This window comes from Channa argus, unplaced genomic scaffold (assembly GCF_033026475.1).
Source record: "Channa argus isolate prfri unplaced genomic scaffold, Channa argus male v1.0 Contig013, whole genome shotgun sequence".
Classification (NCBI taxonomy): Eukaryota; Metazoa; Chordata; class Actinopteri; order Anabantiformes; family Channidae; genus Channa; species Channa argus.
In genome coordinates, this window is record NW_027125232.1 from 1 (window position 1) to 67,547 (window position 67,547).

Here is a 67,547-nt window from a genome sequence, read left to right on the forward strand (position 1 = left end):
ATTGTGTTACCCAAAGCCAACATGGCATGGCTCACATTATGCTCTGTATAGGAAGCAACTGTTTGGTGGAAGAACTGATGAGTAAAGGTGTTTGAGATGCCCCAGTGGCCTATTGGATAAGGCACTGGCCTCCTAAGCCAGGGATTGTGGGTTCAAGTCCTATCTGGGGTGGTTGACAGCAGAGTGGTACAGCGGAAGCGTGCTGGACCCATAACCCAGAGGTCGATGGTTCGAAACCATCCTCTGCTAACTGTGTTTTGTAAGCTGACTTAGGGCCTTTGCAACCTTTTAGTAAACTGAACCAGATACAGAAAGTAAATATTCACCTCCTGTACAATTCCAGATGCATATCAGCTTGGGAATGCAATTTTTGTATATTTCAAATTCCTTTCTCTGCTCTTTTAAATGGTTTCCTCCATCTTACTATACTAACTGCTTTTATTGTCATTATTGTGTTACCCAAAGGGTTCGAGTCCAATCTGGGGTACAATGCCAGTTTCATATCAGCATTGGAAACTAGTTTCTATGTGTTTCACATCTTTTTCTTTGCACTTTTAAAAATTTCCCTTCTACTCACTATATCTACTGCATTTGGGGCCATTATTGTGTTACCCAAAGGGTTCGAGTCCAATCTGGTGTACAATGCCAGTTTCATCTCAGCATGGCAATCTAGTTTCTACGTATTTCACATCTTTTCCCTTCTACTCACTATATCTACTGCATTTGGGGCCATTACTGTGTTACCCAAAGCCAACATGGCATGTCTCACATTATGCTCTGTATAGGAAGCAACTGTTAGTTGGAAGAACTGAGGAGTAAAGGTGTTTGTGATGCCCCAGTGGCCTAATGGATAATGCACTGGCTTGTGGGTTCGAGTCCCATCTGGGGTGGTTGACAGCAGAGTGGCGCAGCAAAAGCGTGCTGGGCCCATAACCCAGAGGTCAATAGATTGAAACCATCCTTTGCTAACTGTGTTTTGTAAGCTGACTTAGGGCCTTTACAACCTTTAAGTAAAGTGATCCAGATACAGAAAGTACATATTCACCTACTGTAATATTCCAGATGCATATCAGCTTGGGAATGCAATTTTTGTATATTTCACATTCTTTTCTCTGCTCTTTCAAATGCTTTCCTCCATCTTACTATACTAACTGCTTTTATTGTCATTATTGTGTTACCCAAAGGGTTCGAGTCCAATCTGGCGTGGTTGAAAGCAGAGTGGCGCAGCGGAAGCGTGCTGGGCCCATAACCCAGAGGTCAATAGATTGAAACCATCCTTTGCTAACTGTGTTTTGTAAGCTGACTTAGGGCCTTTACAACCTTTAAGTAAAGTGATCCAGATACAGAAAGTACATATTCACCTACTGTAATATTCCAGATGCATATCAGCTTGGGAATGCAATTTTTGTATATTTCACAGTCTTTTCTCTGCTCTTTCAAACGCTTTCCTCCATCTTACTATACTAACTGCTTTTATTGTCATTATTGTGTTACCCAAAGGGTTCGAGTCCAATCTGGGGTACAATGCCAGTTTCATATCAGCATGGCAATCTAGTTTCTACGTGTTTCACATCTTTTTCTTTGCACTTTTAAAAATATCCCTTCCACTGTTATGCTGATGATACCCAGCTATATTTATATATGGAACCAGATGAAAATAATCAGTTAATAAAGCTTCAAGCATGCCTACAAGACATAAAGGCCTGGATGTCCCACAATTTTTTACTTTTAAACTCAGACAAAACTGAATTCATAGTATTTGGGCCCAAAAATCTCAGAGATATGATGTCCAACCATATTGTTACACTAGATGGCATAAGCCTGGCCTCCAGTACTACTGCAAGGAACCTTGGAGTTATGTTTGATCAGGATCTGTCCTTTAACTCACATATAAAACAAATCTCTAGAACAGCCTTCTTCCACCTACGGAACATTGCCAAAATTAGGAGCATCCTGTCTCAAAGTGATGCCGAAAAACTGGTCCATGCATTTGTTACCTCTAGGTTTGACTACTGTAATTCCCTACTTTCAGGATGCCCCAGTAACTCCCTAAAGAGCCTGCAATTAATCCAAAATGCTGCAGCAAGAGTGCTGACTGGAACTAGCAAGAGAGATCATATTTCACCTTCACTAGCTTCTCTCCATTGGCTTCCAATTAAATGTAGAATAGAATTTGAAACCCTGCTTCTTACATATAAAGCTCTGAATGGTCAGGCTCCATCATATTTAGAAGACCTCATAGCACCATATCATCCCAGTAGACCACTTTGCTCTCAGAATGCAGGCCTACTTGTGGTTCCCAGAATTTCCAAAAGTAGAATGGGAGGTAGAGCCTTTAGCTATCAAGCTCCTCTCTTGTGAAACCAGCTCCCAGTTCAGATTCGGGAAGCAGACAGCCTCTCTACTTTTAAGTCTAGACTTAAAACCTTCCTTTTTAATAAAGCATATAGTTATTTATAGTTATGCTGCCATAGGCTTAGACTGCTGGGGGACCCACCCCCCAATGCACTGAGCTCCTTTCCTCCTCTTGACCATCTCTCCTCTCCTCTCATCCCGCAATTGTCACCACTGTATGTCATTAACTCTGTGTGTTCTCTCCCGTAGTTGTCTTTGTCATCCTCTGTCCCCTTCTCTCTGTCCCTTTCTGCAGGTGTCCCCCGGCTTTGAAGCTGTGTGTCTTCCAGCGTGAAGCTACTGGTCCTACCAATCTGCCCAATGTTTTGTTGTTGCTTTTTGTTGCTCTGTTCTTTTCCCTCTCCCCTTTCCACTCACCCCAACCGGTCGAGGCTGATGGCCGTCCACCCTGAGCCTGGTTCTGCTGGAGGTTTCTTCCGTTAAAGGGAGTTTTTCCTCTCCACTGTTGCCTATGGCTTGCTCCAGGGGGAATTGTTGGGTTCTCTTTATATATCTTTATAATCTTGACTTTATTCTGTAAAGTGCCCTGAGATGACTTTGTTGTGAATTGGCACTATATAAATAAAGTTGAATTGAATTGAACTCACTATATCTACTGCATATGGGGCCATTATTGTGTTACCCAAAGCCAACATGGCATGTCTCACATTATGCTCTGTATAGGAAGCAACTGTTTGGTGGAAGAACTGATGAGTAAAGGTGATTGAGATGCCCCAGTGGCCTAATGGATAAGGCACTGGCCTCCTAAGCCAGGGATTGTGGGTTCAAGTCCCATCTGGGGTGGTTGACAGCAGAGTGGCGCAGCGGAAGCGTGCTGGGCCCATAACCCAGAGGTCGATGGATCGAAGCCATCCTCTGCTAACTGTGTTTTGTAAGCTGACTTAGGGCCTTTACAACCTCTTAGTAAAGTGAACCAGATACAGAAAGTACATATTCACCTACTATACAATTCCAGATGCATATCAGCTTGGGAATGCAATTATTGTATATTTCACATTCTTTTCTCTGCTCTTTCAAATGCTTTCCTCCATCTTACTATACTAACTGCTTTTATTGTCATTATTGTGCTACCCAAAGGGTTCGAGTCCAATCTGGGGTACAATGCCAGTTTCATATCAGCATGGCAATCTAGTTTCTACGTGTTTCACATCTTTTTCTTTGCACTTTTAAAAATTTCCCTTCTACTCACTATATCTACTGCATTTGGGGCCATTATTGTGTTACCCAAAGCCAACATGGCATGTCTCACATTATGCTCTGTCTAGGAAGCAACTGTTTGGTGGAAGAACTGATGAGTAAAGGTGTTTGAGAGGCCCCAGTGGCCTAATGGATAAGGCACTGGCCTCCTAAGCCAGGGATTGTGGGTTCAAGTCCCATCTGGGGTGGTTGACAGCAGAGTGGCGCAGCGGAAGCGTGCTGGGCCCATAACCCAGAGGTCGATGGATCGAAACCATCCTCTGCTAACTGTGTTTTGTAAGCTGACTTAGGGCCTTTGCAACTTTTTAGTAAAGTGAACCAGATACAGAATGTACATATTCACCTACTGTACAATTCCAGATGCATATCAGCTTGGGAATGCAATTTTTGTATATTTCACATTCTTTTCTCTGCTCTTTCAAATGCTTTCCTCAATCTTACTATACTAACTGCTTTTATTGTCATTATTGTGTTACCCAAAGGGTTCGAGTCCAATCTGGTTTGGTTGAAAGCAGAGTGGCGCAGCAGAAGTGTGCTGGGCCCATAACCCAGAGGTCGATGGATCGAATCCATCCTCTGCTAACTGTGTTTTGTAAGCTGACTTAGGGCCTTTACAACCTCTTAGTAAAGTGAACCAGATACAGAAAGTACATATTCACCTACTGTACAATTCCAGATGCATATCCGCTTGGGAATGCAATTATTGTATATTTCACATTCTTTTCTCTGCTCTTTCAAATGCTTTCCTCCATCTTACTATACTAACTGCTTTTATTGTCATTATTGTGCTTCCCAAAGGGTTCGAGTCCAATCTGGGGTACAATGCCAGTTTCATATCAGCATGGCAATCTAGTTTCTACGTGTTTCACATCTTTTTCTTTGCACTTTTAAAAATTTCCCTTCTACTCACTATATCTACTGCATTTGGGGCCATTATTGTGTTACCCAAAGCCAACATGGCATGTCTCACATTATGCTCTGTCTAGGAAGCAACTTTTTGGTGGAAGAACTGATGAGTAAAGGTGTTTGAGATGCCCCAGTGGCCTAATGGATAAGGCACTGGCGTTGAGTGAGGATTTTTAACTATAAGCTTCATCAAAAAGGAAAGTTTTAAGCCTAGTCTTAAAAGTAGAGAGGGTGTCTGCTCCCCGAATTTGGATTGGAAGCTGGTTCCACAGGAGAGGAGCTTGATAGCTAAAGGCTCTGCCTCCCATTCTACTTTTGCAAACTCTGGGAACCACAAGTAGGCCAGTATTTTGGGATCGAAGTGGTCTAATTGGGCGATACAGGACTATGAGATCTATTAAATATGATGGAGCTTGACCATTAAGAGCTTTGTATGTAAGGAGGAGGGTTTTGAACTCTATTCTAGATTTTATGGGAAGCCAATGAAGAGAAGCTAGTGAAGGTGAAATATGATCTCTCTTTCCTAATCCAGTCAGCACTCTTGCTGCAGCATTTTGGATTAATTGAAGGCTTTTTAGAGAGTTATTAGGACACCCCAGAAGTAGGGAATTACAGTAGTCCAACCTAGAAGTAACAAATGCATGGACAAGTTTTTCGGCATCACTTTGAGACAGGATGCTTCTAATTTTAGCAATGTTCCGTAGGTGGAAGAAGTCTGTTCTAGACATTTGTCTTTTATGTGACGTAAACGCCAAATCTTGGTCAAAGATAACTCCTAGGTTCCTCACCGTAGTACTAGAGGCCAAAGTTATGTCATCTAGAGTAACTATATTGTTAGACAGCATATTTCTCATGTTTTTAGGCCCAAAGAGGATGATTTCAGTTTTGTCTGAATTTAGAAGTAGGAAATTGTAGGACATCCAGTTCTTTATGTCTTTTAGACATGCTTCAAATTTGACTAATTGGTTAGTATCTTCTGGTTTCACAGATAAATAGAGCTGGGTATCATCTGCATATCAGTGGAAGTTTATGGAATGTTTCCTAATGATTTTGCCTAAAGGTGACATGTAGAGATTAAAAAGTATTGGTCCTAACACAGAGCCCTGTGGAACTCCATAGCTGACTTTGGTGCATAAAGAAGAGTCATCATTAACATGAACAAGTTGGAATCTGTCTGACAGATAAGATTTAAACCAATGTAATGTGGTTCCTTTAATCCCAAATCCATGTTCTAGTCTCTGTAATAAAATGTTGTGGTCAATGGTGTCAAATGCGGCACTAAGGTCTAGTAAGACGAGTACAGACACAAGTCCATTATCTGAAGCCAGGAGAAGATCATTGGAGACTTTTACCAGTGCTGTTTCTGTACTGTGATGAGCTCTAAATCCTGACTGAAAGTCTTCATACAAATTATTCCTGTAAAGGTGATCACATAATTGTTTTGCAACTACTTTTTCAAGGATTTTAGAAATAAACGGGAGATTTGATATTGGTCTATAGTTGGCTAAATCCCCTGGATCAAGACAAGGTTTTTTAAGTAATGGTTTGATTACAGCAACTTTATAGGCCTTTGGTACATAGCCAGTTTCTAAAGATAGGTTAATCAAATCTAATATGAAAGTGTCTATTAAAGGTAGAACATCTTTAAGCAATTTGGTTGGAACAGGGTCTAAAAGACATGTTGTTAGTTTTGAGGAGGCGGTAGTTGAACTTAGCTCAGTGAGATCTATGGGTGAAAAGCAGTCTAAGATGGATTGGGGCCTTATTGAGGATTCTATAGCTGTTGTACATGAAGATCTAGCCGTAATATTTGTAGGGAGGATCTGGTGAATCTTTTCCCTAATGGCTACAATTTTACTAGTAAAGAAAGTCATAAAGTCATTGCTGCTCAAAGTTAAGGGAATACTAGGCTCAACAGAACTATGGCTCTTAGTCAGCCTGGCTACAGTGCTGAACAGAAACCGGGGGTTGTTCTTGTTTTCCTCTATTAATGCGGAATAATATGCTGTTCTGGCATCACGGAGAGCTTTTTTGTATGTTTTTAAACTGTTTTTCCAGGCTAACCGGGATTCTTCTAAATTAGTGGAACGCCACTTCCTCTCTAGCTTTCGTGTTGCCTGCTTTAAGCTGTGCATTTGTGAATTGTACCATGGAGGTCGGCTCCTCTGATTCACTGCCTTCTATTTCAAAGGGGCAACTGTATCTAGTATCCTACGCAGTGAGGCGGCAGAATCGTCAACTAAATAATCAATTTGCACAGGAGTAAGATGGCTACTCACCATAGTATTGACACATGGTGGTGAAAAAGATGAAGAAATAATTTCTTTAAATGTATTCACAGCATTTTCAGATAAACATCTGCTGTAGTGGAATTTTTTCCTAACTGCTGTATAGTCCGTTATTGTAAATTCAAATGTTATTAGAAAATGGTCAGACAGAAGAGAATTATGAGGAAATACTATTAAATTATCAGTTTCAATGCCATATGTAAGGACAAGGTCTAACGTGTGACTAAAACAATGAGTGGGTTTATTTACATTTTGGGAAAAACCAATTGAATCTAATAATGAATTAAACGCAGTGCTCAGACAGTTACTGTCAGCATCTACATGAATGTTAAAGTCACCCACTATAATGACTTTATCTGTACTAAGCACTAAATCAGATAGAAAATCAGAAAATTCAATCAAAAACTCTGAATAAGGGACTGGAGGACGGTACACGATAACAAATAATAGTGGTTTTTGAGTTTTCCAGTTTGGGTGTGAAAGGCTAAGAGTAAGACTCTCAAATGAGGTATAACTATGTTTAGGTCTAGGAATTATTGATAAGCTAGAGTGAAATATTGCTGCTACTCCTCCACCTCGGCCTGTGCATCTAGGAACATGATAATTAATATGACTTTGGGGGGTTGACTCATTTAAACTGACATATTCTTCCTGCTGCAACCACGTTTCAGTGAGACAAAATAAACCAATTTGATGATCATTTATCAAGTCATTTACTAACAAAGATTTAGAAGAGAGAGATCTGATGTTTAATAATCCACATTTAAAAGTTTTGGGTTTTGGTTCAGTATGAGCAGTTGTATTACCCAAAGGGTTCGAGTCCAATCTGGTGTGGTTCAAAGCAGAGTGGCGCAGCGGAAGCGTGCTGGGCCCATAACCCAGAGGTCGATGGATCGAAACCATCCTCTGCTAACTGTGTTTTGTAAGCTGACTTAGGGCCTTTACAACCTTTTAGTAAAGTGAACCAGATACAGAAAGTACATATTCACCTACTGTACAATTCCAGATGCATATGAGCTTGGGAATGCAATTTTTGTATATTTCACATTCTTTTCTCTGCTCTTTCAAATGCTTTCCTCCATCTTACTATACTAACTGCTTTTATTGTCATTATTGTGTTACCCAAAGGGTTCGAGTCCCATCTGGGGTGGTTGACAGCAGAGTGGCTCAGCGGAAGCGTGCTGGGCCCATAACCCAAAGGTCGATGGTTCGAAACTATCCTCTGCTAACTGTGTTTTGTAAGCTGACTTAGGGCCTTTACAACCTTTTAGTAAAGTGAACCAGATACAGAAAGTACATATTCACCTACTGTAATATTCCAGATGCATATCAGCTTGGGAATGCAATTTTTGTATATTTCACATTCTTTTCTCTGCTCTTTCAAATGCTTTCCTCCATCTTACTATACTAACTGCTTTTATTGTCATTATTGTGTTACCCAAAGGGTTCGAGTCCAATCTGGGGTACAATGCCAGTTTCATATCAGCATGGCATTCTAGTTTCTACGTGTTTCACATCTTTTTCTTTGCACTTTTAAAAATTTCCCTTCTACTCACTATATCTACTGCATTTGGGGCCATTATTGTGTTACCCAAAGCCAACATGGCATGGCTCACATTATGCTCTGTATAGGAAGCAACTGTTTGGTGGAAGAACTGATGAGTAAAGGTGTTTGAGATGCCCCAGTGGCCTATTGGATAAGGCACTGGCCTCCTAAGCCAGGGATTGTGGGTTCAAGTCCTATCTGGGGTGGTTGACAGCAGAGTGGTACAGCGGAAGCGTGCTGGACCCATAACCCAGAGGTCGATGGATCGAAACCATCCTCTGCTAACTGTGTTTTGTAAGCTGACTTAGGGCCTTTACAACCTTTTAGTAAACTGAACCAGATACAGAAAGTAAATATTCACCTCCTGTACAATTCCAGATGCATATAAGCTTGGGAATGCAATTTTTGTATATTTCAAATTCCTTTCTCTGCTCTTTTAAATGGTTCCCTCCATCTTACTATACTAACTGCTTTTATTGTCATTATTGTGTTACCCAAAGGGTTCGAGTCCAATCTGGGGTACAATGCCAGTTTCATATCAGCATTGGAAACTAGTTTCTATGTGTTTCACATCTTTTTCTTTGCACTTTTAAAAATTTCCCTTCTACTCACTATATCTACTGCATTTGGGGCCATTATTGTGTTACCCAAAGGGTTCGAGTCCAATCTGGTGTACAATGCCAGTTTCATCTCAGCATGGCAATCTAGTTTCTACGTATTTCAAATGCTTTCCTCCATCTTACTATACTAACTGCTTTTATTGTCATTATTGTGTTACCCAAAGGGTTCGAGTCCAATCTGGGGTACAATGCCAGTTTCATATCAGCATGGCAATCTAGTTTCTACGTGTTTCACATCTTTTTCTTTGCACTTTTAAAAATATCCCTTCCACTGTTATGCTGATGATACCCAGCTATATTTATATATGGAACCAGATGAAAATAATCAGTTAATAAAGCTTCAAGCATGCCTACAAGACATAAAGGCCTGGATGTCCCACAATTTTTTGCCCCATGTGAAATATGCCCCAGTGGCCTAATGGATAATGCACTGGCCTCCTAAGCCAGGGATTGTGGGTTCGAGTCCCATCTGGGGTGGTTGACAGCAGAGTGGCGCAGCAAAAGCGTGCTGGGCCCATAACCCAGAGGTCAATAGATTGAAACCATCCTTTGCTAACTGTGTTTTGTAAGCTGACTTAGGGCCTTTACAACCTTTAAGTAAAGTGATCCAGATACAGAAAGTACATATTCACCTACTGTAATATTCCAGATGCATATCAGCTTGGGAATGCAATTTTTGTATATTTCACATTCTTTTCTCTGCTCTTTCAAATGCTTTCCTCCATCTTACTATACTAACTGCTTTTATTGTCATTATTGTGTTACCCAAAGGGTTCGAGTCCAATCTGGCGTGGTTGAAAGCAGAGTGGCGCAGCGGAAGCGTGCTGGGCCCATAACCCAGAGGTCAATAGATTGAAACCATCCTTTGCTAACTGTGTTTTGTAAGCTGACTTAGGGCCTTTACAACCTTTAAGTAAAGTGATCCAGATACAGAAAGTACATATTCACCTACTGTAATATTCCAGATGCATATCAGCTTGGGAATGCAATTTTTGTAAATTTCACATTCTTTTCTCTGCTCTTTCAAATGCTTTCCTCCATCTTACTATACTAACTGCTTTTATTGTCATTATTTTGTTACCCAAAGGGTTCGAGTCCAATCTGGGGTACAATGCCAGTTTCATATCAGCATGGCAATCTAGTTTCTACGTGTTTCACATCTTTTTCTTTGCACTTTTAAAAATATCCCTTCCACTGTTATGCTGATGATACCCAGCTATATTTATATATGGAACCAGATGAAAATAATCAGTTAATAAAGCTTCAAGCATGCCTACAAGACATAAAGGCCTGGATGTCCCACAATTTTTTACTTTTAAACTCAGACAAAACTGAATTCATAGTATTTGGGCCCAAAAATCTCAGAGATATGATGTCCAACCATATTGTTACACTAGATGGCATAAGCCTGGCCTCCAGTACTACTGCAAGGAACCTTGGAGTTATGTTTGATCAGGATCTGTCCTTTAACTCACATATAAAACAAATCTCTAGAACAGCCTTCTTCCACCTACGGAACATTGCCAAAATTAGGAGCATCCTGTCTCAAAGTGATGCCGAAAAACTGGTCCATGCATTTGTTACCTCTAGGTTTGACTACTGTAATTCCCTACTTTCAGGATGCCCCAGTAACTCCCTAAAGAGCCTGCAATTAATCCAAAATGCTGCAGCAAGAGTGCTGACTGGAACTAGCAAGAGAGATCATATTTCACCTTCACTAGCTTCTCTCCATTGGCTTCCAATTAAATGTAGAATAGAATTTGAAACCCTGCTTCTTACATATAAAGCTCTGAATGGTCAGGCTCCATCATATTTAGAAGACCTCATAGCACCATATCATCCCAGTAGACCACTTTGCTCTCAGAATGCAGGCCTACTTGTGGTTCCCAGAATTTCCAAAAGTAGAATGGGAGGTAGAGCCTTTAGCTATCAAGCTCCTCTCTTGTGAAACCAGCTCCCAGTTCAGATTCGGGAAGCAGACAGCCTCTCTACTTTTAAGTCTAGGCTTAAAACCTTCCTTTTTAATAAAGCATATAGTTATTTATAGTTATGCTGCCATAGGCTTAGACTGCTGGGGGACCCACCCCCCAATGCACTGAGCTCCTTTCCTCCTCTTGACCATCTCTCCTCTCCTCTCATCCCGCAATTGTCACCACTGCATGTCATTAACTCTGTGTGTTCTCTCCCGTAGTTGTCTTTGTCATCCTCTGTCCCCTTCTCTCTGTCCCTTTCTGCAGGTGTCCCCCGGCTTTGAAGCTGTGTGTCTTCCAGCGTGAAGCTACTGGTCCTACCAATCTGCCCAATGTTTTGTTGTTGCTTTTTGTTGCTCTGTTCTTTTCCCTCTCCCCTTTCCACTCACCCCAACCGGTCGAGGCAAATGGCCGTCCACCCTGAGCCTGGTTCTGCTGGAGGTTTCTTCCGTTAAAGGGAGTTTTTCCTCTCCACTGTTGCCTATGGCTTGCTCCAGGGGGAATTGTTGGGTTCTCTTTATATATCTTTATAATCTTTACTTTATTCTGTAAAGTGCCCTGAGATGACTTTGTTGTGAATTGGCACTATATAAATAAAGTTGAATTGAATTGAACTCACTATATCTACTGCATATGGGGCCATTATTGTGTTACCCAAAGCCAACATGGCATGTCTCACATTATGCTCTGTATAGGAAGCAACTGTTTGGTGGAAGAACTGATGAGTAAAGGTGATTGAGATGCCCCAGTGGCCTAATGGATAAGGCACTGGCCTCCTAAGCCAGGGATTGTGGGTTCAAGTCCCATCTGGGGTGGTTGACAGCAGAGTGGCGCAGCGGAAGCGTGCTGGGCCCATAACCCAGAGGTCGATGGATCGGAACCATCCTCTGCTAACTGTGTTTTGTAAGCTGACTTAGGGCCTTTACAACCTCTTAGTAAAGTGAACCAGATACAGAAAGTACATATTCACCTACTATACAATTCCAGATGCATATCAGCTTGGGAATGCAATTATTGTATATTTCACATTCTTTTCTCTGCTCTTTCAAATGCTTTCCTCCATCTTACTATACTAACTGCTTTTATTGTCATTATTGTGCTACCCAAAGGGTTCGAGTCCAATCTGGGGTACAATGCCAGTTTCATATCAGCATGGCAATCTAGTTTCTACGTGTTTCACATCTTTTTCTTTGCACTTTTAAAAATTTCCCTTCTACTCACTATATCTACTGCATTTGGGGCCATTATTGTGTTACCCAAAGCCAACATGGCATGTCTCACATTATGCTCTGTCTAGGAAGCAACTGTTTGGTGGAAGAACTGATGAGTAAAGGTGTTTGAGAGGCCCCAGTGGCCTAACGGATAAGGCACTGGCCTCCTAAGCCAGGGATTGTCGGTTCAAGTCCCATCTGGGGTGGTTGACAGCAGAGTGGCGCAGCGGAAGCGTGCTGGGCCCATAACCCAGAGGTCGATGGATCGAAACCATCCTCTGCTAACTGTGTTTTGTAAGCTGACTTAGGGCCTTTACAACCTCTTAGTAAAGTGAACCAGATACAGAAAGTACATATTCACCTACTATACAATTCCAGATGCATATCAGCTTGGGAATGCAATTATTGTATATTTCACATTCTTTTCTCTGCTCTTTCAAATGCTTTCCTCCATCTTACTATACTAACTGCTTTTATTGTCATTATTGTGTTACCCAAAGGGTTCGAGTCCAATCTGGGGTACAATGCCAGTTTCATATCAGCATGGCAATCTAGTTTCTACGTGTTTCACATCTTTTTCTTTGCACTTTTAAAAATTTCCCTTCTACTCACTATATCTACTGCATTTGGGGCCATTATTGTGTTACCCAAAGCCAACATGGCATGTCTCACATTATGCTCTGTCTAGGAAGCAACTGTTTGGTGGAAGAACTGATGAGTAAAGGTGTTTGAGAGGCGCCAGTGGCCTAATGGATAAGGCACTGGCCTCCTAAGCCAGGGATTGTGGGTTCAAGTCCCATCTGGGGTGGTTGACAGCAGAGTGGCGCAGCGGAAGCGTGCTGGGCCCATAACCCAGAGGTCGATGGATCGAAACCATCCTCTGCTAACTGTGCTTTGTAAGCTGACTTAGGGCCTTTGCAACTTTTTAGTAAAGTGAACCAGATACAGAATGTACATATTCACCTACTGTACAATTCCAGATGCATATCAGCTTGGGAATGCAATTTTTGTATATTTCACATTCTTTTCTCTGCTCTTTCAAATGCTTTCCTCAATCTTACTATACTAACTGCTTTTATTGTCATTATTGTGTTACCCAAAGGGTTCGAGTCCAATCTGGTTTGGTTGAAAGCAGATTGGCGCAGCAGAAGTGTGCTGGGCCCATAACCCAGAGGTCGATGGATTGAATCCATCCTCTGCTAACTGTGTTTTGTAAAGTGATTTAGAGCCTTTACAATGTCTTAGTAAAATGAACCAGATAAGGACAGTACATATTCATCTACTGTACAATTCCAGATGCATATCAGCTTGGGAATGCAATTTTTGTATATTTCACATTCTTTTCTCTGCTCTTTCAAATGCTTTCCTCCATCTTACTATACTAACTGCTTTTATTGTCATTATTGTGTTACCCAAAGGGTTCGAGTCCAATCTGGCGTGGTTGAAAGCAGAGTGGCGCAGCGGAAGCGTGCTGGGCCCATAACCCAGAGGTCGATGGATCGAAACCATCCTCTGCTAACTGTGTTTTGTAAGCTGACTTAGGGCCTTTACAACCTTTTAGTAAAGTGAACCAGATACAGAAAATACATATTCGCCTACTGTACAATTCCAGATGCATATCAGCTTGGGAATGCAATTTTTGTATATTTCACATTCTTTTCTCTGCTCTTTCAAATGCTTTCCTCCATCTTACTATACTAACTGCTTTTATTGTCATTATTGTGTTACCCAAAGGGTTCGACTCCAATCTGGTGTGGTTGAAAGCAGAGTGGCGCAGCGGAAGCGTGCTGGGCCCAAAACCCAGAGGTCGATGGATCGAAACCATCCTCTGCTAACTGTGTTTTGTAAGCTGACTTAGGGCCTTTACAACCTCTTAGTAAAGTGAACCAGATACAGAAAGTACATATTCACCTACTGTACAATTCCAGATGCATATCCGCTTGGGAATGCAATTATTGTATATTTCACATTCTTTTCTCTGCTCTTTCAAATGCTTTCCTCCATCTTACTATACTAACTGCTTTTATTGTCATTATTGTGCTACCCAAAGGGTTCGAGTCCAATCTGGGGTACAATGCCAGTTTCATATCAGCATGGCAATCTAGTTTCTACGTGTTTCACATCTTTTTCTTTGCACTTTTAAAAATTTCCCTTCTACTCACTATATCTACTGCATTTGGGGCCATTATTGTGTTACCCAAAGCCAACATGGCATGTCTCACATTATGCTCTGTCTAGGAAGCAACTGTTTGGTGGAAGAACTGATGAGTAAAGGTGTTTGAGATGCCCCAGTGGCCTAATGGATAAGGCACTGGCGTTGAGTGAGGATTTTTAACTATAAGCTTTATCAAAAAGGAAAGTTTTAAGCCTAGTCTTAAAAGTAGAGAGGGTGTCTGCTCCCCGAATTTGGATTGGAAGCTGGTTCCACAGGAGAGGAGCTTGATAGCTAAAGGCTCTGCCTCCCATTCTACTTTTGCAAACTCTGGGAACCACAAGTAGGCCAGTATTTTGGGATCGAAGTGGTCTAATTGGGCGATACAGGACTATGAGATCTTTTAAATATGATGGAGCTTGACCATTAAGAGCTTTGTATGTAAGGAGGAGGGTTTTGAACTCTATTCTAGATTTTATGGGAAGCCAATGAAGAGAAGCTAGTGAAGGTGAAATATGATCTCTCTTTCCTAATCCAGTCAGCACTCTTGCTGCAGCATTTTGGATTAATTGAAGGCTTTTTAGAGAGTTATTAGGACACCCCAGAAGTAGGGAATTACAGTAGTCCAACCTAGAAGTAACAAATGCATGGACCAGTTTTTCGGCATCACTTTGAGACAGGATGCTTCTAATTTTAGCAATGTTCCGTAGGTGGAAGAAGGCTGTTCTAGACATTTGTCTTTTATGTGACGTAAACGCCAAATCTTGGTCAAAGATAACTCCAAGGTTCCTCACCGTAGTACTAGAGGCCAAAGTTATGTCATCTAGAGTAACTATATTGTTAGACAGCATATTTCTCATGTTTTTAGGCCCAAAGAGGATGATTTCAGTTTTGTCTGAATTTAGAAGTAGGAAATTGTAGGACATCCAGTTCTTTATGTCTTTTAGACATGCTTCAAATTTGACTAATTGGTTAGTATCTTCTGGTTTCACAGATAAATAGAGCTGGGTATCATCTGCATATCAGTGGAAGTTTATGGAATGTTTCCTAATGATTTTGCCTAAAGGTGACATGTAGAGATTAAAAAGTATTGGTCCTAACACAGAGCCCTGTGGAACTCCATAGCTGACTTTGGTGCATAAAGAAGAGTCATCATTAACATGAACAAGTTGGAATCTGTCTGACAGATAAGATTTAAACCAATGTAATGTGGTTCCTTTAATCCCAAATCCATGTTCTAGTCTCTGTAATAAAATGTTGTGGTCAATGGTGTCAAATGCGGCACTAAGGTCTAGTAAGACGAGTACAGACACAAGTCCATTATCTGAAGCCAGGAGAAGATCATTGGAGACTTTTACCAGTGCTGTTTCTGTACTGTGATGAGCTCTAAATCCTGACTGAAAGTCTTCATACAAATTATTCCTGTAAAGGTGATCACATAATTGTTTTGCAACTACTTTTTCAAGGATTTTAGAAATAAACGGGAGATTTGATATTGGTCTATAGTTGGCTAAATCCCCTGGATCAAGACAAGGTTTTTTAAGTAATGGTTTGATTACAGCAACTTTATAGGCCTTTGGTACATAGCCAGTTTCTAAAGATAGGTTAATCAAATCTAATATGAAAGTGTCTATTAAAGGTAGAACATCTTTAAGCAATTTGGTTGGAACAGGGTCTAAAAGACATGTTGTTAGTTTTGAGGAGGCGGTAGTTGAACTTAGCTCAGTGAGATCTATGGGTGAAAAGCAGTCTAAGATGGATTGGGGCCTTATTGAGGATTCTATAGCTGTTGTACATGAAGATCTAGCCGTAATATTTGTAGGGAGGATCTGGTGAATCTTTTCCCTAATGGCTACAATTTTACTAGTAAAGAAAGTCATAAAGTCATTGCTGCTCAAAGTTAAGGGAATACTAGGCTCAACAGAACTATGGCTCTTAGTCAGCCTGGCTACAGTGCTGAACAGAAACCGGGGGTTGTTCTTGTTTTCCTCTATTAATGCGGAATAATATGCTGTTCTGGCATCACGGAGAGCTTTTTTGTATGTTTTTAAACTGTTTTTCCAGGCTAACCGGGATTCTTCTAAATTAGTGGAACGCCACTTCCTCTCTAACTTTCGTGTTGCCTGCTTTAAGCTGTGCATTTGTGAATTGTACCATGGAGGTCGGCTCCTCTGATTCACTGCCTTCTATTTCAAAGGGGCAACTGTATCTAGTATCCTACGCAGTGAGGCGGCAGAATCGTCAACTAAATAATCAATTTGCACAGGAGTAAGATGGCTACTCACCATAGTATTGACACATGGTGGTGAAAAAGATGAAGAAATAATTTCTTTAAATGTATTCACAGCATTTTCAGATAAACATCTGCTGTAGTGGAATTTTTTCCTAACTGCTGTATAGTCCGTTATTGTAAATTCAAATGTTATTAGAAAATGGTCAGACAGAAGAGAATTATGAGGAAATACTATTAAATTATCAGTTTCAATGCCATATGTAAGGACAAGGTCTAACGTGTGACTAAAACAATGAGTGGGTTTATTTACATTTTGGGAAAAACCAATTGAATCTAATAATGAATTAAACGCAGTGCTCAGACAGTTACTGTCAGCATCTACATGAATGTTAAAGTCACCCACTATAATGACTTTATCTGTACTAAGCACTAAATCAGATAGAAAATCAGAAAATTCAATCAAAAACTCTGAATAAGGGACTGGAGGACGGTACACGATAACAAATAATAGTGGTTTTTGAGTTTTCCAGTTTGGGTGTGAAAGGCTAAGAGTAAGACTCTCAAATGAGGTATAACTATGTTTAGGTCTAGGAATTATTGATAAGCTAGAGTGAAATATTGCTGCTACTCCTCCACCTCGGCCTGTGCATCTAGGAACATGATAATTAATATGACTTTGGGGGGTTGACTCATTTAAACTGACATATTCTTCCTGCTGCAACCACGTTTCAGTGAGACAAAATGAACCAATTTGATGATCATTTATCAAGTCATTTACTAACAAAGATTTAGAAGAGAGAGATCTGATGTTTAATAATCCACATTTAAAAGTTTTGGGTTTTGGTTCAGTATGAGCAGTTGTATTACCCAAAGGGTTCGAGTCCAATCTGGTGTGGTTCAAAGCAGAGTGGCGCAGCGGAAGCGTGCTGGGCCCATAACCCAGAAGTCGATGGATCGAAACCATCCTCTGCTAACTGTGTTTTGTAAGCTGACTTAGGGCCTTTACAACCTTTTAGTAAAGTGAACCAGATACAGAAAGTACATATTCACCTACTGTACAATTCCAGATGCATATGAGCTTGGGAATGCAATTTTTGTATATTTCACATTCTTTTCTCTGCTCTTTCAAATGCTTTCCTCCATCTTACTATACTAACTGCTTTTATTGTCATTATTGTGTTACCCAAAGGGTTCGAGTCCCATCTGGGGTGGTTGACAGCAGAGTGGCTCAGCGGAAGCGTGCTGGGCCCATAACCCAAAGGTCGATGGTTCGAAACTATCCTCTGCTAACTGTGTTTTGTAAGCTGACTTAGGCCCTTTACAACCTTTTAGTAAAGTGAACCAGATACAGAAAGTACATATTCACCTACTGTACAATTCCAGATGCATATCAGCTTGGGAATGCAATTTTTGTATATTTCAAATTCCTTTCTCTGCTCTTTTAAATGGTTTCCTCCATCTTACTATACTAACTGCTTTTATTGTCATTATTGTGTTACCCAAAGGGTTCGAGTCCAATCTGGGGTACAATGCCAGTTTTATATCAGCATTGGAAACTAGTTTCTATGTGTTTCACATCTTTTTCTTTGCACTTTTAAAAATTTCCCTTCTACTCACTATATCTACTGCATTTGGGGCCATTATTGTGTTACCCAAAGCCAACATGGCATGTCTCACATTATGCTCTGTATAGGAAGCAACTGTTTGGTGGAAGAACTGATGAGTAAAGGTGTTTGAGATGCCCCAGTGGCCTATTGGATAAGGCACTGGCCTCCTAAGCCAGGGATTGTGGGTTCAAGTCCTATCTGGGGTGGTTGACAGCAGAGTGGTACAGCGGAAGCGTGCTGGACCCATAACCCAGAGGTCGATGGTTCGAAACCATCCTCTGCTAACTGTGTTTTGTAAGCTGACTTAGGGCCTTTGCAACCTTTTAGTAAACTGAACCAGATACAGAAAGTAAATATTCACCTCCTGTACAATTCCAGATGCATATCAGCTTGGGAATGCAATTTTTGTATATTTCAAATTCCTTTCTCTGCTCTTTTAAATGGTTTCCTCCATCTTACTATACTAACTGCTTTTATTGTCATTATTGTGTTACCCAAAGGGTTCGAGTCCAATCTGGGGTACAATGCCAGTTTCATATCAGCATTGGAAACTAGTTTCTATGTGTTTCACATCTTTTTCTTTGCACTTTTAAAAATTTCCCTTCTACTCACTATATCTACTGCATTTGGGGCCATTATTGTGTTACCCAAAGGGTTCGAGTCCAATCTGGTGTACAATGCCAGTTTCATCTCAGCATGGCAATCTAGTTTCTACGTATTTCACATCTTTTCCCTTCTACTCACTATATCTACTGCATTTGGGGCCATTACTGTGTTACCCAAAGCCAACATGGCATGTCTCACATTATGCTCTGTATAGGAAGCAACTGTTAGTTGGAAGAACTGAGGAGTAAAGGTGTTTGTGATGCCCCAGTGGCCTAATGGATAATGCACTGGCCTCCTAAGCCAGGGATTGTGGGTTCGAGTCCCATCTGGGGTGGTTGACAGCAGAGTGGCGCAGCAAAAGCGTGCTGGGCCCATAACCCAGAGGTCAATAGATTGAAACCATCCTTTGCTAACTGTGTTTTGTAAGCTGACTTAGGGCCTTTACAACCTTTAAGTAAAGTGATCCAGATACAGAAAGTACATATTCACCTACTGTAATATTCCAGATGCATATCAGCTTGGGAATGCAATTTTTGTATATTTCACATTCTTTTCTCTGCTCTTTCAAATGCTTTCCTCCATCTTACTATACTAACTGCTTTTATTGTCATTATTGTGTTACCCAAAGGGTTCGAGTCCAATCTGGCGTGGTTGAAAGCAGAGTGGCGCAGCGGAAGCGTGCTGGGCCCATAACCCAGAGGTCAATAGATTGAAACCATCCTTTGCTAACTGTGTTTTGTAAGCTGACTTAGGGCCTTTACAACCTTTAAGTAAAGTGATCCAGATACAGAAAGTACATATTCACCTACTGTAATATTCCAGATGCATATCAGCTTGGGAATGCAATTTTTGTATATTTCACAGTCTTTTCTCTGCTCTTTCAAACGCTTTCCTCCATCTTACTATACTAACTGCTTTTATTGTCATTATTGTGTTACCCAAAGGGTTCGAGTCCAATCTGGGGTACAATGCCAGTTTCATATCAGCATGGCAATCTAGTTTCTACGTGTTTCACATCTTTTTCTTTGCACTTTTAAAAATATCCCTTCCACTGTTATGCTGATGATACCCAGCTATATTTATATATGGAACCAGATGAAAATAATCAGTTAATAAAGCTTCAAGCATGCCTACAAGACATAAAGGCCTGGATGTCCCACAATTTTTTACTTTTAAACTCAGACAAAACTGAATTCATAGTATTTGGGCCCACAAATCTCAGAGATATGATGTCCAACCATATTGTTACACTAGATGGCATAAGCCTGGCCTCCAGTACTACTGCAAGGAACCTTGGAGTTATGTTTGATCAGGATCTGTCCTTTAACTCACATATAAAACAAATCTCTAGAACAGCCTTCTTCCACCTACGGAACATTGCCAAAATTAGGAGCATCCTGTCTCAAAGTGATGCCGAAAAACTGGTCCATGCATTTGTTACCTCTAGGTTTGACTACTGTAATTCCCTACTTTCAGGATGCCCCAGTAACTCCCTAAAGAGCCTGCAATTAATCCAAAATGCTGCAGCAAGAGTGCTGACTGGAACTAGCAAGAGAGATCATATTTCACCTTCACTAGCTTCTCTCCATTGGCTTCCAATTAAATGTAGAATAGAATTTGAAACCCTGCTTCTTACATATAAAGCTCTGAATGGTCAGGCTCCATCATATTTAGAAGACCTCATAGCACCATATCATCCCAGTAGACCACTTTGCTCTCAGAATGCAGGCCTACTTGTGGTTCCCAGAATTTCCAAAAGTAGAATGGGAGGTAGAGCCTTTAGCTATCAAGCTCCTCTCTTGTGAAACCAGCTCCCAGTTCAGATTCGGGAAGCAGACAGCCTCTCTACTTTTAAGTCTAGACTTAAAACCTTCCTTTTTAATAAAGCATATAGTTATTTATAGTTATGCTGCCATAGGCTTAGACTGCTGGGGGACCCACCCCCCAATGCACTGAGCTCCTTTCCTCCTCTTGACCATCTCTCCTCTCCTCTCATCCCGCAATTGTCACCACTGTATGTCATTAACTCTGTGTGTTCTCTCCCGTAGTTGTCTTTGTCATCCTCTGTCCCCTTCTCTCTGTCCCTTTCTGCAGGTGTCCCCCGGCTTTGAAGCTGTGTGTCTTCCAGCGTGAAGCTACTGGTCCTACCAATCTGCCCAATGTTTTGTTGTTGCTTTTTGTTGCTCTGTTCTTTTCCCTCTCCCCTTTCCACTCACCCCAACCGGTCGAGGCTGATGGCCGTCCACCCTGAGCCTGGTTCTGCTGGAGGTTTCTTCCGTTAAAGGGAGTTTTTCCTCTCCACTGTTGCCTATGGCTTGCTCCAGGGGGAATTGTTGGGTTCTCTTTATATATCTTTATAATCTTGACTTTATTCTGTAAAGTGCCCTGAGATGACTTTGTTGTGAATTGGCACTATATAAATAAAGTTGAATTGAATTGAACTCACTATATCTACTGCATATGGGGCCATTATTGTGTTACCCAAAGCCAACATGGCATGTCTCACATTATGCTCTGTATAGGAAGCAACTGTTTGGTGGAAGAACTGATGAGTAAAGGTGATTGAGATGCCCCAGTGGCCTAATGGATAAGGCACTGGCCTCCTAAGCCAGGGATTGTGGGTTCAAGTCCCATCTGGGGTGGTTGACAGCAGAGTGGCGCAGCGGAAGCGTGCTGGGCCCATAACCCAGAGGTCGATGGATCGAAGCCATCCTCTGCTAACTGTGTTTTGTAAGCTGACTTAGGGCCTTTACAACCTCTTAGTAAAGTGAACCAGATACAGAAAGTACATATTCACCTACTATACAATTCCAGATGCATATCAGCTTGGGAATGCAATTATTGTATATTTCACATTCTTTTCTCTGCTCTTTCAAATGCTTTCCTCCATCTTACTATACTAACTGCTTTTATTGTCATTATTGTGCTACCCAAAGGGTTCGAGTCCAATCTGGGGTACAATGCCAGTTTCATATCAGCATGGCAATCTAGTTTCTACGTGTTTCACATCTTTTTCTTTGCACTTTTAAAAATTTCCCTTCTACTCACTATATCTACTGCATTTGGGGCCATTATTGTGTTACCCAAAGCCAACATGGCATGTCTCACATTATGCTCTGTCTAGGAAGCAACTGTTTGGTGGAAGAACTGATGAGTAAAGGTGTTTGAGAGGCCCCAGTGGCCTAATGGATAAGGCACTGGCCTCCTAAGCCAGGGATTGTGGGTTCAAGTCCCATCTGGGGTGGTTGACAGCAGAGTGGCGCAGCGGAAGCGTGCTGGGCCCATAACCCAGAGGTCGATGGATCGAAACCATCCTCTGCTAACTGTGTTTTGTAAGCTGACTTAGGGCCTTTGCAACTTTTTAGTAAAGTGAACCAGATACAGAATGTACATATTCACCTACTGTACAATTCCAGATGCATATCAGCTTGGGAATGCAATTTTTGTATATTTCACATTCTTTTCTCTGCTCTTTCAAATGCTTTCCTCAATCTTACTATACTAACTGCTTTTATTGTCATTATTGTGTTACCCAAAGGGTTCGAGTCCAATCTGGTTTGGTTGAAAGCAGAGTGGCGCAGCAGAAGTGTGCTGGGCCCATAACCCAGAGGTCGATGGATCGAATCCATCCTCTGCTAACTGTGTTTTGTAAGCTGACTTAGGGCCTTTACAACCTCTTAGTAAAGTGAACCAGATACAGAAAGTACATATTCACCTACTGTACAATTCCAGATGCATATCCGCTTGGGAATGCAATTATTGTATATTTCACATTCTTTTCTCTGCTCTTTCAAATGCTTTCCTCCATCTTACTATACTAACTGCTTTTATTGTCATTATTGTGCTTCCCAAAGGGTTCGAGTCCAATCTGGGGTACAATGCCAGTTTCATATCAGCATGGCAATCTAGTTTCTACGTGTTTCACATCTTTTTCTTTGCACTTTTAAAAATTTCCCTTCTACTCACTATATCTACTGCATTTGGGGCCATTATTGTGTTACCCAAAGCCAACATGGCATGTCTCACATTATGCTCTGTCTAGGAAGCAACTTTTTGGTGGAAGAACTGATGAGTAAAGGTGTTTGAGATGCCCCAGTGGCCTAATGGATAAGGCACTGGCGTTGAGTGAGGATTTTTAACTATAAGCTTCATCAAAAAGGAAAGTTTTAAGCCTAGTCTTAAAAGTAGAGAGGGTGTCTGCTCCCCGAATTTGGATTGGAAGCTGGTTCCACAGGAGAGGAGCTTGATAGCTAAAGGCTCTGCCTCCCATTCTACTTTTGCAAACTCTGGGAACCACAAGTAGGCCAGTATTTTGGGATCGAAGTGGTCTAATTGGGCGATACAGGACTATGAGATCTATTAAATATGATGGAGCTTGACCATTAAGAGCTTTGTATGTAAGGAGGAGGGTTTTGAACTCTATTCTAGATTTTATGGGAAGCCAATGAAGAGAAGCTAGTGAAGGTGAAATATGATCTCTCTTTCCTAATCCAGTCAGCACTCTTGCTGCAGCATTTTGGATTAATTGAAGGCTTTTTAGAGAGTTATTAGGACACCCCAGAAGTAGGGAATTACAGTAGTCCAACCTAGAAGTAACAAATGCATGGACAAGTTTTTCGGCATCACTTTGAGACAGGATGCTTCTAATTTTAGCAATGTTCCGTAGGTGGAAGAAGTCTGTTCTAGACATTTGTCTTTTATGTGACGTAAACGCCAAATCTTGGTCAAAGATAACTCCTAGGTTCCTCACCGTAGTACTAGAGGCCAAAGTTATGTCATCTAGAGTAACTATATTGTTAGACAGCATATTTCTCATGTTTTTAGGCCCAAAGAGGATGATTTCAGTTTTGTCTGAATTTAGAAGTAGGAAATTGTAGGACATCCAGTTCTTTATGTCTTTTAGACATGCTTCAAATTTGACTAATTGGTTAGTATCTTCTGGTTTCACAGATAAATAGAGCTGGGTATCATCTGCATATCAGTGGAAGTTTATGGAATGTTTCCTAATGATTTTGCCTAAAGGTGACATGTAGAGATTAAAAAGTATTGGTCCTAACACAGAGCCCTGTGGAACTCCATAGCTGACTTTGGTGCATAAAGAAGAGTCATCATTAACATGAACAAGTTGGAATCTGTCTGACAGATAAGATTTAAACCAATGTAATGTGGTTCCTTTAATCCCAAATCCATGTTCTAGTCTCTGTAATAAAATGTTGTGGTCAATGGTGTCAAATGCGGCACTAAGGTCTAGTAAGACGAGTACAGACACAAGTCCATTATCTGAAGCCAGGAGAAGATCATTGGAGACTTTTACCAGTGCTGTTTCTGTACTGTGATGAGCTCTAAATCCTGACTGAAAGTCTTCATACAAATTATTCCTGTAAAGGTGATCACATAATTGTTTTGCAACTACTTTTTCAAGGATTTTAGAAATAAACGGGAGATTTGATATTGGTCTATAGTTGGCTAAATCCCCTGGATCAAGACAAGGTTTTTTAAGTAATGGTTTGATTACAGCAACTTTATAGGCCTTTGGTACATAGCCAGTTTCTAAAGATAGGTTAATCAAATCTAATATGAAAGTGTCTATTAAAGGTAGAACATCTTTAAGCAATTTGGTTGGAACAGGGTCTAAAAGACATGTTGTTAGTTTTGAGGAGGCGGTAGTTGAACTTAGCTCAGTGAGATCTATGGGTGAAAAGCAGTCTAAGATGGATTGGGGCCTTATTGAGGATTCTATAGCTGTTGTACATGAAGATCTAGCCGTAATATTTGTAGGGAGGATCTGGTGAATCTTTTCCCTAATGGCTACAATTTTACTAGTAAAGAAAGTCATAAAGTCATTGCTGCTCAAAGTTAAGGGAATACTAGGCTCAACAGAACTATGGCTCTTAGTCAGCCTGGCTACAGTGCTGAACAGAAACCGGGGGTTGTTCTTGTTTTCCTCTATTAATGCGGAATAATATGCTGTTCTGGCATCACGGAGAGCTTTTTTGTATGTTTTTAAACTGTTTTTCCAGGCTAACCGGGATTCTTCTAAATTAGTGGAACGCCACTTCCTCTCTAGCTTTCGTGTTGCCTGCTTTAAGCTGTGCATTTGTGAATTGTACCATGGAGGTCGGCTCCTCTGATTCACTGCCTTCTATTTCAAAGGGGCAACTGTATCTAGTATCCTACGCAGTGAGGCGGCAGAATCGTCAACTAAATAATCAATTTGCACAGGAGTAAGATGGCTACTCACCATAGTATTGACACATGGTGGTGAAAAAGATGAAGAAATAATTTCTTTAAATGTATTCACAGCATTTTCAGATAAACATCTGCTGTAGTGGAATTTTTTCCTAACTGCTGTATAGTCCGTTATTGTAAATTCAAATGTTATTAGAAAATGGTCAGACAGAAGAGAATTATGAGGAAATACTATTAAATTATCAGTTTCAATGCCATATGTAAGGACAAGGTCTAACGTGTGACTAAAACAATGAGTGGGTTTATTTACATTTTGGGAAAAACCAATTGAATCTAATAATGAATTAAACGCAGTGCTCAGACAGTTACTGTCAGCATCTACATGAATGTTAAAGTCACCCACTATAATGACTTTATCTGTACTAAGCACTAAATCAGATAGAAAATCAGAAAATTCAATCAAAAACTCTGAATAAGGGACTGGAGGACGGTACACGATAACAAATAATAGTGGTTTTTGAGTTTTCCAGTTTGGGTGTGAAAGGCTAAGAGTAAGACTCTCAAATGAGGTATAACTATGTTTAGGTCTAGGAATTATTGATAAGCTAGAGTGAAATATTGCTGCTACTCCTCCACCTCGGCCTGTGCATCTAGGAACATGATAATTAATATGACTTTGGGGGGTTGACTCATTTAAACTGACATATTCTTCCTGCTGCAACCACGTTTCAGTGAGACAAAATAAACCAATTTGATGATCATTTATCAAGTCATTTACTAACAAAGATTTAGAAGAGAGAGATCTGATGTTTAATAATCCACATTTAAAAGTTTTGGGTTTTGGTTCAGTATGAGCAGTTGTATTACCCAAAGGGTTCGAGTCCAATCTGGTGTGGTTCAAAGCAGAGTGGCGCAGCGGAAGCGTGCTGGGCCCATAACCCAGAGGTCGATGGATCGAAACCATCCTCTGCTAACTGTGTTTTGTAAGCTGACTTAGGGCCTTTACAACCTTTTAGTAAAGTGAACCAGATACAGAAAGTACATATTCACCTACTGTACAATTCCAGATGCATATGAGCTTGGGAATGCAATTTTTGTATATTTCACATTCTTTTCTCTGCTCTTTCAAATGCTTTCCTCCATCTTACTATACTAACTGCTTTTATTGTCATTATTGTGTTACCCAAAGGGTTCGAGTCCCATCTGGGGTGGTTGACAGCAGAGTGGCTCAGCGGAAGCGTGCTGGGCCCATAACCCAAAGGTCGATGGTTCGAAACTATCCTCTGCTAACTGTGTTTTGTAAGCTGACTTAGGGCCTTTACAACCTTTTAGTAAAGTGAACCAGATACAGAAAGTACATATTCACCTACTGTAATATTCCAGATGCATATCAGCTTGGGAATGCAATTTTTGTATATTTCACATTCTTTTCTCTGCTCTTTCAAATGCTTTCCTCCATCTTACTATACTAACTGCTTTTATTGTCATTATTGTGTTACCCAAAGGGTTCGAGTCCAATCTGGGGTACAATGCCAGTTTCATATCAGCATGGCATTCTAGTTTCTACGTGTTTCACATCTTTTTCTTTGCACTTTTAAAAATTTCCCTTCTACTCACTATATCTACTGCATTTGGGGCCATTATTGTGTTACCCAAAGCCAACATGGCATGGCTCACATTATGCTCTGTATAGGAAGCAACTGTTTGGTGGAAGAACTGATGAGTAAAGGTGTTTGAGATGCCCCAGTGGCCTATTGGATAAGGCACTGGCCTCCTAAGCCAGGGATTGTGGGTTCAAGTCCTATCTGGGGTGGTTGACAGCAGAGTGGTACAGCGGAAGCGTGCTGGACCCATAACCCAGAGGTCGATGGATCGAAACCATCCTCTGCTAACTGTGTTTTGTAAGCTGACTTAGGGCCTTTACAACCTTTTAGTAAACTGAACCAGATACAGAAAGTAAATATTCACCTCCTGTACAATTCCAGATGCATATAAGCTTGGGAATGCAATTTTTGTATATTTCAAATTCCTTTCTCTGCTCTTTTAAATGGTTCCCTCCATCTTACTATACTAACTGCTTTTATTGTCATTATTGTGTTACCCAAAGGGTTCGAGTCCAATCTGGGGTACAATGCCAGTTTCATATCAGCATTGGAAACTAGTTTCTATGTGTTTCACATCTTTTTCTTTGCACTTTTAAAAATTTCCCTTCTACTCACTATATCTACTGCATTTGGGGCCATTATTGTGTTACCCAAAGGGTTCGAGTCCAATCTGGTGTACAATGCCAGTTTCATCTCAGCATGGCAATCTAGTTTCTACGTATTTCAAATGCTTTCCTCCATCTTACTATACTAACTGCTTTTATTGTCATTATTGTGTTACCCAAAGGGTTCGAGTCCAATCTGGGGTACAATGCCAGTTTCATATCAGCATGGCAATCTAGTTTCTACGTGTTTCACATCTTTTTCTTTGCACTTTTAAAAATATCCCTTCCACTGTTATGCTGATGATACCCAGCTATATTTATATATGGAACCAGATGAAAATAATCAGTTAATAAAGCTTCAAGCATGCCTACAAGACATAAAGGCCTGGATGTCCCACAATTTTTTGCCCCATGTGAAATATGCCCCAGTGGCCTAATGGATAATGCACTGGCCTCCTAAGCCAGGGATTGTGGGTTCGAGTCCCATCTGGGGTGGTTGACAGCAGAGTGGCGCAGCAAAAGCGTGCTGGGCCCATAACCCAGAGGTCAATAGATTGAAACCATCCTTTGCTAACTGTGTTTTGTAAGCTGACTTAGGGCCTTTACAACCTTTAAGTAAAGTGATCCAGATACAGAAAGTACATATTCACCTACTGTAATATTCCAGATGCATATCAGCTTGGGAATGCAATTTTTGTATATTTCACATTCTTTTCTCTGCTCTTTCAAATGCTTTCCTCCATCTTACTATACTAACTGCTTTTATTGTCATTATTGTGTTACCCAAAGGGTTCGAGTCCAATCTGGCGTGGTTGAAAGCAGAGTGGCGCAGCGGAAGCGTGCTGGGCCCATAACCCAGAGGTCAATAGATTGAAACCATCCTTTGCTAACTGTGTTTTGTAAGCTGACTTAGGGCCTTTACAACCTTTAAGTAAAGTGATCCAGATACAGAAAGTACATATTCACCTACTGTAATATTCCAGATGCATATCAGCTTGGGAATGCAATTTTTGTAAATTTCACATTCTTTTCTCTGCTCTTTCAAATGCTTTCCTCCATCTTACTATACTAACTGCTTTTATTGTCATTATTTTGTTACCCAAAGGGTTCGAGTCCAATCTGGGGTACAATGCCAGTTTCATATCAGCATGGCAATCTAGTTTCTACGTGTTTCACATCTTTTTCTTTGCACTTTTAAAAATATCCCTTCCACTGTTATGCTGATGATACCCAGCTATATTTATATATGGAACCAGATGAAAATAATCAGTTAATAAAGCTTCAAGCATGCCTACAAGACATAAAGGCCTGGATGTCCCACAATTTTTTACTTTTAAACTCAGACAAAACTGAATTCATAGTATTTGGGCCCAAAAATCTCAGAGATATGATGTCCAACCATATTGTTACACTAGATGGCATAAGCCTGGCCTCCAGTACTACTGCAAGGAACCTTGGAGTTATGTTTGATCAGGATCTGTCCTTTAACTCACATATAAAACAAATCTCTAGAACAGCCTTCTTCCACCTACGGAACATTGCCAAAATTAGGAGCATCCTGTCTCAAAGTGATGCCGAAAAACTGGTCCATGCATTTGTTACCTCTAGGTTTGACTACTGTAATTCCCTACTTTCAGGATGCCCCAGTAACTCCCTAAAGAGCCTGCAATTAATCCAAAATGCTGCAGCAAGAGTGCTGACTGGAACTAGCAAGAGAGATCATATTTCACCTTCACTAGCTTCTCTCCATTGGCTTCCAATTAAATGTAGAATAGAATTTGAAACCCTGCTTCTTACATATAAAGCTCTGAATGGTCAGGCTCCATCATATTTAGAAGACCTCATAGCACCATATCATCCCAGTAGACCACTTTGCTCTCAGAATGCAGGCCTACTTGTGGTTCCCAGAATTTCCAAAAGTAGAATGGGAGGTAGAGCCTTTAGCTATCAAGCTCCTCTCTTGTGAAACCAGCTCCCAGTTCAGATTCGGGAAGCAGACAGCCTCTCTACTTTTAAGTCTAGGCTTAAAACCTTCCTTTTTAATAAAGCATATAGTTATTTATAGTTATGCTGCCATAGGCTTAGACTGCTGGGGGACCCACCCCCCAATGCACTGAGCTCCTTTCCTCCTCTTGACCATCTCTCCTCTCCTCTCATCCCGCAATTGTCACCACTGCATGTCATTAACTCTGTGTGTTCTCTCCCGTAGTTGTCTTTGTCATCCTCTGTCCCCTTCTCTCTGTCCCTTTCTGCAGGTGTCCCCCGGCTTTGAAGCTGTGTGTCTTCCAGCGTGAAGCTACTGGTCCTACCAATCTGCCCAATGTTTTGTTGTTGCTTTTTGTTGCTCTGTTCTTTTCCCTCTCCCCTTTCCACTCACCCCAACCGGTCGAGGCAAATGGCCGTCCACCCTGAGCCTGGTTCTGCTGGAGGTTTCTTCCGTTAAAGGGAGTTTTTCCTCTCCACTGTTGCCTATGGCTTGCTCCAGGGGGAATTGTTGGGTTCTCTTTATATATCTTTATAATCTTTACTTTATTCTGTAAAGTGCCCTGAGATGACTTTGTTGTGAATTGGCACTATATAAATAAAGTTGAATTGAATTGAACTCACTATATCTACTGCATATGGGGCCATTATTGTGTTACCCAAAGCCAACATGGCATGTCTCACATTATGCTCTGTATAGGAAGCAACTGTTTGGTGGAAGAACTGATGAGTAAAGGTGATTGAGATGCCCCAGTGGCCTAATGGATAAGGCACTGGCCTCCTAAGCCAGGGATTGTGGGTTCAAGTCCCATCTGGGGTGGTTGACAGCAGAGTGGCGCAGCGGAAGCGTGCTGGGCCCATAACCCAGAGGTCGATGGATCGGAACCATCCTCTGCTAACTGTGTTTTGTAAGCTGACTTAGGGCCTTTACAACCTCTTAGTAAAGTGAACCAGATACAGAAAGTACATATTCACCTACTATACAATTCCAGATGCATATCAGCTTGGGAATGCAATTATTGTATATTTCACATTCTTTTCTCTGCTCTTTCAAATGCTTTCCTCCATCTTACTATACTAACTGCTTTTATTGTCATTATTGTGCTACCCAAAGGGTTCGAGTCCAATCTGGGGTACAATGCCAGTTTCATATCAGCATGGCAATCTAGTTTCTACGTGTTTCACATCTTTTTCTTTGCACTTTTAAAAATTTCCCTTCTACTCACTATATCTACTGCATTTGGGGCCATTATTGTGTTACCCAAAGCCAACATGGCATGTCTCACATTATGCTCTGTCTAGGAAGCAACTGTTTGGTGGAAGAACTGATGAGTAAAGGTGTTTGAGAGGCCCCAGTGGCCTAACGGATAAGGCACTGGCCTCCTAAGCCAGGGATTGTCGGTTCAAGTCCCATCTGGGGTGGTTGACAGCAGAGTGGCGCAGCGGAAGCGTGCTGGGCCCATAACCCAGAGGTCGATGGATCGAAACCATCCTCTGCTAACTGTGTTTTGTAAGCTGACTTAGGGCCTTTACAACCTCTTAGTAAAGTGAACCAGATACAGAAAGTACATATTCACCTACTATACAATTCCAGATGCATATCAGCTTGGGAATGCAATTATTGTATATTTCACATTCTTTTCTCTGCTCTTTCAAATGCTTTCCTCCATCTTACTATACTAACTGCTTTTATTGTCATTATTGTGTTACCCAAAGGGTTCGAGTCCAATCTGGGGTACAATGCCAGTTTCATATCAGCATGGCAATCTAGTTTCTACGTGTTTCACATCTTTTTCTTTGCACTTTTAAAAATTTCCCTTCTACTCACTATATCTACTGCATTTGGGGCCATTATTGTGTTACCCAAAGCCAACATGGCATGTCTCACATTATGCTCTGTCTAGGAAGCAACTGTTTGGTGGAAGAACTGATGAGTAAAGGTGTTTGAGAGGCCCCAGTGGCCTAATGGATAAGGCACTGGCCTCCTAAGCCAGGGATTGTGGGTTCAAGTCCCATCTGGGGTGGTTGACAGCAGAGTGGCGCAGCGGAAGCGTGCTGGGCCCATAACCCAGAGGTCGATGGATCGAAACCATCCTCTGCTAACTGTGTTTTGTAAGCTGACTTAGGGCCTTTGCAACTTTTTAGTAAAGTGAACCAGATACAGAATGTACATATTCACCTACTGTACAATTCCAGATGCATATCAGCTTGGGAATGCAATTTTTGTATATTTCACATTCTTTTCTCTGCTCTTTCAAATGCTTTCCTCAATCTTACTATACTAACTGCTTTTATTGTCATTATTGTGTTACCCAAAGGGTTCGAGTCCAATCTGGTTTGGTTGAAAGCAGATTGGCGCAGCAGAAGTGTGCTGGGCCCATAACCCAGAGGTCGATGGATTGAATCCATCCTCTGCTAACTGTGTTTTGTAAAGTGATTTAGAGCCTTTACAATGTCTTAGTAAAATGAACCAGATAAGGACAGTACATATTCATCTACTGTACAATTCCAGATGCATATCAGCTTGGGAATGCAATTTTTGTATATTTCAAATTCCTTTCTCTGCTCTTTCAAATGCTTTCGTCCATCTTACTATACTAACTGCTTTTATTGTCATTATTGTGTTACCCAAACGGTTCGAGTCCAATCTGGTGTACAATGCCAGTTTCATCTCAGCATGGCAATCTATTTTCTACGTATTTCACATCTTTCCCCTTCTACTCACTATATCTACTGCATTTGGGGCCATTACTGTGTTACCCAAAGCCAACATGGCATGTCTCACATTATGCTCTATATAGGAAGCAACTGTTAGTTGGAAGAACTGAGGAGTAAAGGTGTTTGTGATTCCCCAGTGGCCTAATGGATAATGCACTGGCCTCCTAAGCCAGGGATTGTGGGTTCGAGTCCCATCTGGGGTGGTTGACAGCAGAGTGGCGCAGCAGAAGCGTGCTGGGCCCATAACCCAGAGGTCAATAGATTGAAACCATCCTTTGCTAACTGTGTTTTGTAAGCTGACTTAGGGCCCTTACAACCTTTAAGTAAAGTGATCCAGATACAGAAAGTACATATTCACCTACTGTAATATTCCAGATGCATATCAGCTTGGGAATGCAATTTTTGTATATTTCACATTCTTTTCTCTGCTCTTTCAAATGCTTTCCTCCATCTTACTATACTAACTGCTTTTATTGTCATTATTGTGTTACCCAAAGGGTTCGAGTCCAATCTGGCGTGGTTGAAAGCAGAGTGGCGCAGCGGAAGCGTGCTGGGCCCATAACCCAGAGGTCGATGGATCGAAACCATCCTCTGCTAACTGTGTTTTGTAAGCTGACTTAGGGCCTTTACAACCTTTTAGTAAAGTGAACCAGATACAGAAAATACATATTCGCCTACTGTACAATTCCAGATGCATATCAGCTTGGGAATGCAATTTTTGTATATTTCACATTCTTTTCTCTGCTCTTTCAAATGCTTTCCTCCATCTTACTATACTAACTGCTTTTATTGTCATTATTGTGTTACCCAAAGGGTTCGACTCCAATCTGGTGTGGTTGAAAGCAGAGTGGCGCAGCGGAAGCGTGCTGGGCCCAAAACCCAGAGGTCGATGGATCGAAACCATCCTCTGCTAACTGTGTTTTGTAAGCTGACTTAGGGCCTTTACAACCTCTTAGTAAAGTGAACCAGATACAGAAAGTACATATTCACCTACTGTACAATTCCAGATGCATATCCGCTTGGGAATGCAATTATTGTATATTTCACATTCTTTTCTCTGCTCTTTCAAATGCTTTCCTCCATCTTACTATACTAACTGCTTTTATTGTCATTATTGTGCTACCCAAAGGGTTCGAGTCCAATCTGGGGTACAATGCCAGTTTCATATCAGCATGGCAATCTAGTTTCTACGTGTTTCACATCTTTTTCTTTGCACTTTTAAAAATTTCCCTTCTACTCACTATATCTACTGCATTTGGGGCCATTATTGTGTTACCCAAAGCCAACATGGCATGTCTCACATTATGCTCTGTCTAGGAAGCAACTGTTTGGTGGAAGAACTGATGAGTAAAGGTGTTTGAGATGCCCCAGTGGCCTAATGGATAAGGCACTGGCGTTGAGTGAGGATTTTTAACTATAAGCTTTATCAAAAAGGAAAGTTTTAAGCCTAGTCTTAAAAGTAGAGAGGGTGTCTGCTCCCCGAATTTGGATTGGAAGCTGGTTCCACAGGAGAGGAGCTTGATAGCTAAAGGCTCTGCCTCCCATTCTACTTTTGCAAACTCTGGGAACCACAAGTAGGCCAGTATTTTGGGATCGAAGTGGTCTAATTGGGCGATACAGGACTATGAGATCTTTTAAATATGATGGAGCTTGACCATTAAGAGCTTTGTATGTAAGGAGGAGGGTTTTGAACTCTATTCTAGATTTTATGGGAAGCCAATGAAGAGAAGCTAGTGAAGGTGAAATATGATCTCTCTTTCCTAATCCAGTCAGCACTCTTGCTGCAGCATTTTGGATTAATTGAAGGCTTTTTAGAGAGTTATTAGGACACCCCAGAAGTAGGGAATTACAGTAGTCCAACCTAGAAGTAACAAATGCATGGACCAGTTTTTCGGCATCACTTTGAGACAGGATGCTTCTAATTTTAGCAATGTTCCGTAGGTGGAAGAAGGCTGTTCTAGACATTTGTCTTTTATGTGACGTAAACGCCAAATCTTGGTCAAAGATAACTCCAAGGTTCCTCACCGTAGTACTAGAGGCCAAAGTTATGTCATCTAGAGTAACTATATTGTTAGACAGCATATTTCTCATGTTTTTAGGCCCAAAGAGGATGATTTCAGTTTTGTCTGAATTTAGAAGTAGGAAATTGTAGGACATCCAGTTCTTTATGTCTTTTAGACATGCTTCAAATTTGACTAATTGGTTAGTATCTTCTGGTTTCACAGATAAATAGAGCTGGGTATCATCTGCATATCAGTGGAAGTTTATGGAATGTTTCCTAATGATTTTGCCTAAAGGTGACATGTAGAGATTAAAAAGTATTGGTCCTAACACAGAGCCCTGTGGAACTCCATAGCTGACTTTGGTGCATAAAGAAGAGTCATCATTAACATGAACAAGTTGGAATCTGTCTGACAGATAAGATTTAAACCAATGTAATGTGGTTCCTTTAATCCCAAATCCATGTTCTAGTCTCTGTAATAAAATGTTGTGGTCAATGGTGTCAAATGCGGCACTAAGGTCTAGTAAGACGAGTACAGACACAAGTCCATTATCTGAAGCCAGGAGAAGATCATTGGAGACTTTTACCAGTGCTGTTTCTGTACTGTGATGAGCTCTAAATCCTGACTGAAAGTCTTCATACAAATTATTCCTGTAAAGGTGATCACATAATTGTTTTGCAACTACTTTTTCAAGGATTTTAGAAATAAACGGGAGATTTGATATTGGTCTATAGTTGGCTAAATCCCCTGGATCAAGACAAGGTTTTTTAAGTAATGGTTTGATTACAGCAACTTTATAGGCCTTTGGTACATAGCCAGTTTCTAAAGATAGGTTAATCAAATCTAATATGAAAGTGTCTATTAAAGGTAGAACATCTTTAAGCAATTTGGTTGGAACAGGGTCTAAAAGACATGTTGTTAGTTTTGAGGAGGCGGTAGTTGAACTTAGCTCAGTGAGATCTATGGGTGAAAAGCAGTCTAAGATGGATTGGGGCCTTATTGAGGATTCTATAGCTGTTGTACATGAAGATCTAGCCGTAATATTTGTAGGGAGGATCTGGTGAATCTTTTCCCTAATGGCTACAATTTTACTAGTAAAGAAAGTCATAAAGTCATTGCTGCTCAAAGTTAAGGGAATACTAGGCTCAACAGAACTATGGCTCTTAGTCAGCCTGGCTACAGTGCTGAACAGAAACCGGGGGTTGTTCTTGTTTTCCTCTATTAATGCGGAATAATATGCTGTTCTGGCATCACGGAGAGCTTTTTTGTATGTTTTTAAACTGTTTTTCCAGGCTAACCGGGATTCTTCTAAATTAGTGGAACGCCACTTCCTCTCTAACTTTCGTGTTGCCTGCTTTAAGCTGTGCATTTGTGAATTGTACCATGGAGGTCGGCTCCTCTGATTCACTGCCTTCTATTTCAAAGGGGCAACTGTATCTAGTATCCTACGCAGTGAGGCGGCAGAATCGTCAACTAAATAATCAATTTGCACAGGAGTAAGATGGCTACTCACCATAGTATTGACACATGGTGGTGAAAAAGATGAAGAAATAATTTCTTTAAATGTATTCACAGCATTTTCAGATAAACATCTGCTGTAGTGGAATTTTTTCCTAACTGCTGTATAGTCCGTTATTGTAAATTCAAATGTTATTAGAAAATGGTCAGACAGAAGAGAATTATGAGGAAATACTATTAAATTATCAGTTTCAATGCCATATGTAAGGACAAGGTCTAACGTGTGACTAAAACAATGAGTGGGTTTATTTACATTTTGGGAAAAACCAATTGAATCTAATAATGAATTAAACGCAGTGCTCAGACAGTTACTGTCAGCATCTACATGAATGTTAAAGTCACCCACTATAATGACTTTATCTGTACTAAGCACTAAATCAGATAGAAAATCAGAAAATTCAATCAAAAACTCTGAATAAGGGACTGGAGGACGGTACACGATAACAAATAATAGTGGTTTTTGAGTTTTCCAGTTTGGGTGTGAAAGGCTAAGAGTAAGACTCTCAAATGAGGTATAACTATGTTTAGGTCTAGGAATTATTGATAAGCTAGAGTGAAATATTGCTGCTACTCCTCCACCTCGGCCTGTGCATCTAGGAACATGATAATTAATATGACTTTGGGGGGTTGACTCATTTAAACTGACATATTCTTCCTGCTGCAACCACGTTTCAGTGAGACAAAATGAACCAATTTGATGATCATTTATCAAGTCATTTACTAACAAAGATTTAGAAGAGAGAGATCTGATGTTTAATAATCCACATTTAAAAGTTTTGGGTTTTGGTTCAGTATGAGCAGTTGTATTACCCAAAGGGTTCGAGTCCAATCTGGTGTGGTTCAAAGCAGAGTGGCGCAGCGGAAGCGTGCTGGGCCCATAACCCAGAAGTCGATGGATCGAAACCATCCTCTGCTAACTGTGTTTTGTAAGCTGACTTAGGGCCTTTACAACCTTTTAGTAAAGTGAACCAGATACAGAAAGTACATATTCACCTACTGTACAATTCCAGATGCATATGAGCTTGGGAATGCAATTTTTGTATATTTCACATTCTTTTCTCTGCTCTTTCAAATGCTTTCCTCCATCTTACTATACTAACTGCTTTTATTGTCATTATTGTGTTACCCAAAGGGTTCGAGTCCCATCTGGGGTGGTTGACAGCAGAGTGGCTCAGCGGAAGCGTGCTGGGCCCATAACCCAAAGGTCGATGGTTCGAAACTATCCTCTGCTAACTGTGTTTTGTAAGCTGACTTAGGCCCTTTACAACCTTTTAGTAAAGTGAACCAGATACAGAAAGTACATATTCACCTACTGTACAATTCCAGATGCATATCAGCTTGGGAATGCAATTTTTGTATATTTCAAATTCCTTTCTCTGCTCTTTTAAATGGTTTCCTCCATCTTACTATACTAACTGCTTTTATTGTCATTATTGTGTTACCCAAAGGGTTCGAGTCCAATCTGGGGTACAATGCCAGTTTTATATCAGCATTGGAAACTAGTTTCTATGTGTTTCACATCTTTTTCTTTGCACTTTTAAAAATTTCCCTTCTACTCACTATATCTACTGCATTTGGGGCCATTATTGTGTTACCCAAAGCCAACATAGCATGTCTCACATTATGCTCTGTATAGGAAGCAACTGTTTGGTGGAAGAACTGATGAGTAAAGGTGTTTGAGATGCCCCAGTGGCCTAATGGATAAGGCACTGGCCTCCTAAGCCAATGATTGTGGGTTCAAATCCCATCTGGGGTGGTTGACAGCAGAGTGGTGCAGTGGAAGCGTGCTGGGCCCATAACCCAAAGGTCAATGGCTCGAAACCATCCTCTGCTCACTGTGTTTTGTAAGCTGACTTAGGGCCTTTACAACCTTTTAGTAAAGTGAACCAGATACAGAAAGTACATATTCACCTACTATACAAATCCAGATGCATATCAGCTTGGGAATGCAATTTTTGTATATTTCACATTCTTTTCTCTGCTCTTTCAAATGCTTTCCTCCATCTTACTATACTAACTGCTTTTATTGTCATTATTGTGTTACCCAAAGGGTTCGAGTCCCATCTGGCGTGGTTGAAAGCAGAGTGGTTGAAAGCAGAGTGGTTGAAAGCAGAGTGGTTGAAAGCAGAGTGGTTGAAAGCAGAGTGGTTGAAAGCAGAGTGGTTGAAAGCAGAGTGGCGCAGCGGAAGCGTGCTGGGCCCATAACCCAGAGGTCGATGAATCGAAACCATCCTCTGCTAACTGTGTTTTGTAAGGTGATTTAGGGCCTTTACAATGTCTTAGTAAAATGAACCAGATACAGACAGTACATATTCATCTACTATACAATTCCAGATGCATATGAGCTTGGGAATGCAATTTTTGTATATTTCACAGTCTTTTCTCTGCTCTTTCAAACGCTTTCCTCCATCTTACTATACTAACTGCTTTTATTGTCATTATTGTGTTACCCAAAGGGTTCGAGTCCAATCTGGGGTACAATGCCAGTTTCATATCAGCATGGCAATCTAGTTTCTACGTGTTTCACATCTTTTTCTTTGCACTTTTAAAAATATCCCTTCCACTGTTATGCTGATGATACCCAGCTATATTTATATATGGAACCAGATGAAAATAATCAGTTAATAAAGCTTCAAGCATGCCTACAAGACATAAAGGCCTGGATGTCCCACAATTTTTTACTTTTAAACTCAGACAAAACTGAATTCATAGTATTTGGGCCCAAAAATCTCAGAGATATGATGTCCAACCATATTGTTACACTAGATGGCATAAGCCTGGCCTCCAGTACTACTGCAAGGAACCTTGGAGTTATGTTTGATCAGGATCTGTCCTTTAACTCACATATAAAACAAATCTCTAGAACAGCCTTCTTCCACCTACGGAACATTGCCAAAATTAGGAGCATCCTACAATGCCAGTTTCATATCAGCATGGCAATCTAGTTTCTACGTGTTTCACATCTTTTTCTTTGCACTTTTAAAAATTTCCCTTCTACTCACTATATCTACTGCATTTGGGGCCATTATTGTGTTACCCAAAGGGTTCGAGTCCAATCTGGTTTGGTTGAAAGCAGAGTGGCGCAGCGGAAGCGTGCTGGGCCCATAACCCAGAGGTCAATAGATTGAAACCATCCTTTGCTAACTGTGTTTTGTAAGCTGACTTAGGGCCTTTACAACCTTTAAGTAAACTGAACCAGATACAGAAAGTAAATATTCACCTCCTGTACAATTCCAGATGCATATCAGCTTGGGAATGCAATTTTTGTATATTTCAAATTCCTTTCTCTGCTCTTTTAAATGGTTTCCTCCATCTTACTATACTAACTGCTTTTATTGTCATTATTGTGTTACCCAAAGGGTTCGAGTCCAATCTGGGGTACAATGCCAGTTTCATATCAGCATTGGAAACTAGTTTCTATGTGTTTCACATCTTTTTCTTTGCACTTTTAAAAATTTCCCTTCTACTCACTATATCTACTGCATTTGGGGCCATTATTGTGTTACCCAAAGGGTTCGAGTCCAATCTGGTGTACAATGCCAGTTTCATCTCAGCATGGCAATCTAGTTTCTACGTATTTCACATCTTTTCCCTTCTACTCACTATATCTACTGCATTTGGGGCCATTACTGTGTTACCCAAAGCCAACATGGCATGTCTCACATTATGCTCTGTATAGGAAGCAACTGTTAGTTGGAAGAACTGAGGAGTAAAGGTGTTTGTGATGCCCCAGTGGCCTAATGGATAATGCACTGGCCTCCTAAGCCAGGGATTGTGGGTTCAAGTCCCATCTGGGGTGGTTGACAGCAGAGTGGCGCAGCAAAAGCGTGCTGGGCCCATAACCCAGAGGTCAATAGATTGAAACCATCCTTTGCTAACTGTGTTTTGTAAGCTGACTTAGGGCCTTTACAACCTTTAAGTAAAGTGATCCAGATACAGAAAGTACATATTCACCTACTGTAATATTCCAGATGCATATCAGCTTGGGAATGCAATTTTTGTATATTTCACATTCTTTTCTCTGCTCTTTCAAATGCTTTCCTCCATCTTACTATACTAACTGCTTTTATTGTCATTATTGTGTTACCCAAAGGGTTCGAGTCCAATCTGGCGTGGTTGAAAGCAGAGTGGCGCAGCGGAAGCGTGCTGGGCCCATAACCCAGAGGTCAATAGATTGAAACCATCCTTTGCTAACTGTGTTTTGTAAGCTGACTTAGGGCCTTTACAACCTTTAAGTAAAGTGATCCAGATACAGAAAGTACATATTCACCTACTGTAATATTCCAGATGCATATCAGCTTGGGAATGCAATTTTTGTATATTTCACATTCTTTTCTCTGCTCTTTCAAATGCTTTCCTCCATCTTACTATACTAACTGCTTTTATTGTCATTATTGTGTTACCCAAAGGGTTCGAGTCCAATCTGGGGTACAATGCCAGTTTCATATCAGCATGGCAATCTAGTTTCTACGTGTTTCACATCTTTTTCTTTGCACTTTTAAAAATATCCCTTCCACTGTTATGCTGATGATACCCAGCTATATTTATATATGGAACCAGATGAAAATAATCAGTTAATAAAGCTTCAAGCATGCCTACAAGACATAAAGGCCTGGATGTCCCACAATTTTTTACTTTTAAACTCAGACAAAACTGAATTCATAGTATTTGGGCCCAAAAATCTCAGAGATATGATGTCCAACCATATTGTTACACTAGATGGCATAAGCCTGGCCTCCAGTACTACTGCAAGGAACCTTGGAGTTATGTTTGATCAGGATCTGTCCTTTAACTCACATATAAAACAAATCTCTAGAACAGCCTTCTTCCACCTACGGAACATTGCCAAAATTAGGAGCATCCTGTCTCAAAGTGATGCCGAAAAACTGGTCCATGCATTTGTTACCTCTAGGTTTGACTACTGTAATTCCCTACTTTCAGGATGCCCCAGTAACTCCCTAAAGAGCCTGCAATTAATCCAAAATGCTGCAGCAAGAGTGCTGACTGGAACTAGCAAGAGAGATCATATTTCACCTTCACTAGCTTCTCTCCATTGGCTTCCAATTAAATGTAGAATAGAATTTGAAACCCTGCTTCTTACATATAAAGCTCTGAATGGTCAGGCTCCATCATATTTAGAAGACCTCATAGCACCATATCATCCCAGTAGACCACTTTGCTCTCAGAATGCAGGCCTACTTGTGGTTCCCAGAATTTCCAAAAGTAGAATGGGAGGTAGAGCCTTTAGCTATCAAACTCCTCTCTTGTGAAACCAGCTCCCAGTTCAGATTCGGGAAGCAGACAGCCTCTCTACTTTTAAGTCTAGGCTTAAAACCTTCCTTTTTAATAAAGCATATAGTTATTTATAGTTATGCTGCCATAGGCTTAGACTGCTGGGGGACCCACCCCCCAATGCACTGAGCTCCTTTCCTCCTCTTGACCATCTCTCCTCTCCTCTCATCCCGCAATTGTCACCACTGTATGTCATTAACTCTGTGTGTTCTCTCCCGTAGTTGTCTTTGTCATCCTCTGTCCCCTTCTCTCTGTCCCTTTCTGCAGGTGTCCCCCGGCTTTGAAGCTGTGTGTCTTCCAGCGTGAAGCTACTGGTCCTACCAATCTGCCCAATGTTTTGTTGTTGCTTTTTGTTGCTCTGTTCTTTTCCCTCTCCCCTTTCCACTCACCCCAACCGGTCGAGGCAAATGGCCGTCCACCCTGAGCCTGGTTCTGCTGGAGGTTTCTTCCGTTAAAGGGAGTTTTTCCTCTCCACTGTTGCCTATGGCTTGCTCCAGGGGGAATTGTTGGGTTCTCTTTATATATCTTTATAATCTTGACTTTATTCTGTAAAGTGCCCTGAGATGACTTTGTTGTGAATTGGCACTATATAAATAAAGTTGAATTGAATTGAACTCACTATATCTACTGCATATGGGGCCATTATTGTGTTACCCAAAGCCAACATGGCATGTCTCACATTATGCTCTGTATAGGAAGCAACTGTTTGGTGGAAGAACTGATGAGTAAAGGTGATTGAGATGCCCCAGTGGCCTAATGGATAAGGCACTGGCCTCCTAAACCAGGGATTGTGGGTTCAAGTCCCATCTGGGGTGGTTGACAGCAGAGTGGCGCAGCGGAAGCGTGCTGGGCCCATAACCCAGAGGTCGATGGATCGGAACCATCCTCTGCTAACTGTGTTTTGTAAGCTGACTTAGGGCCTTTACAACCTCTTAGTAAAGTGAACCAGATACAGAAAGTACATATTCACCTACTATACAATTCCAGATGCATATCAGCTTGGGAATGCAATTATTGTATATTTCACATTCTTTTCTCTGCTCTTTCAAATGCTTTCCTCCATCTTACTATACTAACTGCTTTTATTGTCATTATTGTGCTACCCAAAGGGTTCGAGTCCAATCTGGGGTACAATGCCAGTTTCATATCAGCATGGCAATCTAGTTTCTACGTGTTTCACATCTTTTTCTTTGCACTTTTAAAAATTTCCCTTCTACTCACTATATCTACTGCATTTGGGGCCATTATTGTGTTACCCAAAGCCAACATGGCATGTCTCACATTATGCTCTGTCTAGGAAGCAACTGTTTGGTGGAAGAACTGATGAGTAAAGGTGTTTGAGAGGCCCCAGTGGCCTAACGGATAAGGCACTGGCCTCCTAAGCCAGGGATTGTCGGTTCAAGTCCCATCTGGGGTGGTTGACAGCAGAGTGGCGCAGCGGAAGCGTGCTGGGCCCATAACCCAGAGGTCGATGGATCGAAACCATCCTCTGCTAACTGCGTTTTGTAAGCTGACTTAGGGCCTTTACAACCTCTTAGTAAAGTGAACCAGATACAGAAAGTACATATTCACCTACTATACAATTCCAGATGCATATCAGCTTGGGAATGCAATTATTGTATATTTCACATTCTTTTCTCTGCTCTTTCAAATGCTTTCCTCCATCTTACTATACTAACTGCTTTTATTGTCATTATTGTGTTACCCAAAGGGTTCGAGTCCAATCTGGGGTACAATGCCAGTTTCATATCAGCATGGCAATCTAGTTTCTACGTGTTTCACATCTTTTTCTTTGCACTTTTAAAAATTTCCCTTCTACTCACTATATCTACTGCATTTGGGGCCATTATTGTGTTACCCAAAGCCAACATGGCATGTCTCACATTATGCTCTGTCTAGGAAGCAACTGTTTGGTGGAAGAACTGATGAGTAAAGGTGTTTGAGAGGCCCCAGTGGCCTAATGGATAAGGCACTGGCCTCCTAAGCCAGGGATTGTGGGTTCAAGTCCCATCTGGGGTGGTTGACAGCAGAGTGGCGCAGCGGAAGCGTGCTGGGCCCATAACCCAGAGGTCGATGGATCGAAACCATCCTCTGCTAACTGTGTTTTGTAAGCTGACTTAGGGCCTTTGCAACTTTTTAGTAAAGTGAACCAGATACAGAATGTACATATTCACCTACTGTACAATTCCAGATGCATATCAGCTTGGGAATGCAATTTTTGTATATTTCACATTCTTTTCTCTGCTCTTTCAAATGCTTTCCTCAATCTTACTATACTAACTGCTTTTATTGTCATTATTGTGTTACCCAAAGGGTTCGAGTCCAATCTGGTTTGGTTGAAAGCAGAGTGGCGCAGCAGAAGTGTGCTGGGCCCATAACCCAGAGGTCGATGGATCGAATCCATCCTCTGCTAACTGTGTTTTGTAAAGTGATTTAGAGCCTTTACAATGTCTTAGTAAAATGAACCAGATACAGACAGTACATATTCATCTACTGTACAATTCCAGATGCATATCAGCTTGGGAATGCAATTTTTGTATATTTCAAATTCCTTTCTCTGCTCTTTCAAATGCTTTCGTCCATCTTACTATACTAACTGCTTTTATTGTCATTATTGTGTTACCCAAAGGGTTCGAGTCTAATCTGGTGTACAATGCCAGTTTCATCTCAGCATGGCAATCTAGTTTCTACGTATTTCACATCTTTTCCCTTCTACTCACTATATCTACTGCATTTGGGGCCATTACTGTGTTACCCAAAGCCAACATGGCATGTCTCACATTATGCTCTATATAGGAAGCAACTGTTAGTTGGAAGAACTGAGGAGTAAAGGTGTTTGTGATGCCCCAGTGGCCTAATGGATAATGCACTGGCCTCCTAAGCCAGGGATTGTGGGTTCGAGTCCCATCTGGGGTGGTTGACAGCAGAGTGGCGCAGCAGAAGCGTGCTGGGCCCATAACCCAGAGGTCAATAGATTGAAACCATCCTTTGCTAACTGTGTTTTGTAAGCTGACTTAGGGCCTTTACAACCTTTAAGTAAAGTGATCCAGATACAGAAAGTACATATTCACCTACTGTAATATTCCAGATGCATATCAGCTTGGGAATGCAATTTTTGTATATTTCACATTCTTTTCTCTGCTCTTTCAAATGCTTTCCTCCATCTTACCATACTAACTGCTTTTATTGTCATTATTGTGTTACCCAAAGGGTTCGAGTCCAATCTGGCGTGGTTGAAAGCAGAGTGGCGCAGCGGAAGCGTGCTGGGCCCATAACCCAGAGGTCGATGGATCGAAACCATCCTCTGCTAACTGTGCTTTGTAAGCTGACTTAGGGCCTTTACAACCTTTTAGTAAAGTGAACCAGATACAGAAAATACATATTCGCCTACTGTACAATTCCAGATGCATATCAGCTTGGGAATGCAATTTTTGTATATTTCACATTCTTTTCTCTGCTCTTTCAAATGCTTTCCTCCATCTTACTATACTAACTGCTTTTATTGTCATTATTGTGTTACCCAAAGGGTTCGACTCCAATCTGGTGTGGTTGAAAGCAGAGTGGCGCAGCGGAAGCGTGCTGGGCCCAAAACCCAGAGGTCGATGGATCGAAACCATCCTCTGCTAACTGTGTTTTGTAAGCTGACTTAGGGCCTTTACAACCTCTTAGTAAAGTGAACCAGATACAGAAAGTACATATTCACCTACTGTACAATTCCAGATGCATATCCGCTTGGGAATGCAATTATTGTATATTTCACATTCTTTTCTCTGCTCTTTCAAATGCTTTCCTCCATCTTACTATACTAACTGCTTTTATTGTCATTATTGTGCTACCCAAAAGGTTCGAGTCCAATCTGGGGTACAATGCCAGTTTCATATCAGCATGGCAATCTAGTTTCTACGTGTTTCACATCTTTTTCTTTGCACTTTTAAAAATTTCCCTTCTACTCACTATATCTACTGCATTTGGGGCCATTATTGTGTTACCCAAAGCCAACATGGCATGTCTCACATTATGCTCTGTCTAGGAAGCAACTGTTTGGTGGAAGAACTGATGAGTAAAGGTGTTTGAGATGCCCCAGTGGCCTAATGGATAAGGCACTGGCGTTGAGTGAGGATTTTTAACTATAAGCTTCATCAAAAAGGAAAGTTTTAAGCCTAGTCTTAAAAGTAGAGAGGGTGTCTGCTCCCCGAATTTGGATTGGAAGCTGGTTCCACAGGAGAGGAGCTTGATAGCTAAAGGCTCTGCCTCCCATTCTACTTTTGCAAACTCTGGGAACCACAAGTAGGCCAGTATTTTGGGATCGAAGTGGTCTAATTGGGCGATACAGGACTATGAGATCTATTAAATATGATGGAGCTTGACCATTAAGAGCTTTGTATGTAAGGAGGAGGGTTTTGAACTCTATTCTAGATTTTATGGGAAGCCAATGAAGAGAAGCTAGTGAAGGTGAAATATGATCTCTCTTTCCTAATCCAGTCAGCACTCTTGCTGCAGCATTTTGGATTAATTGAAGGCTTTTTAGAGAGTTATTAGGACACCCCAGAAGTAGGGAATTACAGTAGTCCAACCTAGAAGTAACAAATGCATGGACAAGTTTTTCGGCATCACTTTGAGACAGGATGCTTCTAATTTTAGCAATGTTCCGTAGGTGGAAGAAGTCTGTTCTAGACATTTGTCTTTTATGTGACGTAAACGCCAAATCTTGGTCAAAGATAACTCCTAGGTTCCTCACCGTAGTACTAGAGGCCAAAGTTATGTCATCTAGAGTAACTATATTGTTAGACAGCATATTTCTCATGTTTTTAGGCCCAAAGAGGATGATTTCAGTTTTGTCTGAATTTAGAAGTAGGAAATTGTAGGACATCCAGTTCTTTATGTCTTTTAGACATGCTTCAAATTTGACTAATTGGTTAGTATCTTCTGGTTTCACAGATAAATAGAGCTGGGTATCATCTGCATATCAGTGGAAGTTTATGGAATGTTTCCTAATGATTTTGCCTAAAGGTGACATGTAGAGATTAAAAAGTATTGGTCCTAACACAGAGCCCTGTGGAACTCCATAGCTGACTTTGGTGCATAAAGAAGAGTCATCATTAACATGAACAAGTTGGAATCTGTCTGACAGATAAGATTTAAACCAATGTAATGTGGTTCCTTTAATCCCAAATCCATGTTCTAGTCTCTGTAATAAAATGTTGTGGTCAATGGTGTCAAATGCGGCACTAAGGTCTAGTAAGACGAGTACAGACACAAGTCCATTATCTGAAGCCAGGAGAAGATCATTGGAGACTTTTACCAGTGCTGTTTCTGTACTGTGATGAGCTCTAAATCCTGACTGAAAGTCTTCATACAAATTATTCCTGTAAAGGTGATCACATAATTGTTTTGCAACTACTTTTTCAAGGATTTTAGAAATAAACGGGAGATTTGATATTGGTCTATAGTTGGCTAAATCCCCTGGATCAAGACAAGGTTTTTTAAGTAATGGTTTGATTACAGCAACTTTATAGGCCTTTGGTACATAGCCAGTTTCTAAAGATAGGTTAATCAAATCTAATATGAAAGTGTCTATTAAAGGTAGAACATCTTTAAGCAATTTGGTTGGAACAGGGTCTAAAAGACATGTTGTTAGTTTTGAGGAGGCGGTAGTTGAACTTAGCTCAGTGAGATCTATGGGTGAAAAGCAGTCTAAGATGGATTGGGGCCTTATTGAGCATTCTATAGCTGTTGTACATGAAGATCTAGCCGTAATATTTGTAGGGAGGATCTGGTGAATCTTTTCCCTAATGGCTACAATTTTACTAGTAAAGAAAGTCACAAAGTCATTGCTGCTCAAAGTTAAGGGAATACTAGGCTCAACAGAACTATGGCTCTTAGTCAGCCTGGCTACAGTGCTGAACAGAAACCGGGGGTTGTTCTTGTTTTCCTCTATTAATGCGGAATAATATGCTGTTCTGGCATCACGGAGAGCTTTTTTGTATGTTTTTAAACTGTTTTTCCAGGCTAACCGGGATTCTTCTAAATTAGTGGAACGCCACTTCCTCTCTAGCTTTCGTGTTGCCTGCTTTAAGCTGTGCATTTGTGAATTGTACCATGGAGGTCGGCTCCTCTGATTCACTGCCTTCTATTTCAAAGGGGCAACTGTATCTAGTATCCTACGCAGTGAGGCGGCACAATCGTCAACTAAATAATCAATTTGCACAGGAGTAAGATGGCTACTCACCATAGTATTGACACATGGTGGTGAAAAAGATGAAGAAATAATTTCTTTAAATGTATTCACAGCATTTTCAGATAAACATCTGCTGTAGTGGAATTTTTTCCTAACTGCTGTATAGTCCGTTATTGTAAATTCAAATGTTATTAGAAAATGGTCAGACAGAAGAGAATTATGAGGAAATACTATTAAATTATCAGTTTCAATGCCATATGTAAGGACAAGGTCTAACGTGTGACTAAAACAATGAGTGGGTTTATTTACATTTTGGGAAAAACCAATTGAATCTAATAATGAATTAAACGCAGTGCTCAGACAGTTACTGTCAGCATCTACATGAATGTTAAAGTCACCCACTATAATGACTTTATCTGTACTAAGCACTAAATCAGATAGAAAATCAGAAAATTCAATCAAAAACTCTGAATAAGGGACTGGAGGACGGTACACGATAACAAATAATAGTGGTTTTTGAGTTTTCCAGTTTGGGTGTGAAAGGCTAAGAGTAAGACTCTCAAATGAGGTATAACTATGTTTAGGTCTAGGAATTATTGATAAGCTAGAGTGAAATATTGCTGCTACTCCTCCACCTCGGCCTGTGCATCTAGGAACATGATAATTAATATGACTTTGGGGGGTTGACTCATTTAAACTGACATATTCTTCCTGCTGCAACCACGTTTCAGTGAGACAAAATAAACCAATTTGATGATCATTTATCAAGTCATTTACTAACAAAGATTTAGAAGAGAGAGATCTGATGTTTAATAATCCACATTTAAAAGTTTTGGGTTTTGGTTCAGTATGAGCAGTTGTATTACCCAAAGGGTTCGAGTCCAATCTGGTGTGGTTCAAAGCAGAGTGGCGCAGCGGAAGCGTGCTGGGCCCATAACCCAGAGGTCGATGGATCGAAACCATCCTCTGCTAACTGTGTTTTGTAAGCTGACTTAGGGCCTTTACAACCTTTTAGTAAAGTGAACCAGATACAGAAAGTACATATTCACCTACTGTACAATTCCAGATGCATATGAGCTTGGGAATGCAATTTTTGTATATTTCACATTCTTTTCTCTGCTCTTTCAAATGCTTTCCTCCATCTTACTATACTAACTGCTTTTATTGTCATTATTGTGTTACCCAAAGGGTTCGAGTCCCATCTGGGGTGGTTGACAGCAGAGTGGCTCAGCGGAAGCGTGCTGGGCCCATAACCCAAAGGTCGATGGTTCGAAACTATCCTCTGCTAACTGTGTTTTGTAAGCTGACTTAGGACCTTTACAACCTTTTAGTAACGTGAACCAGATACAGAAAGTACATATTCACCTACTGTAATATTCCAGATGCATATCAGCTTGGGAATGCAATTTTTGTATATTTCACATTCTTTTCTCTGCTCTTTCAAATGCTTTCCTCCATCTTACTATACTAACTGCTTTTATTGTCATTATTGTGTTACCCAAAGGGTTCGAGTCCAATCTGGGGTACAATGCCAGTTTCATATCAGCATGGCATTCTAGTTTCTACGTGTTTCACATCTTTTTCTTTGCACTTTTAAAAATTTCCCTTCTACTCACTATATCTACTGCATTTGGGGCCATTATTGTGTTACCCAAAGCCAACATGGCATGGCTCACATTATGCTCTGTATAGGAAGCAACTGTTTGGTGGAAGAACTGATGAGTAAAGGTGTTTGAGATGCCCCAGTGGCCTATTGGATAAGGCACTGGCCTCCTAAGCCAGGGATTGTGGGTTCAAGTCCTATCTGGGGTGGTTGACAGCAGAGTGGTACAGCGGAAGCGTGCTGGACCCATAACCCAGAGGTCGATGGTTCGAAACCATCCTCTGCTAACTGTGTTTTGTAAGCTGACTTAGGGCCTTTGCAACCTTTTAGTAAACTGAACCAGATACAGAAAGTAAATATTCACCTCCTGTACAATTCCAGATGCATATCAGCTTGGGAATGCAATTTTTGTATATTTCAAATTCCTTTCTCTGCTCTTTTAAATGGTTTCCTCCATCTTACTATACTAACTGCTTTTATTGTCATTATTGTGTTACCCAAAGGGTTCGAGTCCAATCTGGGGTACAATGCCAGTTTCATATCAGCATTGGAAACTAGTTTCTATGTGTTTCACATCTTTTTCTTTGCACTTTTAAAAATTTCCCTTCTACTCACTATATCTACTGCATTTGGGGCCATTATTGTGTTACCCAAAGGGTTCGAGTCCAATCTGGTGTACAATGCCAGTTTCATCTCAGCATGGCAATCTAGTTTCTACGTATTTCACATCTTTTCCCTTCTACTCACTATATCTACTGCATTTGGGGCCATTACTGTGTTACCCAAAGCCAACATGGCATGTCTCACATTATGCTCTGTATAGGAAGCAACTGTTAGTTGGAAGAACTGAGGAGTAAAGGTGTTTGTGATGCCCCAGTGGCCTAATGGATAATGCACTGGCCTCCTAAGCCAGGGATTGTGGGTTCGAGTCCCATCTGGGGTGGTTGACAGCAGAGTGGCGCAGCAAAAGCGTGCTGGGCCCATAACCCAGAGGTCAATAGATTGAAACCATCCTTTGCTAACTGTGTTTTGTAAGCTGACTTAGGGCCTTTACAACCTTTAAGTAAAGTGATCCAGATACAGAAAGTACATATTCACCTACTGTAATATTCCAGATGCATATCAGCTTGGGAATGCAATTTTTGTATATTTCACATTCTTTTCTCTGCTCTTTCAAATGCTTTCCTCCATCTTACTATACTAACTGCTTTTATTGTCATTATTGTGTTACCCAAAGGGTTCGAGTCCAATCTGGCGTGGTTGAAAGCAGAGTGGCGCAGCGGAAGCGTGCTGGGCCCATAACCCAGAGGTCAATAGATTGAAACCATCCTTTGCTAACTGTGTTTTGTAAGCTGACTTAGGGCCTTTACAACCTTTAAGTAAAGTGATCCAGATACAGAAAGTACATATTCACCTACTGTAATATTCCAGATGCATATCAGCTTGGGAATGCAATTTTTGTATATTTCACAGTCTTTTCTCTGCTCTTTCAAACGCTTTCCTCCATCTTACTATACTAACTGCTTTTATTGTCATTATTGTGTTACCCAAAGGGTTCGAGTCCAATCTGGGGTACAATGCCAGTTTCATATCAGCATGGCAATCTAGTTTCTACGTGTTTCACATCTTTTTCTTTGCACTTTTAAAAATATCCCTTCCACTGTTATGCTGATGATACCCAGCTATATTTATATATGGAACCAGATGAAAATAATCAGTTAATAAAGCTTCAAGCATGCCTACAAGACATAAAGGCCTGGATGTCCCACAATTTTTTACTTTTAAACTCAGACAAAACTGAATTCATAGTATTTGGGCCCAAAAATCTCAGAGATATGATGTCCAACCATATTGTTACACTAGATGGCATAAGCCTGGCCTCCAGTACTACTGCAAGGAACCTTGGAGTTATGTTTGATCAGGATCTGTCCTTTAACTCACATATAAAACAAATCTCTAGAACAGCCTTCTTCCACCTACGGAACATTGCCAAAATTAGGAGCATCCTGTCTCAAAGTGATGCCGAAAAACTGGTCCATGCATTTGTTACCTCTAGGTTTGACTACTGTAATTCCCTACTTTCAGGATGCCCCAGTAACTCCCTAAAGAGCCTGCAATTAATCCAAAATGCTGCAGCAAGAGTGCTGACTGGAACTAGCAAGAGAGATCATATTTCACCTTCACTAGCTTCTCTCCATTGGCTTCCAATTAAATGTAGAATAGAATTTGAAACCCTGCTTCTTACATATAAAGCTCTGAATGGTCAGGCTCCATCATATTTAGAAGACCTCATAGCACCATATCATCCCAGTAGACCACTTTGCTCTCAGAATGCAGGCCTACTTGTGGTTCCCAGAATTTCCAAAAGTAGAATGGGAGGTAGAGCCTTTAGCTATCAAGCTCCTCTCTTGTGAAACCAGCTCCCAGTTCAGATTCGGGAAGCAGACAGCCTCTCTACTTTTAAGTCTAGACTTAAAACCTTCCTTTTTAATAAAGCATATAGTTATTTATAGTTATGCTGCCATAGGCTTAGACTGCTGGGGGACCCACCCCCCAATGCACTGAGCTCCTTTCCTCCTCTTGACCATCTCTCCTCTCCTCTCATCCCGCAATTGTCACCACTGTATGTCATTAACTCTGTGTGTTCTCTCCCGTAGTTGTCTTTGTCATCCTCTGTCCCCTTCTCTCTGTCCCTTTCTGCAGGTGTCCCCCGGCTTTGAAGCTGTGTGTCTTCCAGCGTGAAGCTACTGGTCCTACCAATCTGCCCAATGTTTTGTTGTTGCTTTTTGTTGCTCTGTTCTTTTCCCTCTCCCCTTTCCACTCACCCCAACCGGTCGAGGCTGATGGCCGTCCACCCTGAGCCTGGTTCTGCTGGAGGTTTCTTCCGTTAAAGGGAGTTTTTCCTCTCCACTGTTGCCTATGGCTTGCTCCAGGGGGAATTGTTGGGTTCTCTTTATATATCTTTATAATCTTGACTTTATTCTGTAAAGTGCCCTGAGATGACTTTGTTGTGAATTGGCACTATATAAATAAAGTTGAATTGAATTGAACTCACTATATCTACTGCATATGGGGCCATTATTGTGTTACCCAAAGCCAACATGGCATGTCTCACATTATGCTCTGTATAGGAAGCAACTGTTTGGTGGAAGAACTGATGAGTAAAGGTGATTGAGATGCCCCAGTGGCCTAATGGATAAGGCACTGGCCTCCTAAGCCAGGGATTGTGGGTTCAAGTCCCATCTGGGGTGGTTGACAGCAGAGTGGCGCAGCGGAAGCGTGCTGGGCCCATAACCCAGAGGTCGATGGATCGAAGCCATCCTCTGCTAACTGTGTTTTGTAAGCTGACTTAGGGCCTTTACAACCTCTTAGTAAAGTGAACCAGATACAGAAAGTACATATTCACCTACTATACAATTCCAGATGCATATCAGCTTGGGAATGCAATTATTGTATATTTCACATTCTTTTCTCTGCTCTTTCAAATGCTTTCCTCCATCTTACTATACTAACTGCTTTTATTGTCATTATTGTGCTACCCAAAGGGTTCGAGTCCAATCTGGGGTACAATGCCAGTTTCATATCAGCATGGCAATCTAGTTTCTACGTGTTTCACATCTTTTTCTTTGCACTTTTAAAAATTTCCCTTCTACTCACTATATCTACTGCATTTGGGGCCATTATTGTGTTACCCAAAGCCAACATGGCATGTCTCACATTATGCTCTGTCTAGGAAGCAACTGTTTGGTGGAAGAACTGATGAGTAAAGGTGTTTGAGAGGCCCCAGTGGCCTAATGGATAAGGCACTGGCCTCCTAAGCCAGGGATTGTGGGTTCAAGTCCCATCTGGGGTGGTTGACAGCAGAGTGGCGCAGCAGAAGCGTGCTGGGCCCATAACCCAGAGGTCGATGGATCGAAACCATCCTCTGCTAACTGTGTTTTGTAAGCTGACTTAGGGCCTTTGCAACTTTTTAGTAAAGTGAACCAGATACAGAATGTACATATTCACCTACTGTACAATTCCAGATGCATATCAGCTTGGGAATGCAATTTTTGTATATTTCACATTCTTTTCTCTGCTCTTTCAAATGCTTTCCTCAATCTTACTATACTAACTGCTTTTATTGTCATTATTGTGTTACCCAAAGGGTTCGAGTCCAATCTGGTTTGGTTGAAAGCAGAGTGGCGCAGCAGAAGTGTGCTGGGCCCATAACCCAGAGGTCGATGGATCGAATCCATCCTCTGCTAACTGTGTTTTGTAAGCTGACTTAGGGCCTTTACAACCTCTTAGTAAAGTGAACCAGATACAGAAAGTACATATTCACCTACTGTACAATTCCAGATGCATATCCGCTTGGGAATGCAATTATTGTATATTTCACATTCTTTTCTCTGCTCTTTCAAATGCTTTCCTCCATCTTACTATACTAACTGCTTTTATTGTCATTATTGTGCTTCCCAAAGGGTTCGAGTCCAATCTGGGGTACAATGCCAGTTTCATATCAGCATGGCAATCTAGTTTCTACGTGTTTCACATCTTTTTCTTTGCACTTTTAAAAATTTCCCTTCTACTCACTATATCTACTGCATTTGGGGCCATTATTGTGTTACCCAAAGCCAACATGGCATGTCTCACATTATGCTCTGTCTAGGAAGCAACTTTTTGGTGGAAGAACTGATGAGTAAAGGTGTTTGAGATGCCCCAGTGGCCTAATGGATAAGGCACTGGCGTTGAGTGAGGATTTTTAACTATAAGCTTCATCAAAAAGGAAAGTTTTAAGCCTAGTCTTAAAAGTAGAGAGGGTGTCTGCTCCCCGAATTTGGATTGGAAGCTGGTTCCACAGGAGAGGAGCTTGATAGCTAAAGGCTCTGCCTCCCATTCTACTTTTGCAAACTCTGGGAACCACAAGTAGGCCAGTATTTTGGGATCGAAGTGGTCTAATTGGGCGATACAGGACTATGAGATCTATTAAATATGATGGAGCTTGACCATTAAGAGCTTTGTATGTAAGGAGGAGGGTTTTGAACTCTATTCTAGATTTTATGGGAAGCCAATGAAGAGAAGCTAGTGAAGGTGAAATATGATCTCTCTTTCCTAATCCAGTCAGCACTCTTGCTGCAGCATTTTGGATTAATTGAAGGCTTTTTAGAGAGTTATTAGGACACCCCAGAAGTAGGGAATTACAGTAGTCCAACCTAGAAGTAACAAATGCATGGACAAGTTTTTCGGCATCACTTTGAGACAGGATGCTTCTAATTTTAGCAATGTTCCGTAGGTGGAAGAAGTCTGTTCTAGACATTTGTCTTTTATGTGACGTAAACGCCAAATCTTGGTCAAAGATAACTCCTAGGTTCCTCACCGTAGTACTAGAGGCCAAAGTTATGTCATCTAGAGTAACTATATTGTTAGACAGCATATTTCTCATGTTTTTAGGCCCAAAGAGGATGATTTCAGTTTTGTCTGAATTTAGAAGTAGGAAATTGTAGGACATCCAGTTCTTTATGTCTTTTAGACATGCTTCAAATTTGACTAATTGGTTAGTATCTTCTGGTTTCACAGATAAATAGAGCTGGGTATCATCTGCATATCAGTGGAAGTTTATGGAATGTTTCCTAATGATTTTGCCTAAAGGTGACATGTAGAGATTAAAAAGTATTGGTCCTAACACAGAGCCCTGTGGAACTCCATAGCTGACTTTGGTGCATAAAGAAGAGTCATCATTAACATGAACAAGTTGGAATCTGTCTGACAGATAAGATTTAAACCAATGTAATGTGGTTCCTTTAATCCCAAATCCATGTTCTAGTCTCTGTAATAAAATGTTGTGGTCAATGGTGTCAAATGCGGCACTAAGGTCTAGTAAGACGAGTACAGACACAAGTCCATTATCTGAAGCCAGGAGAAGATCATTGGAGACTTTTACCAGTGCTGTTTCTGTACTGTGATGAGCTCTAAATCCTGACTGAAAGTCTTCATACAAATTATTCCTGTAAAGGTGATCACATAATTGTTTTGCAACTACTTTTTCAAGGATTTTAGAAATAAACGGGAGATTTGATATTGGTCTATAGTTGGCTAAATCCCCTGGATCAAGACAAGGTTTTTTAAGTAATGGTTTGATTACAGCAACTTTATAGGCCTTTGGTACATAGCCAGTTTCTAAAGATAGGTTAATCAAATCTAATATGAAAGTGTCTATTAAAGGTAGAACATCTTTAAGCAATTTGGTTGGAACAGGGTCTAAAAGACATGTTGTTAGTTTTGAGGAGGCGGTAGTTGAACTTAGCTCAGTGAGATCTATGGGTGAAAAGCAGTCTAAGATGGATTGGGGCCTTATTGAGGATTCTATAGCTGTTGTACATGAAGATCTAGCCGTAATATTTGTAGGGAGGATCTGGTGAATCTTTTCCCTAATGGCTACAATTTTACTAGTAAAGAAAGTCATAAAGTCATTGCTGCTCAAAGTTAAGGGAATACTAGGCTCAACAGAACTATGGCTCTTAGTCAGCCTGGCTACAGTGCTGAACAGAAACCGGGGGTTGTTCTTGTTTTCCTCTATTAATGCGGAATAATATGCTGTTCTGGCATCACGGAGAGCTTTTTTGTATGTTTTTAAACTGTTTTTCCAGGCTAACCGGGATTCTTCTAAATTAGTGGAACGCCACTTCCTCTCTAGCTTTCGTGTTGCCTGCTTTAAGCTGTGCATTTGTGAATTGTACCATGGAGGTCGGCTCCTCTGATTCACTGCCTTCTATTTCAAAGGGGCAACTGTATCTAGTATCCTACGCAGTGAGGCGGCAGAATCGTCAACTAAATAATCAATTTGCACAGGAGTAAGATGGCTACTCACCATAGTATTGACACATGGTGGTGAAAAAGATGAAGAAATAATTTCTTTAAATGTATTCACAGCATTTTCAGATAAACATCTGCTGTAGTGGAATTTTTTCCTAACTGCTGTATAGTCCGTTATTGTAAATTCAAATGTTATTAGAAAATGGTCAGACAGAAGAAAATTATGAGGAAATACTATTAAATTATCAGTTTCAATGCCATATGTAAGGACAAGGTCTAACGTGTGACTAAAACAATGAGTGGGTTTATTTACATTTTGGGAAAAACCAATTGAATCTAATAATGACTTAAACGCAGTGCTCAGACAGTTACTGTCAGCATCTACATGAATGTTAAAGTCACCCACTATAATGACTTTATCTGTACTAAGCACTAAATCAGATAGAAAATCAGAAAATTCAATCAAAAACTCTGAATAAGGGACTGGAGGACGGTACACGATAACAAATAATAGTGGTTTTTGAGTTTTCCAGTTTGGGTGTGAAAGGCTAAGAGTAAGACTCTCAAATGAGGTATAACTATGTTTAGGTCTAGGAATTATTGATAAGCTAGAGTGAAATATTGCTGCTACTCCTCCACCTCGGCCTGTGCATCTAGGAACATGATAATTAATATGACTTTGGGGGGTTGACTCATTTAAACTGACATATTCTTCCTGCTGCAACCACGTTTCAGTGAGACAAAATAAACCAATTTGATGATCATTTATCAAGTCATTTACTAACAAAGATTTAGAAGAGAGAGATCTGATGTTTAATAATCCACATTTAAAAGTTTTGGGTTTTGGTTCAGTATGAGCAGTTGTATTACCCAAAGGGTTCGAGTCCAATCTGGTGTGGTTCAAAGCAGAGTGGCGCAGCGGAAGCGTGCTGGGCCCATAACCCAGAGGTCGATGGATCGAAACCATCCTCTGCTAACTGTGTTTTGTAAGCTGACTTAGGGCCTTTACAACCTTTTAGTAAAGTGAACCAGATACAGAAAGTACATATTCACCTACTGTACAATTCCAGATGCATATGAGCTTGGGAATGCAATTTTTGTATATTTCACATTCTTTTCTCTGCTCTTTCAAATGCTTTCCTCCATCTTACTATACTAACTGCTTTTATTGTCATTATTGTGTTACCCAAAGGGTTCGAGTCCCATCTGGGGTGGTTGACAGCAGAGTGGCTCAGCGGAAGCGTGCTGGGCCCATAACCCAAAGGTCGATGGTTCGAAACTATCCTCTGCTAACTGTGTTTTGTAAGCTGACTTAGGGCCTTTACAACCTTTTAGTAAAGTGAACCAGATACAGAAAGTACATATTCACCTACTGTAATATTCCAGATGCATATCAGCTTGGGAATGCAATTTTTGTATATTTCACATTCTTTTCTCTGCTCTTTCAAATGCTTTCCTCCATCTTACTATACTAACTGCTTTTATTGTCATTATTGTGTTACCCAAAGGGTTCGAGTCCAATCTGGGGTACAATGCCAGTTTCATATCAGCATGGCATTCTAGTTTCTACGTGTTTCACATCTTTTTCTTTGCACTTTTAAAAATTTCCCTTCTACTCACTATATCTACTGCATTTGGGGCCATTATTGTGTTACCCAAAGCCAACATGGCATGGCTCACATTATGCTCTGTATAGGAAGCAACTGTTTGGTGGAAGAACTGATGAGTAAAGGTGTTTGAGATGCCCCAGTGGCCTATTGGATAAGGCACTGGCCTCCTAAGCCAGGGATTGTGGGTTCAAGTCCTATCTGGGGTGGTTGACAGCAGAGTGGTACAGCGGAAGCGTGCTGGACCCATAACCCAGAGGTCGATGGATCGAAACCATCCTCTGCTAACTGTGTTTTGTAAGCTGACTTAGGGCCTTTACAACCTTTTAGTAAACTGAACCAGATACAGAAAGTAAATATTCACCTCCTGTACAATTCCAGATGCATATAAGCTTGGGAATGCAATTTTTGTATATTTCAAATTCCTTTCTCTGCTCTTTTAAATGGTTCCCTCCATCTTACTATACTAACTGCTTTTATTGTCATTATTGTGTTACCCAAAGGGTTCGAGTCCAATCTGGGGTACAATGCCAGTTTCATATCAGCATTGGAAACTAGTTTCTATGTGTTTCACATCTTTTTCTTTGCACTTTTAAAAATTTCCCTTCTACTCACTATATCTACTGCATTTGGGGCCATTATTGTGTTACCCAAAGGGTTCGAGTCCAATCTGGTGTACAATGCCAGTTTCATCTCAGCATGGCAATCTAGTTTCTACGTATTTCAAATGCTTTCCTCCATCTTACTATACTAACTGCTTTTATTGTCATTATTGTGTTACCCAAAGGGTTCGAGTCCAATCTGGGGTACAATGCCAGTTTCATATCAGCATGGCAATCTAGTTTCTACGTGTTTCACATCTTTTTCTTTGCACTTTTAAAAATATCCCTTCCACTGTTATGCTGATGATACCCAGCTATATTTATATATGGAACCAGATGAAAATAATCAGTTAATAAAGCTTCAAGCATGCCTACAAGACATAAAGGCCTGGATGTCCCACAATTTTTTGCCCCATGTGAAATATGCCCCAGTGGCCTAATGGATAATGCACTGGCCTCCTAAGCCAGGGATTGTGGGTTCGAGTCCCATCTGGGGTGGTTGACAGCAGAGTGGCGCAGCAAAAGCGTGCTGGGCCCATAACCCAGAGGTCAATAGATTGAAACCATCCTTTGCTAACTGTGTTTTGTAAGCTGACTTAGGGCCTTTACAACCTTTAAGTAAAGTGATCCAGATACAGAAAGTACATATTCACCTACTGTAATATTCCAGATGCATATCAGCTTGGGAATGCAATTTTTGTATATTTCACATTCTTTTCTCTGCTCTTTCAAATGCTTTCCTCCATCTTACTATACTAACTGCTTTTATTGTCATTATTGTGTTACCCAAAGGGTTCGAGTCCAATCTGGCGTGGTTGAAAGCAGAGTGGCGCAGCGGAAGCGTGCTGGGCCCATAACCCAGAGGTCAATAGATTGAAACCATCCTTTGCTAACTGTGTTTTGTAAGCTGACTTAGGGCCTTTACAACCTTTAAGTAAAGTGATCCAGATACAGAAAGTACATATTCACCTACTGTAATATTCCAGATGCATATCAGCTTGGGAATGCAATTTTTGTAAATTTCACATTCTTTTCTCTGCTCTTTCAAATGCTTTCCTCCATCTTACTATACTAACTGCTTTTATTGTCATTATTTTGTTACCCAAAGGGTTCGAGTCCAATCTGGGGTACAATGCCAGTTTCATATCAGCATGGCAATCTAGTTTCTACGTGTTTCACATCTTTTTCTTTGCACTTTTAAAAATATCCCTTCCACTGTTATGCTGATGATACCCAGCTATATTTATATATGGAACCAGATGAAAATAATCAGTTAATAAAGCTTCAAGCATGCCTACAAGACATAAAGGCCTGGATGTCCCACAATTTTTTACTTTTAAACTCAGACAAAACTGAATTCATAGTATTTGGGCCCAAAAATCTCAGAGATATGATGTCCAACCATATTGTTACACTAGATGGCATAAGCCTGGCCTCCAGTACTACTGCAAGGAACCTTGGAGTTATGTTTGATCAGGATCTGTCCTTTAACTCACATATAAAACAAATCTCTAGAACAGCCTTCTTCCACCTACGGAACATTGCCAAAATTAGGAGCATCCTGTCTCAAAGTGATGCCGAAAAACTGGTCCATGCATTTGTTACCTCTAGGTTTGACTACTGTAATTCCCTACTTTCAGGATGCCCCAGTAACTCCCTAAAGAGCCTGCAATTAATCCAAAATGCTGCAGCAAGAGTGCTGACTGGAACTAGCAAGAGAGATCATATTTCACCTTCACTAGCTTCTCTCCATTGGCTTCCAATTAAATGTAGAATAGAATTTGAAACCCTGCTTCTTACATATAAAGCTCTGAATGGTCAGGCTCCATCATATTTAGAAGACCTCATAGCACCATATCATCCCAGTAGACCACTTTGCTCTCAGAATGCAGGCCTACTTGTGGTTCCCAGAATTTCCAAAAGTAGAATGGGAGGTAGAGCCTTTAGCTATCAAGCTCCTCTCTTGTGAAACCAGCTCCCAGTTCAGATTCGGGAAGCAGACAGCCTCTCTACTTTTAAGTCTAGGCTTAAAACCTTCCTTTTTAATAAAGCATATAGTTATTTATAGTTATGCTGCCATAGGCTTAGACTGCTGGGGGACCCACCCCCCAATGCACTGAGCTCCTTTCCTCCTCTTGACCATCTCTCCTCTCCTCTCATCCCGCAATTGTCACCACTGTATGTCATTAACTCTGTGTGTTCTCTCCCGTAGTTGTCTTTGTCATCCTCTGTCCCCTTCTCTCTGTCCCTTTCTGCAGGTGTCCCCCGGCTTTGAAGCTGTGTGTCTTCCAGCGTGAAGCTACTGGTCCTACCAATCTGCCCAATGTTTTGTTGTTGCTTTTTGTTGCTCTGTTCTTTTCCCTCTCCCCTTTCCACTCACCCCAACCGGTCGAGGCTGATGGCCGTCCACCCTGAGCCTGGTTCTGCTGGAGGTTTCTTCCGTTAAAGGGAGTTTTTCCTCTCCACTGTTGCCTATGGCTTGCTCCAGGGGGAATTGTTGGGTTCTCTTTATATATCTTTATAATCTTGACTTTATTCTGTAAAGTGCCCTGAGATGACTTTGTTGTGAATTGGCACTATATAAATAAAGTTGAATTGAATTGAACTCACTATATCTACTGCATATGGGGCCATTATTGTGTTACCCAAAGCCAACATGGCATGTCTCACATTATGCTCTGTATAGGAAGCAACTGTTTGGTGGAAGAACTGATGAGTAAAGGTGATTGAGATGCCCCAGTGGCCTAATGGATAAGGCACTGGCCTCCTAAGCCAGGGATTGTGGGTTCAAGTCCCATCTGGGGTGGTTGACAGCAGAGTGGCGCAGCGGAAGCGTGCTGGGCCCATAACCCAGAGGTCGATGGATCGAAGCCATCCTCTGCTAACTGTGTTTTGTAAGCTGACTTAGGGCCTTTACAACCTCTTAGTAAAGTGAACCAGATACAGAAAGTACATATTCACCTACTATACAATTCCAGATGCATATCAGCTTGGGAATGCAATTATTGTATATTTCACATTCTTTTCTCTGCTCTTTCAAATGCTTTCCTCCATCTTACTATACTAACTGCTTTTATTGTCATTATTGTGCTACCCAAAGGGTTCGAGTCCAATCTGGGGTACAATGCCAGTTTCATATCAGCATGGCAATCTAGTTTCTACGTGTTTCACATCTTTTTCTTTGCACTTTTAAAAATTTCCCTTCTACTCACTATATCTACTGCATTTGGGGCCATTATTGTGTTACCCAAAGCCAACATGGCATGTCTCACATTATGCTCTGTCTAGGAAGCAACTGTTTGGTGGAAGAACTGATGAGTAAAGGTGTTTGAGAGGCCCCAGTGGCCTAATGGATAAGGCACTGGCCTCCTAAGCCAGGGATTGTGGGTTCAAGTCCCATCTGGGGTGGTTGACAGCAGAGTGGCGCAGCGGAAGCGTGCTGGGCCCATAACCCAGAGGTCGATGGATCGAAACCATCCTCTGCTAACTGTGTTTTGTAAGCTGACTTAGGGCCTTTGCAACTTTTTAGTAAAGTGAACCAGATACAGAATGTACATATTCACCTACTGTACAATTCCAGATGCATATCAGCTTGGGAATGCAATTTTTGTATATTTCACATTCTTTTCTCTGCTCTTTCAAATGCTTTCCTCAATCTTACTATACTAACTGCTTTTATTGTCATTATTGTGTTACCCAAAGGGTTCGAGTCCAATCTGGTTTGGTTGAAAGCAGATTGGCGCAGCAGAAGTGTGCTGGGCCCATAACCCAGAGGTCGATGGATTGAATCCATCCTCTGCTAACTGTGTTTTGTAAAGTGATTTAGAGCCTTTACAATGTCTTAGTAAAATGAACCAGATAAGGACAGTACATATTCATCTACTGTACAATTCCAGATGCATATCAGCTTGGGAATGCAATTTTTGTATATTTCAAATTCCTTTCTCTGCTCTTTCAAATGCTTTCGTCCATCTTACTATACTAACTGCTTTTATTGTCATTATTGTGTTACCCAAAGGGTTCGAGTCCAATCTGGTGTACAATGCCAGTTTCATCTCAGCATGGCAATCTATTTTCTACGTATTTCACATCTTTCCCCTTCTACTCACTATATCTACTGCATTTGGGGCCATTATTGTGTTACCCAAAGCCAACATGGCATGTCTCACATTATGCTCTGTCTAGGAAGCAACTGTTTGGTGGAAGAACTGATGAGTAAAGGTGTTTGAGATGCCCCAGTGGCCTAATGGATAAGGCACTGGCGTTGAGTGAGGATTTTTAACTATAAGCTTCATCAAAAAGGAAAGTTTTAAGCCTAGTCTTAAAAGTAGAGAGGGTGTCTGCTCCCCGAATTTGGATTGGAAGCTGGTTCCACAGGAGAGGAGCTTGATAGCTAAAGGCTCTGCCTCCCATTCTACTTTTGCAAACTCTGGGAACCACAAGTAGGCCAGTATTTTGGGATCGAAGTGGTCTAATTGGGCGATACAGGACTATGAGATCTATTAAATATGATGGAGCTTGACCATTAAGAGCTTTGTATGTAAGGAGGAGGGTTTTGAACTCTATTCTAGATTTTATGGGAAGCCAATGAAGAGAAGCTAGTGAAGGTGAAATATGATCTCTCTTTCCTAATCCAGTCAGCACTCTTGCTGCAGCATTTTGGATTAATTGAAGGCTTTTTAGAGAGTTATTAGGACACCCCAGAAGTAGGGAATTACAGTAGTCCAACCTAGAAGTAACAAATGCATGGACAAGTTTTTCGGCATCACTTTGAGACAGGATGCTTCTAATTTTAGCAATGTTCCGTAGGTGGAAGAAGGCTGTTCTAGACATTTGTCTTTTATGTGACGTAAACGCCAAATCTTGGTCAAAGATAACTCCAAGGTTCCTCACCGTAGTACTAGAGGCCAAAGTTATGTCATCTAGAGTAACTATATTGTTAGACAGCATATTTCTCATGTTTTTAGGCCCAAAGAGGATGATTTCAGTTTTGTCTGAATTTAGAAGTAGGAAATTGTAGGACATCCAGTTCTTTATGTCTTTTAGACATGCTTCAAATTTGACTAATTGGTTAGTATCTTCTGGTTTCACAGATAAATAGAGCTGGGTATCATCTGCATATCAGTGGAAGTTTATGGAATGTTTCCTAATGATTTTGCCTAAAGGTGACATGTAGAGATTAAAAAGTATTGGTCCTAACACAGAGCCCTGTGGAACTCCATAGCTGACTTTGGTGCATAAAGAAGAGTCATCATTAACATGAACAAGTTGGAATCTGTCTGACAGATAAGATTTAAACCAATGTAATGTGGTTCCTTTAATCCCAAATCCATGTTCTAGTCTCTGTAATAAAATGTTGTGGTCAATGGTGTCAAATGCGGCACTAAGGTCTAGTAAGACGAGTACAGACACAAGTCCATTATCTGAAGCCAGGAGAAGATCATTGGAGACTTTTACCAGTGCTGTTTCTGTACTGTGATGAGCTCTAAATCCTGACTGAAAGTCTTCATACAAATTATTCCTGTAAAGGTGATCACATAATTGTTTTGCAACTACTTTTTCAAGGATTTTAGAAATAAACGGGAGATTTGATATTGGTCTATAGTTGGCTAAATCCCCTGGATCAAGACAAGGTTTTTTAAGTAATGGTTTGATTACAGCAACTTTATAGGCCTTTGGTACATAGCCAGTTTCTAAAGATAGGTTAATCAAATCTAATATGAAAGTGTCTATTAAAGGTAGAACATCTTTAAGCAATTTGGTTGGAACAGGGTCTAAAAGACATGTTGTTAGTTTTGAGGAGGCGGTAGTTGAACTTAGCTCAGTGAGATCTATGGGTGAAAAGCAGTCTAAGATGGATTGGGGCCTTATTGAGGATTCTATAGCTGTTGTACATGAAGATCTAGCCGTAATATTTGTAGGGAGGATCTGGTGAATCTTTTCCCTAATGGCTACAATTTTACTAGTAAAGAAAGTCATAAAGTCATTGCTGCTCAAAGTTAAGGGAATACTAGGCTCAACAGAACTATGGCTCTTAGTCAGCCTGGCTACAGTGCTGAACAGAAACCGGGGGTTGTTCTTGTTTTCCTCTATTAATGCGGAATAATATGCTGTTCTGGCATCACGGAGAGCTTTTTTGTATGTTTTTAAACTGTTTTTCCAGGCTAACCGGGATTCTTCTAAATTAGTGGAACGCCACTTCCTCTCTAGCTTTCGTGTTGCCTGCTTTAAGCTGTGCATTTGTGAATTGTACCATGGAGGTCGGCTCCTCTGATTCACTGCCTTCTATTTCAAAGGGGCAACTGTATCTAGTATCCTACGCAGTGAGGCGGCAGAATCGTCAACTAAATAATCAATTTGCACAGGAGTAAGATGGCTACTCACCATAGTATTGACACATGGTGGTGAAAAAGATGAAGAAATAATTTCTTTAAATGTATTCACAGCATTTTCAGATAAACATCTGCTGTAGTGGAATTTTTTCCTAACTGCTGTATAGTCCGTTATTGTAAATTCAAATGTTATTAGAAAATGGTCAGACAGAAGAGAATTATGAGGAAATACTATTAAATTATCAGTTTCAATGCCATATGTAAGGACAAGGTCTAACGTGTGACTAAAACAATGAGTGGGTTTATTTACATTTTGGGAAAAACCAATTGAATCTAATAATGAATTAAACGCAGTGCTCAGACAGTTACTGTCAGCATCTACATGAATGTTAAAGTCACCCACTATAATGACTTTATCTGTACTAAGCACTAAATCAGATAGAAAATCAGAAAATTCAATCAAAAACTCTGAATAAGGGACTGGAGGACGGTACACGATAACAAATAATAGTGGTTTTTGAGTTTTCCAGTTTGGGTGTGAAAGGCTAAGAGTAAGACTCTCAAATGAGGTATAACTATGTTTAGGTCTAGGAATTATTGATAAGCTAGAGTGAAATATTGCTGCTACTCCTCCACCTCGGCCTGTGCATCTAGGAACATGATAATTAATATGACTTTGGGGGGTTGACTCATTTAAACTGACATATTCTTCCTGCTGCAACCACGTTTCAGTGAGACAAAATAAACCAATTTGATGATCATTTATCAAGTCATTTACTAACAAAGATTTAGAAGAGAGAGATCTGATGTTTAATAATCCACATTTAAAAGTTTTGGGTTTTGGTTCAGTATGAGCAGTTGTATTACCCAAAGGGTTCGAGTCCAATCTGGTGTGGTTCAAAGCAGAGTGGCGCAGCGGAAGCGTGCTGGGCCCATAACCCAGAGGTCGATGGATCGAAACCATCCTCTGCTAACTGTGTTTTGTAAGCTGACTTAGGGCCTTTACAACCTTTTAGTAAAGTGAACCAGATACAGAAAGTACATATTCACCTACTGTACAATTCCAGATGCATATGAGCTTGGGAATGCAATTTTTGTATATTTCACATTCTTTTCTCTGCTCTTTCAAATGCTTTCCTCCATCTTACTATACTAACTGCTTTTATTGTCATTATTGTGTTACCCAAAGGGTTCGAGTCCCATCTGGGGTGGTTGACAGCAGAGTGGCTCAGCGGAAGCGTGCTGGGCCCATAACCCAAAGGTCGATGGTTCGAAACTATCCTCTGCTAACTGTGTTTTGTAAGCTGACTTAGGGCCTTTACAACCTTTTAGTAAAGTGAACCAGATACAGAAAGTACATATTCACCTACTGTAATATTCCAGATGCATATCAGCTTGGGAATGCAATTTTTGTATATTTCACATTCTTTTCTCTGCTCTTTCAAATGCTTTCCTCCATCTTACTATACTAACTGCTTTTATTGTCATTATTGTGTTACCCAAAGGGTTCGAGTCCAATCTGGGGTACAATGCCAGTTTCATATCAGCATGGCATTCTAGTTTCTACGTGTTTCACATCTTTTTCTTTGCACTTTTAAAAATTTCCCTTCTACTCACTATATCTACTGCATTTGGGGCCATTATTGTGTTACCCAAAGCCAACATGGCATGGCTCACATTATGCTCTGTATAGGAAGCAACTGTTTGGTGGAAGAACTGATGAGTAAAGGTGTTTGAGATGCCCCAGTGGCCTATTGGATAAGGCACTGGCCTCCTAAGCCAGGGATTGTGGGTTCAAGTCCTATCTGGGGTGGTTGACAGCAGAGTGGTACAGCGGAAGCGTGCTGGACCCATAACCCAGAGGTCGATGGATTGAAACCATCCTCTGCTAACTGTGTTTTGTAAGCTGACTTAGGGCCTTTACAACCTTTTAGTAAACTGAACCAGATACAGAAAGTAAATATTCACCTCCTGTACAATTCCAGATGCATATAAGCTTGGGAATGCAATTTTTGTATATTTCAAATTCCTTTCTCTGCTCTTTTAAATGGTTCCCTCCATCTTACTATACTAACTGCTTTTATTGTCATTATTGTGTTACCCAAAGGGTTCGAGTCCAATCTGGGGTACAATGCCAGTTTCATATCAGCATTGGAAACTAGTTTCTATGTGTTTCACATCTTTTTCTTTGCACTTTTAAAAATTTCCCTTCTACTCACTATATCTACTGCATTTGGGGCCATTATTGTGTTACCCAAAGGGTTCGAGTCCAATCTGGTGTACAATGCCAGTTTCATCTCAGCATGGCAATCTAGTTTCTACGTATTTCAAATGCTTTCCTCCATCTTACTATACTAACTGCTTTTATTGTCATTATTGTGTTACCCAAAGGGTTCGAGTCCAATCTGGGGTACAATGCCAGTTTCATATCAGCATGGCAATCTAGTTTCTACGTGTTTCACATCTTTTTCTTTGCACTTTTAAAAATATCCCTTCCACTGTTATGCTGATGATACCCAGCTATATTTATATATGGAACCAGATGAAAATAATCAGTTAATAAAGCTTCAAGCATGCCTACAAGACATAAAGGCCTGGATGTCCCACAATTTTTTGCCCCATGTGAAATATGCCCCAGTGGCCTAATGGATAATGCACTGGCCTCCTAAGCCAGGGATTGTGGGTTCGAGTCCCATCTGGGGTGGTTGACAGCAGAGTGGCGCAGCAAAAGCGTGCTGGGCCCATAACCCAGAGGTCAATAGATTGAAACCATCCTTTGCTAACTGTGTTTTGTAAGCTGACTTAGGGCCTTTACAACCTTTAAGTAAAGTGATCCAGATACAGAAAGTACATATTCACCTACTGTAATATTCCAGATGCATATCAGCTTGGGAATGCAATTTTTGTATATTTCACATTCTTTTCTCTGCTCTTTCAAATGCTTTCCTCCATCTTACTATACTAACTGCTTTTATTGTCATTATTGTGTTACCCAAAGGGTTCGAGTCCAATCTGGCGTGGTTGAAAGCAGAGTGGCGCAGCGGAAGCGTGCTGGGCCCATAACCCAGAGGTCAATAGATTGAAACCATCCTTTGCTAACTGTGTTTTGTAAGCTGACTTAGGGCCTTTACAACCTTTAAGTAAAGTGATCCAGATACAGAAAGTACATATTCACCTACTGTAATATTCCAGATGCATATCAGCTTGGGAATGCAATTTTTGTAAATTTCACATTCTTTTCTCTGCTCTTTCAAATGCTTTCCTCCATCTTACTATACTAACTGCTTTTATTGTCATTATTTTGTTACCCAAAGGGTTCGAGTCCAATCTGGGGTACAATGCCAGTTTCATATCAGCATGGCAATCTAGTTTCTACGTGTTTCACATCTTTTTCTTTGCACTTTTAAAAATATCCCTTCCACTGTTATGCTGATGATACCCAGCTATATTTATATATGGAACCAGATGAAAATAATCAGTTAATAAAGCTTCAAGCATGCCTACAAGACATAAAGGCCTGGATGTCCCACAATTTTTTACTTTTAAACTCAGACAAAACTGAATTCATAGTATTTGGGCCCAAAAATCTCAGAGATATGATGTCCAACCATATTGTTACACTAGATGGCATAAGCCTGGCCTCCAGTACTACTGCAAGGAACCTTGGAGTTATGTTTGATCAGGATCTGTCCTTTAACTCACATATAAAACAAATCTCTAGAACAGCCTTCTTCCACCTACGGAACATTGCCAAAATTAGGAGCATC

At 40.7% G+C, this 67,547-nt stretch overlaps 16 non-coding genes across 16 annotated transcripts; all 16 read left to right on the top strand.

The window, feature by feature from the left end:
• The first annotated feature begins 3,125 nt into the window (after positions 1 to 3,125).
• On the top strand, positions 3,126 to 3,198 carry trnar-ccu (transfer RNA arginine (anticodon CCU)). The gene has a single exon. It is a non-coding gene; the product is annotated as a tRNA-Arg (tRNA).
• Positions 3,199 to 3,727: 529 nt separating this feature from the next.
• trnar-ccu (transfer RNA arginine (anticodon CCU)) lies at positions 3,728 to 3,800 on the top strand. The gene has a single exon. It is a non-coding gene; the product is annotated as a tRNA-Arg (tRNA).
• Positions 3,801 to 11,684: 7,884 nt separating this feature from the next.
• On the top strand, positions 11,685 to 11,757 carry trnar-ccu (transfer RNA arginine (anticodon CCU)). Its single transcript has one exon. It is a non-coding gene; the product is annotated as a tRNA-Arg (tRNA).
• A 2,158-nt stretch (positions 11,758 to 13,915) lies between these two features.
• Positions 13,916 to 13,987, top strand: trnal-caa (transfer RNA leucine (anticodon CAA)). Its single transcript has one exon. It is a non-coding gene; the product is annotated as a tRNA-Leu (tRNA).
• A 7,333-nt stretch (positions 13,988 to 21,320) lies between these two features.
• Positions 21,321 to 21,393, top strand: trnar-ccu (transfer RNA arginine (anticodon CCU)). The gene has a single exon. It is a non-coding gene; the product is annotated as a tRNA-Arg (tRNA).
• A 529-nt stretch (positions 21,394 to 21,922) lies between these two features.
• trnar-ccu (transfer RNA arginine (anticodon CCU)) lies at positions 21,923 to 21,995 on the top strand. The gene has a single exon. It is a non-coding gene; the product is annotated as a tRNA-Arg (tRNA).
• A 7,884-nt stretch (positions 21,996 to 29,879) lies between these two features.
• Positions 29,880 to 29,952, top strand: trnar-ccu (transfer RNA arginine (anticodon CCU)). The gene has a single exon. It is a non-coding gene; the product is annotated as a tRNA-Arg (tRNA).
• A 1,131-nt stretch (positions 29,953 to 31,083) lies between these two features.
• trnar-ccu (transfer RNA arginine (anticodon CCU)) lies at positions 31,084 to 31,156 on the top strand. Its single transcript has one exon. It is a non-coding gene; the product is annotated as a tRNA-Arg (tRNA).
• Positions 31,157 to 32,691: 1,535 nt separating this feature from the next.
• trnal-caa (transfer RNA leucine (anticodon CAA)) lies at positions 32,692 to 32,763 on the top strand. The gene has a single exon. It is a non-coding gene; the product is annotated as a tRNA-Leu (tRNA).
• Positions 32,764 to 37,054: 4,291 nt separating this feature from the next.
• trnar-ccu (transfer RNA arginine (anticodon CCU)) lies at positions 37,055 to 37,127 on the top strand. Its single transcript has one exon. It is a non-coding gene; the product is annotated as a tRNA-Arg (tRNA).
• A 5,482-nt stretch (positions 37,128 to 42,609) lies between these two features.
• Positions 42,610 to 42,682, top strand: trnar-ccu (transfer RNA arginine (anticodon CCU)). The gene has a single exon. It is a non-coding gene; the product is annotated as a tRNA-Arg (tRNA).
• Positions 42,683 to 44,217: 1,535 nt separating this feature from the next.
• trnal-caa (transfer RNA leucine (anticodon CAA)) lies at positions 44,218 to 44,289 on the top strand. Its single transcript has one exon. It is a non-coding gene; the product is annotated as a tRNA-Leu (tRNA).
• A 7,333-nt stretch (positions 44,290 to 51,622) lies between these two features.
• On the top strand, positions 51,623 to 51,695 carry trnar-ccu (transfer RNA arginine (anticodon CCU)). Its single transcript has one exon. It is a non-coding gene; the product is annotated as a tRNA-Arg (tRNA).
• A 529-nt stretch (positions 51,696 to 52,224) lies between these two features.
• Positions 52,225 to 52,297, top strand: trnar-ccu (transfer RNA arginine (anticodon CCU)). Its single transcript has one exon. It is a non-coding gene; the product is annotated as a tRNA-Arg (tRNA).
• Positions 52,298 to 60,181: 7,884 nt separating this feature from the next.
• trnar-ccu (transfer RNA arginine (anticodon CCU)) lies at positions 60,182 to 60,254 on the top strand. Its single transcript has one exon. It is a non-coding gene; the product is annotated as a tRNA-Arg (tRNA).
• Positions 60,255 to 60,783: 529 nt separating this feature from the next.
• On the top strand, positions 60,784 to 60,856 carry trnar-ccu (transfer RNA arginine (anticodon CCU)). Its single transcript has one exon. It is a non-coding gene; the product is annotated as a tRNA-Arg (tRNA).
• Positions 60,857 to 67,547: the final 6,691 nt, after the last annotated feature.